This window comes from Antrostomus carolinensis, unplaced genomic scaffold (genome assembly GCF_000700745.2).
Source record: "Antrostomus carolinensis isolate BGI_N321 unplaced genomic scaffold, ASM70074v2 scaffold15177, whole genome shotgun sequence".
NCBI lineage: Eukaryota > Metazoa > Chordata > Aves > Caprimulgiformes > Caprimulgidae > Antrostomus > Antrostomus carolinensis.
The window spans coordinates 1-69,525 of record NW_010325453.1 but is presented as its reverse complement, the minus strand read 5'-3'; the positions used below and the strand labels follow the sequence as shown (position 1 = coordinate 69,525).

General features: G+C 38.7%; 1 protein-coding gene across 2 annotated transcripts; it reads left to right on the top strand.

The window, feature by feature from the left end:
* The first annotated feature begins 14,855 nt into the window (after positions 1 to 14,855).
* Positions 14,856 to 42,111, top strand: TOX3 (TOX high mobility group box family member 3). 2 transcript variants are annotated; one of them, XM_029085775.1, is made up of 6 exons: positions 14,856 to 14,918; positions 18,882 to 19,133; positions 34,880 to 35,149; positions 36,507 to 36,734; positions 38,064 to 38,144; positions 40,247 to 42,111. In XM_029085775.1, the coding sequence occupies exons 1-6, from the start codon at positions 14,874 to 14,876 to the stop codon at positions 40,985 to 40,987; spliced, it is 1,617 nt and encodes a 538-aa protein (XP_028941608.1). In that variant the 5' UTR covers positions 14,856 to 14,873; the 3' UTR covers positions 40,988 to 42,111. The 2 variants fall into 2 exon arrangements, with proteins under 2 accessions (XP_028941608.1, XP_028941610.1); XM_029085777.1 differs by having other exon boundaries at positions 18,879 to 19,133.
* The last annotated feature ends 27,414 nt before the right edge of the window (positions 42,112 to 69,525 follow it).

The window sequence follows — 69,525 nt, the reverse complement described above, 5'->3', positions numbered from 1 at the left end:
GGGAAAGTGATTTGTTTAATACAGTCAGCTCTGTAGCATATAATAGACTGATATATGAGTCACTCCTTGGCAATGTGTGTTTCTTAAATTTATATAGATTGAACAACTAGTTGGTAATGTACTTAGTTACAGTTGTGCAAACAATAACTATTAGCAGAGCTGAACAGACCCAGAAAAAATTGCTTTTGGTTGGTGTTTGCTAAGGATTCTGCAGAACTGTTGGATTTTATAACAATCCTTCTCTTCAGGTGCAGAGGAAGCAATTTCATAAGCATGAGTATTGTTTGAGCTTTGGAAAATGAATAACAAAGCCTTTATATCGTAGTTTAATGTTTCTTACATTTTATATATGGACATGTGTGCACAGTGTTCCTTAAAAATTTAACTTCGCATCAGTCTGTGTTGTAGCTACATAATTAGGTTGCAGCTCTTTTTGTTTTGCCTTTGTATATTTTTTTTTCTCTCTTCATGTTAAAATCTGTTGCTGTCAATTGATATCTGTGAATGCAAAGAATTCTTTTCTTTCCAAACAGCAAGGATCTTTTCTTAAAAGGAAAGCTCTTTACACCATTCGGTTCATGTTTATTTAAAAGCTTAAAATCATTAGACCAAATCTCACTTTTTGTCCAACAGAAAATTGATTTTGCTAACAAAAATGGTGTGGGCCTGAAAGAGAATATTCAGAAATATGCAAATAAGTAGAGATAGAAATCTGTTTGAGCAGCTGAACAAAGCAATCAAATTTTTCCCATTGAAAGTTTATTTAGCTTCACTGTGAACATTTTTGAACAAAATTATAAACTGCTGTTAGTGAAATACTTCTTTTTATAGGGAAAAGGGGATTCTTCTTAAGCAGAACTATTTTTAATACTCTACATTTTTCTGCCAGGTCTTCTATTTACAAAATAAAGCACATTGTAAATATTGAACAATACACAGATACATTTCCTAACAGTTTATAGTACGCTGCATATTCTGGGTGGGTTCCAAGCAGTAGTTAGTATAAATGATATGCCAATCAAAATTATTTTTGCAACTATAACCTGTTATAATGCAGCCTCTTATCTGAAGCGTCAACTTGATATAAGCCAGATCTCTTAAGCTTTAACTCTTACATGTATAATTTCCCTCGTCCTGAACTAATCCTGCTTCTTTCCTGTAAGCTTCTTGGTGGTGCACGACAGCAAAGCATAATTTATCTACTGATTATATAAATCTTAATCACCACTGCTTCCATTAGGTCATGTCCATTTTATTCCTTAGGAGTGAATTGTCTACAGAATATCTGACGTACTTCAGTGAATAAATAAGATTTGTAAACGTCCAGCATATCTCTTCCAGGTCAGTTTTCTAATAAAAAAACGCTGACTTTTTCCAAGAAGTCCCCTGTAGCCAGCAAGATGATTACTGAAAATTTGACCATTTCTACTGGTAAATAAATGTGTAGTTTCATTACGTGCCAGGTTTTTCATTATAGCTAGCTCAAGGAGTTTCTTCCTCCACTCTTCATTCCTGCCCCAGATGAAAAAGAAACTTTAATTGCATTTGCCTCCCCAAATCCTAACAAATTCAGTGTTTCATTTTTGCAGTGGGACCTCAAAAACAGTTGTATCAGCATAGGCAAATGGGACCTGAATTATAGAGTGAATGACTAAATGAACAAGTGGGTGGAGGTTTGAGGCATGATGCATGAGATCTCTGGAACTTGAGGCCACTTGACAACGTGGCTGCAGGTGGCAGTGCTGACATCATGACTTTGAGTCACTGGCATGTCCTTTAGTTTGGTTCCCACTGCAGCTGACAGCTGAAATGGAATCTCCCAAGTTTTGCAGACAATGAAGCAACCAACCTTGATGATTTCCTGTGATTTGTTCTTACTGTGAACATATAAAGTAATTTTTGTGTTTCTCTGGCATGGTTTTGCATCATTTCACTTGCTCACCAGAACTGGATGTGGGATTAGTAGTTCTCAACTCTTATGCAGTTTTGATGTCACAGAAACATAATTTGTCTATGTTGTAAAACTTGGCTAAAGTTACTATGTGATCCCAAATATAATATAGTAATGAGACAGCTTCAGCCCTGGGTATTTGTAAAAAAAACCCACTGGATACATAGGATTTTCTAAGAGTGCACTGAGTCCAGGTCTCACTTCTAGTATGCAAAGATTTCTGATCTCTGAGAAATTTTCTGTTCTAAAAATGGGACGGAATTATAAGGTTCAAGATATAAAATATAAATGACAGAACTCCCAATAGTTTCCAGCTAGTTGTAGCAGGCATCTGCCTGCTAGAAGCATGCAGTTATGGTACAAAGTATTATTTGGTTCCATCAGAATGGTTTCTGTATCAAAAATACAAAAATCAGACACACTTGAAGAAATGTTTCTGTAGAGCTCAGATCACAGTCATGCCATCAGCAGATAAAGAAAACTTAAGAGTGATGCATGTATGTAAGCTTGTAACATTCCCCATCTGACCTCCAATTATTAACCTGGCTTGCAATTAACAGGTATTCCTAGGAATATTTTACATAGTTTCTGAACATTCAAAGAAAGTTCATGAAGATATTACAGCTAATTCGTACATCTAGTTTGAATTCATACTAAAGCTAAATCTGATAGTTTTAAATTCAACTAAGAAGTATTCAACTTTGGTGTGAATAGCATAAGACACTGAAGTGTCTCAGTCCACTAAATTTTCCTCTGTTTTCAGAGATGTGGAACAGCTTGGCAGCAGAAATGCCACTAGGATCTGGTGTCTCTTATATTTCAAGAAAAGAAACTCAAGAATTTGCATGTATCAAAGCTCAGGCTTGCTTGCATCAAGACTTAAAGAGTGGTACTTGACTATTCAAGAGAGCTTTTATTACCATTTTTAGTTTTACATTAAAATCCATTGTTTTTCCTATGACATCTGAAAATTATGAAGAGAAATTACATTACTGAGATGCCTGGTGTGCTTTTTAACATGTGCTTAATTCTAACACTAATTAGTCATTAGTATTTTGAAACATCAGTACTGAAGATGACCTGAAGACTTGAGGCCTGGGTTTCATATGGTGCTAGCCATTCCAGCCCTGCATCCGTGAGGCTGTTGGTCAGGTTGCATTTGAAATAAGGTTATAAACGGAGCAAACTGATTTTTCTTAACTGGCATTAATTTGCTTACTATAAGATTTCACTATTTTAACATTAGGATTTTCATGAGGGTTTTTGATTACTGGGAGCAAAGGTTTTCAGTGAAACTTTATTCCTTTCACTCGTCATAAATGGAATTTGCCGTGTACCCTTTGTGTGTCCTCAACTCTCGGCAGAACCTCAGGGGCTGCAATCAATATCAAAAGTAATTTCTATGCCCACTTACAAGAAGAAATACAGTGACCCAATTAAGTGAAGAAAATGCTAGACTGTAGTAATGGATGAAAATGCAATTAAAGTAGGTTACTCACCTACAAAATAGTTTCTGCTGCCCAAAATGTTGCCTTTAGGTTGGAATGAAACAGTGGGAAGCTAAAGATAGATAAATTAAGCCTGATTAGTCTCAGTGGCATAAATTAGGAATACAAGGTAACATGAGGGATTATTCCACTCTTAAATTTAATTCTCCTCTACTGTTATTGCAGAGCATTGCATCCAATTCAATCTTGCATGTTTAAATAAAGTTAGTTGTTGCTGAAGACTCTCCAGAGGCCTCCCTGCTGTGGGATTTGTAATCCACCCTCAGCTAAAAATAGTGGAGAAATCCTCCAGGTTTAAGGTTGATGTTAGATAAAGAAACAGGAGGAAGTGATGTGTTATGTGCCTGTTTCCAAAATGCATCTATAATGTATATTTTAGTGACACACATAATTTTTCCAAGTTGGAAAACATCTTCACCTGAGGAAAATTCCAAAATCTCATGCCTGTCAGTCATTTTCTTGTACAACCCCTGTTCTTACAAGGTTAGTGTATGAAATCCTTGATCCTCCTCTGTGCTTTCCTGTCCTTCCCACATAGGAGCAGGGTGTTGCTTATTGCATGCTGCAGCTTAGAGCATTGGTTGAGGTAACCATCACTGACTCTAGGGGTGGAGCTGATGCATTTCTGAGTGGCTCTTCTCTGTTTCTCATTCAGATATGTGTGTAGTAAGAGCAGAGTAACATCCTACAGGCTGTCTTTGCAGTACACAGCTTGCTTTGTACAGCTGCACATATGATGAAGTAGAGTTAATATAAACTTTTTAAAAATGCAGTTTTTCTGTTTGGTTATGATTAGTATTTCTGAAGTGGAAGGTATTTAATTTCAGAAAAAATTGTAGGAACCCATGGAATCAACATGACTGAGGACAGAGATATTTAAGATTTTATGGATGTACTGATTTTAAGCTGAAAGTGTCTTGACTGATCCTCCATTATGATTATTATAAAATGGCTACATCTGCTTCACCCTTTCTCTATCAATTTTATATTTAAAACTTGATATAATTTGCTAGTGTAGTAGAACTGAATCACAGTCTAGAATGGAATTTACAATTTTTGCTGGAGTGAGTGAAATTTGATATAAGATTCTAAGAAAAGCTACTTACAGCCCAATTGCAGTATAATCACATCACTTTAAACCCGTGTGAGAAAATGTTACAGTAATCTTGAATATGGTGATATAAAACTATTTCTTGGGGTTCTAAGAATAAAATGCTGTCATTATGTTAAAAAATGCTTAGATTCAATGCTTAGACAGTCTATATAAAATAAACGGGGAGGTAGACATGATTAACACCTTGGTTTTATGAACTTAATGCCTCAAAGAGGAAGGTGAAACAGAAATGTTCATGTGGTGAAAACAGTTCTGTATTTATGTGTTTTCCTCTGAAAAAACCTATAAAAATATCTCTTACAGCAGTTAAAAATAAACTGTTGGGGGTAAAAGGATACTCAAATAGAGGTGTAGAGTTGTCTTTTACCCCTGCAGAAAGGGAGTTAATGAAGGGCCCTTGGTAACAACCTTGGTGTGTTAGGGCAGGAGGGGTCATGGTACTGCTCTCCCTCGGGACCTCACTGGCTTTCAGGTCCCATGTGTGCTGGAGGACTCCTGTCCCCAAGCAGAGCATGAGTTAGCAGCCTCCAGTCGTGGCACCAGGTGCTGCATCAGTGCTCCTATTGCAACCCAGAGGGGTGTGGGAAGGTAGGTTGAAGGGGCAGCCCCAGAATCGGGTGTACAGATTTGGTTTGGGTCTTTCTTGCAAGTTATTTTGCAGTACCACCTCTACCTGTTGAGTCCATTCTGAGGCTGTTGATCATCTTCCATTTGGGAAATGTCATGGGGAATAGAGACATTTCTACCTTCTCACAGGGCTGTGGAAAGGGAGCAATTGTGCTTTACCTTTGCTTCAGTTCTTTAGAGCAGTTGTGGAAAATAGCATAATTTAACTGCCATCTGTCCTCTGATGTCATTGTAATAAGATCTTATGTATAATTTGAGCTGTTTAGAGAAATAACTCATAAAATACAGATACTGAATAGATGCTCTGAAAGTGCATATTTGAGAAGGCCTTTCTCATGTGGAATCCAAATTGCTACCAAGTTGTAGAAAATATATAGAAACAAAAGAACTAGCCATATAAGTTCTTTTTGCATTTTAGCAATATATACCTTCCTTGACATTTATGTCTAATTGGGTTTATTCCAGCAACAAGTAACATGCTCATGAGAGTGATTACGACAGTAATCTCATAGTTCATCACTGCAGACTTGTCTAGGTTAGAAAGCAAAGAAAGAAAACGTGTTCTTTAAATATTAATATATTTTTAAACAAATACTTAAACTACAGTGGCCTCTCCTTGGCTTTGTTACTGAATGTGTTTTTCTTGACAGTTGGTCTCTTCTCGTATTTTAAGCTTCAGGCAACAACAGGGTGTGATGATGGTGAATGTACTTCGGAACTCTTTGATCTTGTGGAGTCTTTTTTTAATGTGAGACTTAGTGGGTTGGTCTAAGTTTGATATTTATATTAGCCTTGTACAGAGGAAAAGTAGTCTTAGTATATGTAGGTGGATGCAGAGATCTACCCAAAATTCATGTTTGATTCTCCATTTTACTACCTTTGAAGGCAGTGTGGGCAGAATGGAAAATCCATTCTTGTCTACAAAGAGCCAGAATGGTAAATTGAAACTCTTTGAACATGTGACAGCAAAATATTTGGTGTATTTGTCTTGGAGAGAACTTTCAAGATTCAGACTAATTTTATAACAACTTAATCTTATACAAATATTAGAACTAGGACTGTGCTTTGGACCACCCTTTTAATATTAATACATTTAAATATGGAATAAGTAGCATTAAAAATCTGGCATATATTGAACTGCCTTGACTGACAGTCAACAGAATAACAACACTGTGCATATTCATGCAAAATTACTTCTTGCATATAAAAACTTTTATAGACGATATCCTTCTTAAGAGATCTGTAAATGTCTAACATGAGACCATTAAATATTCCTTTCATTACTGTTCCTCAGACTCGCACAGTATCACACTTGGCAAAATATCACTCAGTTACTGCTTTTGGCCATGGAATTCACTGAAGGAGTTCATATTAAAGAGTTTGGCTGGAATTAGAGAGATTAAGTCGGTGCTTTTTATTGTTATTGTCGAAGTTTTTATTTGCTGGCTGAAAGCTTTTAAAGTAACTTCAAATATTTTCATTCTAATTGCTTTCCTAAAACTTTTAAATCTGTGCTATCTGCAGAGTGTCTGATGGAGAGTTGAGAATGTGGGAATAAAATATAAATGTCTGTTTTTCTTTAGGAACTAGCTCAATTGTTTTATCTCACTGAGATTTTTCTGTCTTTAAACAGAGTGCGTGCATGCGTATATACATGCATAGACACATGTATATAAACATATATATATATATATAACAATTGATGTGGCAGATGTTTAAGAACTCAAAATCTAAACCTGAATTAAAAGCTTTTAAGATTTTTAAATATCAAAAAACTGTCAAATGTGTGGTTGTACATATACTTACGTACAGATTCAATAATTAATGAACTGCTAATGAGACTATTCATTTGCCTAAAATTCAGCATTGGGGATGTCACTGCAAAATTGGCTACTTGGATACATTTATTTTAACATTTTGTGATCCTGTCTGTTGTTGGCTAGTTAACTCATCAGCGGTGTGTTCTTAAGCAAATTAAGCTTTCTGGTGTGCAGCTCCTTTTGTTTTCAGTGGGACCTGCATTTCGTCCTGGTTTTTGCAGGATCCTGATAGGGTGTGTTAGAGAATCCTGATGTGGAAGACACGGAGGAGAAATAACTGCCGTGTAGTAAGTTCTGGTTGCCGAAGTCTCCAGGGCTAACAGTTCCCAGGTAGTTTTTTGCATGTACATTAAGATCTTCTCTAGAAAAATTAGTAGGCAGAACTCAGCAGAAAATGAATCTACTCCTAGAAGATACTATCTACTGAAAATAAGAAAAATACTGTATGCTGTCTCAGAAAGCTGATTTCTATTGTACTATCCTATCATAATCACTAATCATAAATTTGCTGTAAGAATATGAATGGAAAAGCTCAAGTATAGACTTAACACACGTTACCTACTGGCCCAGTACTTCATGAAATTCTTCAAAAATTGTATGTTTTGCTGCCAAAAGCATTGTCTCTGTGCCTGTATCCATACCCTTGTGCACACACGCCCACACTGGTTTGATCTTCAGTGTAACTGGGGTACATTATCTGCTTACTGACTGTCGGTCAAAGGCTGAACCAAATGGACAGGCTTTGGATGGCATCTGGTCCAGCTCTCCATCTCCTTTCTACTCAGGGACTCAATCCTTAACCTCCAGTAGCTGCACGTTATCTCTGGTAAGTAATGCTTCTTGCATCTGGCAGTGCGTGCTCTTTCTTCCAGCTTGTTGGCATCCTGCCGGAGGAGTACAGAAGTTTCTCCGGGTAGCTATGTAGTGTCAAAGTCGAGGATACCATTTTGCAATCATTCTGAGATTAAAATTAAATCTTTATTTACAAGTCTTTAAAACTCAAGTTTTCAAAGATTCTTCATCCACTTATAACAATATAAATCCCTAACAACTTCAGTGCTATTGCGTCCATGAACCAGCTACTAAAATCTGCTTCATTGTTTCTAGTAGCAAAAATAAAATAGAATAGTTGTATTTTATAAAATAGTATTAATACCAGCTACTACTTCTGAAGTATTGAAACTGTCATGAAGGACTTGCTCTTCCAGAAAAGAACACTCTGCTCCTGCTATGAACACATCATACTTAAAAGTAAAGTCTCAACAGAGATTAGCTGGATATCCATCTAGAACAGAAAGGATTGAAGAATTCTTGTCCCTTATTTTTATGCATTGAGAAAATAATTTGTTTCCTGATGAGAAAAAAACCCCCAATATTTAATTTAATACATCTGGTGAGGACACTACTGTTAATAGATAGTGACAGTATTTTTAAAAAAAAACCAACCTATAAAACAAAAAAAACCAAAACAAAACCAAAAAAAAAAAAAAAAGAAAAAAAAAAAGAAAAAGTCCCCTCTCCCAACCCTCCTCCCACTCCATCTACTTCTGTTGCCAGAATAATTTTAGGGTATATTGTTTTGTTTGGAGTAATCAGGCTGAAGTAGCATTAGTCCAGCTTCTCATCTTTTAATTACAGGCAGTTTATTGTCTATGCTGTCCCACTTTCTGCATGGTTCCCCACCAGCCAGCTAGACTTAGCAATCTCCATTAATTTAATTTGGCATTTCATTCAATCAGACAGGCTGTGAACATGATGATTTTTTTTTTTTTTAATAACACAATGCTCATTCTTAATTGATGTCCTTATCAGACATTGTATTTGCCAGAGCTGTAATTATTGGTCAGGCAGCAAAATCAAATCTGCCCAAATGCAGTGAAGATGTTCTCCGGTTAAATTATTAAGATACAGTACTTAGACCTGCAAAGTAATTTAGTTTTGGTCTGTAATTACATCTTTTGGGATCGTTATCTTTCTTTTTACTCATAAGGATAGTGTAACCTCAGAGGAATTAATTTGCCAAATATGAAGATAGAACTGAGATCCTTGCCATAATGTATATTTGTGCAAGTAGATATTATTCCATATAGAGAATATGATCATGCTCACACTGTAAAAGAACGATTTTATTAATGGTCATATTTTAAAAAATAATGGCTTTAATTTTACTGCAGAAATACTGGAAGTGTGATGAGTTGAGGCTGCCATTTTCCACAAGCAATAAATTGGCATCAGAAATGATAGAATCTGGATGTGTAGCTATCTAAAATACATATGCAAAGGGCTGTGTGGTGCTGTGACAGAACCAGTCTAGAGCTCGTTCTGCGCAATAGTTCAGCATCAAGCCAGTGAGAATTTTGGCTCGAGATACTATCCTGAGAAACTTTAAATGTGTATTTTGACTAAACATTAGCTAATAATAACGAAAGGACTGTTAGTGTCATGATAACTAATTCTGAATTCTGTTTTGCAGTAAGGGTTGGGGTAGGGCTGTCTTTAATTTAAAAAAAAAAAAGGGGAGGAGGAGTGGATTTTGTAATAACTATAAATTTTTTAGTTTATTCTCAGATATATGATATGTAATCTTTGAGTACAGAATTGCAATAATTCCTTTTAGGCAAAATGTAAGTCTCTGGATTAGTTAGGAGAAGATGATAAAATGTGTTTCATTCCTATTCTGGATATATTTTGCTTGAATTTTTCATTTAGGACATTTATTCACATTACATGGTTTTGGTGGAACAGTGGAACAGTGACCCTTCCAAATGTTTTGTCTTCCTTATGGTTGCACTATTATATTAAACAGCATTATTATAAAAAGAATTATTTTGAATATCTGATGTATTTGCCTGATGAATCTAATTTTACTGTTGAGCATAAAAATACTAGTATTTTAAAAATTCATTTTTAGGAAATGAATAGTGGGTATGAGTTGTAATGTCTTTCAGATTAGAGTTGCACCACAGTTGAATTGATTTAAAGACAGAAATGTAGAAAGTTGTAATAAATACAAATGGCTGAATGTTTTAAATAAAATAATTTCTCCATTAAAATCATTAGCAAAATTCCCATTGACTTTTATAGGTTCAAAATGTTATTCTATGTGTCCGTAACACCTTCAAAATTAGTTATTCACTTTCCTTTTTTTTATATATATATTATGGTTTTGTGGTGTAAACATCTCTTGCTTGCTTTATTTCTTGCTGTGGCTTTTGACTCATCACAGATGCAAAAGAAGAGCCCAGACAATAGCCACTATTTAACCTTTTCAGATTTTCTGAAGTTTTTTTATCAGTAGAAATTCAGACTCTGTGGACATTTAATCACTGATTTTTATCCCAAACTGCCAAGGTTTTCTGTAACGTTCATCATATCAGACTTTAACAACTGTTCATTAGTCTCAGCTTTCATAACCAACCAATTTTTAAGCTCTGGTGAGTGCCAAGGGTTGCTTGAAAACCCGAGTAGCATTGTGCTGTGCTGGTTCAAACTGGCTAATCCCTTGGTTTGCAAACAGGTATCATAACATCCAGCCTAGGAGGTTTGTTCTGTGAAAACATGCAGTTTGTAGAAGTGGGGCAGTGACACAGTTTTTATATCCCCAATCCTGGGCAGGAGTTGATTTAGTCTCCATCAGGGTGTGTGCTGGAGAAGGAATAGAGAGGCATGAATTTTCTCTTAGCATTGCAGATTCCACCCTTCCTAGAAAAGATGAATAAGGCTAGATGTTGGGCTTCAGGTTGGGTAGTCGAAGCTAAGAGAAGGGCTTCAACTTCAACATGTTCAATGAACATTTTTGATACAAGGTATTAGTAAGCAAACATCTACTCGCTTGTGTCAGTTCTTATGGATTTCAGTGGGGCCAAGATTCAAGTGTCCTTGCACCATAAAAGAGTAGAGGACTGAATTGTCATAGGTTTAATGCAGTGATTTGCATGAAGAGTGAAAGCTGTGATTCACAGCAGGTTCAGAAGAGGTTTTGTTTGTTTGCAGGCCATTTCATGAAATCAGCATATGCGTGTGGTTTCCATTGGTTTGCTGTGGCAGTCAGTTGTGGTACTCATGCTCAATATATTTATCAAAACTTAAGATGGAGTTTAATGAACTCCTGAAATCAGAGGAAACAAATGGTAGTTTGTAATGTCGTGGTACGTATTGCCACAGGGAGCCGGGAAGATTTTATTCTTTTGTAGTTACAGAGCAAGAGTGCTCCGAGCTCTTTAGATGCAAAGGTTCATGCAAAACATTTCTAATTGCTCTAGCTAAGTAATTTGCAAAGCATCCCAATGGCAGCACGAAACAAAAAGGTAGCTGCCCTAGGTGCAGCATCCTCCTCTCTCTCTGTCCCAGGGAAATCCATCAGGTGGGACCCCACGGGAGTGTACCTGGGCAGACCAAATTGCTGGATCTCACCTTTAATTTGAATGCCTGCTGTCAACTGTGGGAATGCTCCGAGATGTTTATGAGGGGTCTGAGCAAGGCATCCTTTAGAAAACAAATAGAGAAAAATGTTGACTGCAACAGGAGTAATTTTACAAAAAACATATTTCCCAAATTATTTTACTAAAATAGACAAGAACCCCTTGTTCTATTTAGAATGATTTATAACTGTTCCCAGCTGATCACAAAGTGTTTCTAAATTAAAAGCCATTAATTATAGCCTTATATAGATACAAAGATATGCAAGAAGTGCTTTGTAATTCCAGCTCTGCACTTCAGGTGAGAGCTTTTTAAATTACTTGGACCATTGGAGCCACCTGCTTGCCTAAATGCTGAGGGCCCTGTGTTTCAGTACTCATCAGTGCATTGCAGTGTTAACATTGTTACTGATTTTTCTCATTTCTCCAGGGCAAATACTAATTAATGGATACAATTCACAGCTGATTAGCTGTAGTTTCTTCAGTAATTACATTCGCAGACTAACTGTTCAGAAGAGGATTTCTAACCCAGTTCTTATTTCACTCTAAGCTTAATTTGTTTTTTGAATTGTTTAGGTCCTTAAGATAATAACCATTTTATTTTCTTTTGTTGTTATAGGTACCGTTAGATAATAAGGAAGTTTAATCTTAAAAATACTCACTGATAATTGTGTGCCTTCAATGGATTTCTAATTCAGAGACAAAAAATAAATTTAAATAATATTAGTTATGATCCATACTAAGAACAGCTTAAATATGCCAGGTTCTGACATCAGTGCCTGAGTCATACACAATAGTATTAAATATTGTAGCCCAAGAACAGAACGAATCATTCTTTGTTACATCATTTGCTTCCACAGTCTTAATAAAATGGAAAATTATGTTGTCACTTTCCCCTTTGTTTTACTTTAATAAAACAAAAAGGAGGAAAACCATTTGGCAATCAGAACAGTAGTAGCCATGGTGTGAGGAACACATACAGAGCAAAACAATGCAGAATTTTACTCTTCAAGGTAAAAATCAGCTGCATTTCCATTTTGAGGTACTGGAGCCCCTAGGATGCTAAGCTCATTAAAATAGGACAGTTTGTTCCCACTTTTTTATTCAGTGTTAGAGCTGTACTTGCCTATTGTACCTTTGCACTTGGGTATAATTTGAAAACCCGATTTCTTTTTTTGTTTGTGTTGTTTTGTTGGGGTTTTTTTGTTGTTGTTGTTTGGTTGGGTTTTTTTGTTTTTGTTTTTTGTTACCGTAGAAAGAACAGCTCCATTGGAGCCATTTGAGTTTTTCATGTAAATCCTTCTTAGTTTGCCACTAACTGACATGAAAAAAATCTATCCCGTTGATCTTACTGTTAAGCTGAAGTACTATGTCTTTGTGCAACAAATCCACACTCACACATCCTTATGTGCCAAAACAGTAATTTGAATGTGCAATTTTATTTGAATTTTTTAATCTCAAAAAAATGGGTGACATCTGGGCTTTTAAAAAATGAATGACATTACTTGAGTGTCTGCATAGCTGGGGATAACAGAGTTTTAATAGCTATGAGGCAGCCTACATATTGTGTTAAGGCTTCTGTTGCTTAACATGTGTTATAGGTTGAAAGATTCAGCATGTTAAGTACACAAATGGAATTTCAAACTTCAGAATGAGCAATCTCATCTCATATTCCTTCCTCCCCATGATTATCTTCTGATATTGTTGGTGTCCTGTGTTGTCAATTAGACAAATCATCAGATGCCTGAAGCTCCAATTCTTTGTGTCCATCTTCCTTTTTTCATCCTCTGCCACTATAGTTTACCCCTTGTTTTTTGGTTTGGGTTTTTTTTCCTACTTTTAACTTTTGGTCTTATTTTCTGAAACAGATTTTGGAATTTGCAGCTAAAGAGCATTTCTTGAAAGGCTCACTCTGGCCCCTCCACTGCTCTGGGATGCTGGAGGAACTGGAGAGAGTCTGGGTCTGGAACACTTCCAGTCAGGCACCAAGTACGACAATAGCAAATTGAGCTGCAGCAAAGTGGTTTTTCTTTCAGGACAGGTTCAGCTGCTCTGAAAGCCCAGCAGAGTTTCTGTCTTGGAAAGAACAATCTGTGCAAGTGCATGGTTACCGATCCTCATGCACTTGTTGCAGAGCTCATGCTGCTGCTGGTGGCATTTGCTGTTCTGATTTGGAGGGGGCAGGTACACCGAGATCTGGGAAGATAAAGCCTTCCTGAAAAAATTTGCTCTACAGAACTCTGAAATGGGAGTTAAGGGGGGAATGGTTAGTGTGGCTTTAGCAGCAGTGATGTGGCAGGGCACTGCGGGGACAGCACAGGGACTTTCCTCTCATTTGATACTCTCACTTTGCAGTGTGCACTGTACCTCCTAATAGCCATGTGAAAATGTGAAAGCCTGTGAGTTTGTGTTTTAGTGGTAGCTGCATGACATGCGTGGTCTCTGTTCCTTGAAGCAGACTGTTGCCTGCCTGCTCTGGGATCACATGCAGGAACAGTTACCAGACTACCTGCTTTCTGGAAGTGCTGTTCAAGGGAATAAGGCACACTAAGTGCCAATTAACCAAATGCTGATAATCTCTTTTTTTTCTGTGGTCAGTCTGTAACAAAAAAAGTACTTGTCTTCTTCAACAAATGTTCATCCTTGAGAATCTGGCGAAAATGACTGTACGGCATCTGAGAGGATCCTTTCAGATCACTCGTGTGACAGAGGAGTTGCACCTCAGTGGGAGCACTGGGCACTCGGACCACTCCACCCTGGGTAGATCTCAAGGAATCAGTGTGATACAGTTTCTCTGATTTGCAAAATCTTCTGGTGTTAATGTTCACTGGGGGTGTGGGAGCTCAACTGGAATGAAGGATAGAGAAAGGGGGATTGTTTGGCTTTTTAATTTTGTGGAAAGCGTGGCATTTTAAGAACGACGCTACAGATTCTCAGTCTTCCCCTTACTGACCTTCATCTCTTTAAAACCAGGTCTACTTGGAATAGTAATACACCAGCTACTTCCAACTGCAGCAATCCTCTGGATCAGGATCATCTGCAGAAATATTATAATGTGCGTCAGGAAAGATGTAGTAGAGTCAGAATGGCTTTTCTGGAGAACAGTCTCTTTCTAATGAACACTTAATTTCCAAAGTCACCTCTACGTCTGTGGGGTGGCTTTGCTTCACAGACAAAGAGAGTTGAAAAGATACACTTGGATATCTTCCATGCACAGACCTGGGGATGCAGAGTGTGTAATAATAATAAAGTCGAATCCAATCTACTTCTGACTTCAAAGAACATCTGCAAAATTACATCTTATCTGTTGTTTTGTTTTTGTTGTTGGTTTTCAAGTTCTTCTATGCCAGTGATGGGGTAAAGAAATGTTTATTGTGGCATGCATTAAAATACAAATATTTATTTTTCTTTCAGTTTGGAAACAATAACAACTACATGAACATGGCAGAGGCAAATAATGCATTTCTTGCTGCAAATGAGGTAGATGTTTTTTCTTTTTTTATCTATGCTCATATTCTGCTGTTTGCTTTGATAATTTAACAGACTTTGAATGGTGGAAGAGTGAAGTGCTGAATCTCTGTGTGTTTTATGGAGCACAAAATAAAGACTTTAATGAGAAAGAAAATAACCTGACAGCTCTCCATTACTAGTCAATTTAGCTGTCCATAAGGCTGTTACTTACATAGCATGTCAATAGAAACAAATCTGCTTTATGTATGAAAAAAAATTAGAGACAGAAGGAAACAAATAAAAAGCACAGTAGGTGTACACTTTGAAAGCAAGCTTAGTAATAGTCATTACTGGCTAACGTGTTAATTTCTGTTATAGATACAAACATTTTAATTTGGGTTCTTAATACTCATATAAGTTAGAAAACCAAAACCAACTTTGTTGCCTGAAGTGTATGTGCTGCATGAAGGAAACTTCTGACCAAGATCCAGAACAAACCCAGGGGCCAGGCTGGTGGAGGCTGGCTGGGTTGTGGAGGTGATGTGTTGAATCACTGCCTTTGAGAATGGAAACAGGAGAAAGGTGTGGCAGCTACTGTCTCCATGGGTTTGTTACAGTGGTGCCACCTCACAGCCAGTTAATAGACTATCAACATGGTATTTCTAACCCCAGCTCCAGTCAGAAACACCCTTTGCTCATCGCTGAAAACCAACAGCTCTTTTTCCAAAGGGAAGGATGACAAGTGCAAGACGCACTGTCTAGTAATGTGCATAGCAACATGGAGAACAAGAACTAAGTATTTATATAGGGTGCATGCCATAAACTTCCCAACATGAGAGAAGGTTAGAAAACTAGGCAGCCTTGATTTTATATGTTGTAAGTGGAGATTCAGTAGCAGGTATTCCTGTGCACTTTAAAAAAAAAAAAAAAACAAACAGTCTCAGAGAAAATAAGCGGAAAGGTGTAACAATTAATATGAAAGTTAGAATTAAAAGTAATATTTTATGAATCATTTGTACAATGGTCACCATCTCTTTTTACTCAGCAAGACTGCTTAGATAAGGGAATATTGTTTGGCACTAGCTCCGGTGTTATTTGTGATAATGAACACAAACCCCATCTGTAATGACAACATGATGTTTCTTTCTGTAGAATTTCTTTCCTACATTTGAATCAAACATTGATGAAAGCTCTGCTGCCAGCAGCTGTTCAGAGACAATTTAATTCCAGCTGTGATAATTCACCGTGTCAGACATTGGCTGTTATATGTTGATACAACAGTTCCCCAGATTTGCATTTTTATCAAAAGGAACAAATGTTTTGAACATTTCAGTACAGATGGCATTTAACCATGCACACAGTTGTTTTTTTGTTTTTTTTTTAAATGTGTAAGATATAAATATTGGAAAAGTTAATAACTTGAAGAAATGTGATTGGTAAGATAAATCCCACAAATGTTATACCATCTTTTGGTCGTAACAGCACCTTTCTGCAATCCCAAATTGCATACTATTCAGGCTCTTCTTACAGACTGAATAGCCCAGTGATTTGGATTTAAGACTGCTTCATTAAGGGGCTTGCTTTCTTCTTAGATTACATCTATTTTATCCTCAATCTTAGGTCCATTATATGTTTTTTTTTTTAAAAATATATATACATATTTGGATAAATTACATTGTGAGAATTAAATTCACATTTAAAAAATGTTAGGGTATTCATCAATTTACTCTCCCATTTGTAGTAAGCTATAAGCATTAAGATGAATGCTACTTTTCTAAGTAGAATATTGTATTATTATCTAGCTGTGTTATATATTTATACAGCTGTCCTAGAGTTATTCTTTTAGATGGGGAAAAAAGATCCAGTTCTTAAATTACTATTTCATAAATATGTCGAGTAAAGAGAGGTTCAAATATACTATAATAATACTGATTTTACTGAACCCTTTTGCTTGAACAAGGAATAAAAATATGATTAAGTGTTAGCATTCACATTAAAGCATGAACCTAACTTTGCAATTACTGCGTTACAATGTATTTAATTATAGTGTTTTACATTAACATGGATTTAGCTTTCTCACTATGATTTTGGGCCTGAGCACTGCTGAGCTAGAAGCCCATTTTGTTCCTGTAAATAGTGCCTTAAGAGCGTAATCCTAGAACACATTCAGCCTTAGAAGCCACACATTTGCTTTATGTTTTCTGTCTCTATGTCATGATTACTACGACCCATTTTAAAGCACCTTAAATATTTATTGAAATAATATTTCAAGTGTTAATTACAGTGGTAATGAAAACAGCCAAATGCCACATATCAAGAATGAGTGTTTATCCGTATTGTTAATGTGATATGTTAGATTTCATTAAGCAGTAATGGGGTAGCAAATGAGTCACAAATTACAGTTGCATCTGTTACTAGACCACATTAGTGCCAAAATAACTGCAAATGCAGCTATAGGGTTATGTTCATTAGCCAACCACTTCTCCTGGCCAATCCATCCTTTGTGTTTGTGGACTAAAAGGTCCACAGGAAGAAAAATTCACACCTTTTGTAATAGAGCAGCAGGGAAGTCAAACGTCTCCCTAATCCGGGCCCAGCTTTCACATCCAGAATTAAGTTACAGTCTTGCAGATCGAGCGAGATGGGCAGAGTCTCAGCAGACTGACGGTACTGCAGCAGTCTGGGACCTCATCATTTCTGGTGTGAGACCAGTAATGACAGCTGACAGGTTCTATATGCAAGCGAAGGTTTTTCTTGTGTTTCAGTTTCCATCTTCTCTCAAGCGGTTATTAATTTATATCATCATTAACAGTTTGAAGGATGACAATTTGCAGCAGTTAATGAGATCTTTCACTGAACATACCATTTTAAAATTAACTGGCATTAAGTCACTCTTTCAAACAATGTAAATAATACATAAAAACAATTCTTCCCCCCGCCCCCGCCAATCCAAATCCTGGACTAATGCAAACAAACAAATCCCAGAGCAGCCTTGCATGTCCAGAACAAGACAAGAGTGCCTATTTTAGGATTGCCAACTGCCCAATTTGATCAAGACACTCCTGATTTGGGTACATTTAAAATGGCCTAATTTCAAGCACTGAATTTCTATTATTAAGTAGCAGTGGACCTGAAATAATATATGAAAGTTCATTTAACTCACAAGAAATCTGAATAAGCATAGCTCATTTGTTTCCCAAATAAAAGTCAGCAGTGTTGAAGCCAGATACAGACTCTACTTGAATAAAGATTATCTTTGACAGACACATGCACACGTACAAACACGCACAAACCCTGAAGATAACTGGCAGTAAATGTTTTGCTCAAGGCATCCTAACAGGTGTTTAGTTTGTAACAAACCTACTGTTCAAACAAAGCTGGCTTGCTTCAGAAAGCACTGGAAGCTGCTGTAATCGCCCTCACTCTTTAAACGTGTCTCTCCTCCAAATTACAACCCTTGTTTAAAAGGGTGCATTGTACTTTTGGGATGGAAAAGAAAAGAAATAAAGACCAGAATTATAATATTTCATGTTTAGTAGTGAGTAAAAAGGAAACACAAGATGTGAAATGGTCAGTGCTGAATTAATGTTGTGTGTGTGTGCTACAAAATTGTCAGTATTTTATGAAGCATGAGAGTAATGTAAGCTGTTTGTGCTATTTTACTAACATATCAATAAAGTGGCAATTTGTTATACAGCCAAATCTGATGTAGCTGATATTCAGACTAACAACAAAGACAGATGTTGCTAATTAAGTACGCATTAAAAAACTGTTAATACTGATACTCCATTAAAGCCATATGATAATGAGTCTTAAATCTTTAATCAGAATGATCCACAAACCCCTTTAGTATACGGAACTTCAAAATTTTGTTGCCTATAGAGTTTGCATTTGAGAACAAAACAAGATTTGAACTGCAGGCCCAGAGCTGTGACTGGGTCTGAGAGCAGTGTGTCCTAATGTGATTTGCCTTGTCCTGTCCTTTTCTAGCAGACGTTCCATACGCCAAGCCTTGGGGACGAGGAGTTCGAAATCCCACCCATTACCCCCCCACCCGAGTCAGACCCTGCACTGGGGATGGCAGATATACTGCTGCCCTTTCAGGGCCTTGGTGACCAGCTGCCTGCACAAGGAAATGAATTTACACCTCAGTTTCCCCCCCAGAGCTTGGATCTTCCCTCTATTACAATATCCCGAAATCTCGTGGAGCAAGATGGCATCATCCACAGCAATGGATTGCATATGGTAGGTCCAGTTCTTTGTGTGTTTCTGTTGCCTAATTTTGTCTGCCAAAGCATAGTAATGTGGATTTGTGTCATCTGTTGGTTTTAATTAACCTCTCCGAAGATCTGTATGATTTCTTGGTATTGTAGCCTGACCAAGCATTTGCCAGTGTTCTGGATTGTACGCAGGCGTATTCTGTATGAATGATGACACGTGTTGTCAGTGTAACACGCCAAACAATGAGATGCTATTATTCAGTTCCCTAAGGCAGTTGGCAAATGGTAAAGGGTTTCATATTGGTGGATTCAGGAAGATAAACACGGTGGTTAATGTACAGTGCAATGCTGTAGTGTTTGTGAACAGATCTCTTGCGAAGAAGCAGTCAGGCTTTATAAACACAGAGTTTTAATTTTTGGAATGGACTTGGAAGCCTATATGCATTGCCATCATGTGCATCCCAAGTGCTGCTAAAGTTCAAAAATGTGTTACACAGTTGGCAATGGCATCAAGAGTTAAAAGACCATTGTGTTGGCCAGGGTGAACTACAGCATTTAGAAGGAATTGCTTGTCTGTATTTCAAGTACAGGATCCACATCTGACAGCCTGTAAGGGACGAGAAGAACAAATGGTTTGTCTCAAACATTCCATTGTAAAAAGACTAATTGTCTCAAAGGATGAGCAGCCTTGCTGATAGAAGAAATCAGCTCACACCTTCCAGGTGTAAAAGGCTGCAGTTGTCTGGTGAAGCACCCTTGCCAGTAAGAGGAGCTGTGGAATATGTTGAAGGACCCATAGCCCTTGCTGATAAGGAAGTCCGAAGGGCCCACAGAGTAGCCACGTGACTGCTGCATGTGCAAAAAGATGGTTACCACCCCACACCACTTCAAATGCGAGTAAGGGAGACAGCCCCCACTGCTTCTAATGCAAAATTACGTCACCTGCCACTTCATATGCTAATTGAAAAAAGTTAGATGGAGACCTGAGAACTTTTGTCTATAAAGGGTGAATTAATAATGGAAGGGTGGGTGCCCATCACCCAAGGATCCCAGAATGACTGGACCAAACTTTGCTGGAACCAAGGAGTGGTGATTTTCTGGAAACTTTTCTGTCTCTCTGCTTTCTCTTTTCCTCTTTCAATTTTCCTTTTTCTTTCCCAGTTTAACTACATTCCTGGCACATAAAGGTAACATTGTTATAAGATTTTAGCATTGTTAAGTGATCACTAGTTCTTAACACCACTATAAGTTTTAGGTATTGCCAAATGATTGTGAGTTCTGGTAGTTATTGTTTAGTTTGCTGTAAGTGGTTGACATTGCTAGTGTTTGCTAAGTTGCTGTAAGTTTTAGTTTTGTCAGTAAGTGTCAGTAGTGTGTAAGTTTCCTTTACCAAGTCATTTGTATTGTTGTGTTTTCATTGCCAAATCATTTATCTTTTGTAACACCGCTACATTTTTTACAACACCTTTTAATAAATTGTAGTTTAATAGAACCTCTCGAAGTAATTGTCATTGCTACCATGCAGAGATCAGAAAAACAAAACCTCCCGCTAACCCTGCTGAGCGGGATGGGACACAGCCATCAGGCTATTTTGAAAGTGCAGTATTGAGAGTAGCTTGGGAGCCAGACACTGTATGCCAGCAGTAAAACCCCATATATTTCCCTATATTCTGTATATTGCGTGGGCTAAATCTTTATAAATGGAAATTGATTGAAAAAAAAAAAAAAAAAACCAACCCAAAACCACAAACCCATAATTAAAATGATAGCGATGTATTACTTTGGCTGTACTCAGAAATACAAGGCAATAAAAAGACTGTTCTGTCCAGTGCTGCTGTTGACCATAGAGGCTGTGGCAGGTTGGGGCTGTTCTCCTCTTCCTGAGCTTGTTTCTGAGCCCTCCAGAATGGAGAGGGACAGTCTGGGTGTGGGGAAGGGCTGAGTGACAGGGACTTTTGGGCTAATTCCAGTGATCATTCTTATTAATTAGAACTATCAAAAGCAAGACTGTATGGCGTCTTCTCCAGAATCTATAGAGCACTGAATGGCTGTGATCTCAGTGGGAGGGTGTATGGGGCAGGTCTGCTTTCATGTTGTTTACCCTTTCAGCTTTGGGGGATCTCCCTGCTTGAATTTCTCTAGGCTTTATGCAGTAACGTTCATACTGCCAGTGATGAGACACAGCTGTGAGTCAGTTTATCATACTGAGCATTATAAACTCAATGGTTACAATTAGAATTAGTTTCTGTATTGCATATTGAAGACAGAGTGAATGTTTAGCTTGAGCAGATATTTTACATCAACTATATTTTTTCTAATTAGCTGTTTTATGTAGGACCTTTTCCTAAACTTGGTGTAGTGAAAATGCAGATTTACTGCTAGACTAATAAAGGTCATCGTGTTGTCGTATTACGATTACCTGTAAATCTTTTTTTCCTTTTTATTATTCTGGCAAGCAAAAATTAATTAAAGATTTACAAATCAACATGCAGCAAATATTTCTCTGGAATTCTGCAGGCTGCTGGCTTAATTGCAAATTTTAATATTTCCTTTGAGGTCATGAAGAGTAGCTAGCACTAATACAGAATTAAACACAAACTGCTCACTACTGAGGAGGCACAGAATTCAGTAATTCCATAGATACAAAGCAGGGACTGCCTAAAACAGGCCTTGAAGGATCTGATACTTCTTTTCAGGTCCCATTTTGCATGGGATTTTGTATGCACTGGACATGTTGGGTAGGTACTAAAGAAAGCTCAGATTAATAACACCGGAGAGTCAGGAATGTTATATCTGAAAAGTAATGGAGGGGTGTGTGCCCACTGAATCCAATGAAACTTGCTCACCAATATGTAATAAATATCATGGGCTGGATCACTCTTGTGTTACATGTATGAGTATCCCCTCAGTGTTATCAAGTGGTTTATAACCTGGCCCAGTTTTGCCTTTTAATTTTGCATTCTTTCACTGAATGTGATTCTTCCTTGAGTAAATGCCGTCACCTTAACAGTTCCACCCAGAAGAGGCCTCCTGCTTAGATATCTCTTCTTCCACTGGATAAGAGGCTTTACATCTTTTCCTTTTTTTCTAGACTGTGCAATGCAGACGATAATGGCATAGTTTACCTTGACTTCAGCAGTAACAATTTGTTCCTGTATATGTCAAAGAGAAGATCTAGAGAAGCTCATGCCTTCTTATCCCAACAGTCCAGTGGTATTTTCTAGGGTATCTGCCACTTCAAAGCTGTGTGTTGGGAACTTGTAGGTGGTTTTGCTGCAGAGAATTGATGAGGAATTATGTGATTTGGTATGGAGGAGCCACACAGGGAGGTTCGTGCGTCAAACGCTTCCCCCACAACTGCTTGATGTGTTTTATTCTGTGAGCTGGAGTGGCCCCTGCCATTGTATTATAGTCAGTAGTCTTTTCCTCTTCTGCTCATAAATGCTGGGTAGCTTCAGGAAGTTTAAAAACATTAACAGAGGGTTCTTGCATAGGTTTCCCCTGAACTCACATAGCTCTCTTTAGTACTCAAATTTTCCAGCAGTTAATCTGTATTTCAAAAATAGAAAATGAAAACATTATATCATATTTTATGTGAAAAATGTGCACTTTATTAAACTGGTAAATATTTATTAATAATATTAGAATTCATCTTTAAATTAGACATTTCATGAATTACCCTGCCTTGGAGCTATAAAAACTTTATTGCAGCAATAAAAAAAATGTAAAGGAGGCATTTTGACTATGAAATTTCATTTCATGGTCAATTGAATTTACTATATCTGAAAGAACTAAAGATGGGCTTATAAAATAATTATTATGTTCGTATACACTTACAGAACAATGTTCTTATCCAGCGATACAAGGATAGTCTTATTTAAAAGCTGTATTAATAGTGTATTGCTAATCACTAAAGCTTCTTCAGCTGAATACAAACTTAAATTATTTTAATATGAACTGCACTGAGTTTATTGGTTATCTTGTGAAGCATTAGGGAGCTTTACTGTAAGCAGAATTTAATTTGGATAAATGTAGTCCTACTCTGTTGAAAAGTCCAGTAGAAGAATTTCACCTTGAAGAAATGTCATGAGATTTTAAATCACAAATGTTGAAAAAGTAAAATGGGGTTGGACAGAATGATGATTAATACTGTGTGTCTTTGGCTTTTTTCTATGTACTACCTGACATGTTCACCTATAAACTTGAATGCAGAATCGCCAGAGGCATGGTTAAAAATAGGTTATGTCAAGGTTCTCCTATGTCTCCCTTAGGGTATGGAGTTGGCTCGCTACCTTGTAATACTTCTGCAAGTATCTCACATATTTCCCACAGGAAGACCAAAAAGAAAAAAAAAAAAGAAGAAAGAATTCTGGTTTTAACATGTCCTTTGTATGTTATTATATTGAAAAAAACATTCACAATGCAAGAAAGGTATTTATTCTCAGAATAAATGTGGCCTAGCAATTATTAAAAGATTGTATTGATGAGTTAACAATTGTTCATACTAATAAGAACAAGGTAGCGGTTTTTCCTGGATCCAGACACGCCGTTTATACTGTCGGAAGAGTGACAATTTGTCACAATGTTGATTAACTTCATTATTGTTGGCAACAAACACAACGCATTTATCTTATTTAACAGCACTTTTCTACATTTAAAAACAGACAACAGCAACAAAAAGAGAAGATAAAATGGAGGCAGTTTGATTAATTTTCATATTTTAATAATATGCAAATAAAATCCTGATGCTCAGAAATGAGTCACTGAAAAATGGAGTGCTGATGTACATTTGACTTCAAAGAACGCATGGATTTACATGATGCAAATATTATCCCTATAAATACTTGAATATAAATAAGTGGAAATCAACAGCAATGTCCTCATTAAAAAGCAACCCCCAGTATTTTATATTAATGCTCTATTTTCTGTTGAGCTGACCATAGAAACATTATTTTAATCTGCAAACTGTGGCAATTCTATAAAACTACAACTTGTGCTCCTGAGGGTTCCTTTTTTTTAACACCTCTCTATAATATGCCCAGCCTGCTGAGTAGCATTGACATCAGTAGTACATCAATTTCAGAAAGTGGATTATTTTTACTAGACAGCTATTGTGACATATTGGGTCAGTCATAAATGAAAGATATTCATGCAAGCATGCAATACTTGTAATGAAGTCTCACTCTGACCTTCTGTATGATTGATTCTGTAATTTAGTTTTCTCAGGCAGTGCCTGAAATGAAATGAAATCATGTTGAACAAGTTTTGAATACCCACAGTGCACCAGGAGAAGAAAAATCTGCAGCCCCAGAGGCTTGAGAGAGAGCAGCTGAACGATTTATCTCCATGCTATTATAGCCTTTGCCAGCATTCAACATTTCTTTTTTTTTTTTTCTTTTTTTTTTTTCTTATTTGGCTTAAGTACTTAATTCTGCAGGTAGCTGTAAATGGGAAAATAAAATGCTGTTCAGATTTAAAATGACAGGACAGGAGTATGTGCAGGGGACTGATAAAATATCTTGAATAGAACTGACCTTTCATGTAGCTGAAAGTTACTGGGGGATTCATCCTCATAATTACCATATAGATTATTTTTATTTCTTTCCTGCAATGAAACATTTCAGAGAGCAGTAGTGCTGATTGAATGAAAATTGAACTTGTTAACATTCTTTTCAGCTTAGCCTGTTGTACATAACAGAAGGTTAGCTTTGATGAATTTCAAAATTCTTTTTCTGATATCTAAGAAACAGACAGTAAAATAATTGTCTCTTTTCAGTCTGATTTTTTATTTTATTCAAAAAAGTACAGATGTTACAAAAACAGACTGATAATTTTACATATATTGCTCCCTATATTATTTATGCTGCTAAAGAAAATGTATTCCCTATTTGATGAAGATTTGAGATGGTTTATATTTTATAATCGGTGCAATGCTGTCAATGCCTTCAGGATTCTACACAGATAAGGCTAATTCATAGTGGAATATGCATGTCTTTAATTACATTACTACTTGGGAGTGGCACTGTGCTCAAATCAAAGACATGACAGTGACTATTGCTTTTATTTCAATAAGAGACTTTTAAAATAAACAGCTCAATTATGTGGCTTTAAAGACCTGAGTTGCAAATTTGAGCTTATTAAAGGCTGCATGCAACAAATATTATTAATGTTTCGAAACAGTGGTACCTTTTACCTCAAGGTCTATTTTTTTTTAGTAATTAAATTCCCAAATGACTAATTAACTTTCAATGAATAGATTAACAGAAGATTGCAAGGATAAAAGCTAAAAAACTTGCTTTAAAATGGGCAAAACACAGTTATTTCACTACTCACATGATTGTGTGCCTCTAATTTATATGTTTAATTTTCCTCTACGAAGAAACTTACTTGTAAATCTCTCTTTTAATAGCCAGTCTGTAATCTCCTATCTAGAGAGAATGGAGTAGGTTTTCAATTAATACAATGTTTTAACAACATTGTTTAATGTTTTGCAGATGAAACAGTTATTTCATGGGTCATTAATGTGTTTAACGCCTGGAACGGTCTATTAAAACAAGCCCTTGTTATTGTTATGAACATGTATATTGTCATCTTTAATATAAAACATACAGCTAATTCTGGAAGCTTTTAATTATACATTTATAGGAGTGGCAACTATTCTTACTAGAAAGAGATATTATCTTCAGAGTTTTCTTATTTCTACTTTTTCTTTGATTACCTCGGTGGATTCCTAAACTAAAGGTTTAGATCAACAGTGTTAGTCTGGTTGGTAGACCAGACTTTCTTGCCCAGCAGAAATGGCAGCTATCCATGGAATCATAGAATGGTTTGGGTTGGAAGGGACCTTAAAGCTCATCCAGTCCCAACCCCCCTGCCAGCAGCAGGGACACCTTCCCCTAGACCAGGTTGCTCAAAGCCTCATCCAACCGGGCCTTCAACACTTCCAGGGAGGAGCAGCCACAGCTTCTCTGGGCAACCTGGGTCAGTGTCTCACCACCCTCACACCAAAGAATTTCTTCCTCAGATCTCATCTTAATGCCCACTCTTCCAGTTTAAAGCCATTACCACTTGTTCTATCACTACCTGCCCTTGTCAAAAGTCCCTCCCCTGTTATCACCACTGTTTTTAATTAACAAAAATTAATCTCAAAGCTAAGTAATCCCAAATTAAGTGATGCTGTGGTGGCTCCAACCAGCGACATTTGGCTGCATACAGCACCTCTCAAATGGTGGCGGACGTTTGGTGGAATTAGACCTTTAGGACTCAGTTGGGATTTTGCAGCTCTGGTGCCCGCTGTCATCTCAGCGCTGTGGCAGTCTGGTTTCTGCCTACAGATCTGAGCTGTGTACTTTGCTGATGAACTTTCAAGCCTTTACAGAGTTCTTTTTTTTGATGGGTGTATAGTTAAATATTTTCTTTTCCATCTAATGACGTCGTTGTGCATTTGCTAGCTGTCTTTCAGAACGTGTGTGTGCACAGGTCAGAGCACCTGGGGGAAAGGTGGAAAAGGGGCGGAAAACCCTGGAGGCAACAGACAGCAGTTGCTTCTGCACAGAAGCTCCATGCTGTGACTTTAACACGATAAGAAGACAGTGCTTGCTTGATGATGTACTAAATAGCAGTGTGTAGATTTTCATGTCCTCAGTGACATTGTAATACTTGGTGTGGATAATATAGTCACTTTTCTGGGAGACATGCTCTTCCCTCCTTTCTTGTCAGTACAGACATGTTAGGACATCTGTTAATGAGCTGTTGTGGTCGGAGTAGAAAACATGTTTTGAGTTCTTTTCAAAATAAGCAACTCATAGTAACCACATAGAGGGCCTGTCCATAGGAAACAAAGTGGCAGCAGTTGCTAAAGTCACCTATCTGAATAGCAGGTACTGCTGGTGCTAAAAAAAATAAATTAAAATCCAAATTTAAAATGATGCAAGTAGGTTTTTACCTGTTGAGATAGATGTGGGAGTTCTGGATGAAAGAATTGAAACACAGGAACATTGGTACAACAGTATGGGAAAAAAGACTTGACTATTTTGTACTAATAATGCCTAAATCAAGACCATCAGCTCCAGAGAATACTGTGAGGTGCCATATGAATATGTGGAAAATGATACACCCCACTGGGAAAGCTGTCAGGAATTGGAGCAGAAGCTGAATCTGTGATATTCCTAAGAACTGAGCTCAGAAGGAACGCAGACATATATGACCGTGAACACCAGCTGTGCATTAAGCCTGGGCCATGGATTTAAACTATTCTGCCTCCTGAATTTAAACTCTAAAATCAGGGGCTGCTTTCTTAAGCCAGCCAAATGAGGCAGATGCTGCAGCTGGTCTGGATGTGTTGTACCTAGCCAAAGGCTTTGCTGGGTCCAGCCACCCTTGTTCTTGCGTCATTTGAAAACTTCTTTTGAAATTCCTGCTATTCTTTGCTGTTACCACCTGCGTTTCCCCTTGGACAGCTTACCCAATACTCAGCTTCCACTTCAAGTTCTCAAGCTGTAAAGAAATGCTATGTCTCTGTAGAATTGTAAATTATTCTATGTTGCCAGGTAGCTGAAGAAAAAATACCTGGCTCTGGTAGTGCAAAAGATAATGAGACCTACTTTTCTGGTTTGCTTTAAAAAGCAGCAACAAATAAACAAAACCCAAACAAAAAAACCCACCTCCTAAAAACATCTAAAGAAAAATACCCCCCCCTCCCCCCCCAAAAAAACCAAACCAAACCATAGTTACCAACACTTGTAACAATTTTTAAACAAACAAATGCCATGTAAGCCCCAAGTCTGTCCTCCCCCCGCCATTGCTTGCACAATTTTTCTTACCTTTGATAATGGTTGTTAGTTGTCATGCTTCCTTGCAGACTTCCTTCTCTCTCCACGATGCTTACTGCATAATAAGGACCTTTGAAGTCTGCCTTTGATTTGGTAGCTGGAGCACCTGAACTTGCAGAGGTTGTAACAAAACTGCTAACAGCATTTATCTGACATTCTGGGACTTGATTTTAACTATCCAGGGTTTGTTTGCACTGTGCCTTTGCTGTTTGCATACAGCAGACCTAAGCTTGTACTGCTAATTTGGAGAGAAGCTCCTCGTGCCAACAGACTCATCAGATCAGAGCCCAGATCTGTGATCTGAGTCACACATGTATTGTGATCGTGCTGTTGGGTACCTTGTCCAAAAGGAGTGTGATTCAATATGCTTTAAAGTATGGTAGATGTTTGGGGAGAAGAGAGCGGAGAATCTGTTTTTAAATGCCTCTATAAAATGGTGCACAAATTAAATGTTAAAGAAGTTGTGAATTAGGTGATGCTTAAGTGTCAGTAGCAGCCACTGTGGGTGGGTGGAGGGCTGTAGCAAGCCTATGGTGCCATCCCTCTGCAAGAGCAGAAGCCTTTCCAGAGCAGAAGCACGCAATGCCCAACCAAGGCCCATTATCCTGTCAGCCCGCTTTGGGGACTGCATGAGGAACCCACTGGGTCACTTCTCAGATGTGGTTTTACAGGAAAGTAAATGGGTAAGAAAAAAATTCCCAAACAGCAAAAGCCCCTTGCGAGGGTGGTGGGAAATCTTGGGTAAGAATTATAAGCGTTTCAGAGAAAAGTCTCTCTCTCTTAGTTTGGCAGTTGTGTGGTTTTGGCTTAGCTGTGAGCTGTTAGTCTGTCTTCAGCATGTAGTGCAGCATTTTGTTAGAGGTGGCTGAGCAGGCTGGCCGTGAGCAGGACCTGCAGAGGCCACAGAGCAGTGTTGCAGAGGTACCCAGTCCTGGGACCCACCGTCAGTCTGGCAGGTGCCCGGGCTGGTTGGCCCTGTCCCTTGGCAGCTTCCTGCTTGGAATTTCATCTCTGAGGTGGTGCTGCAGTGCCTGGTGGAGGTGTACTCCTCCTGCCTAATCCCTAAATGTCCTTCCATAGAATAAGTGGGTTTAATTTGTGATTTGGTGGTGTCACAGCACCCTTCCCACCCCCTCTAAGAAGTCAGGCTGGATGCTCTGAAGGAGGATCTGTGCTGGAGTATGAGCAACACCAGACATGCAAGGGGCCACTGTGAATGTGGTTGCAGATCAGACCCCAAAGAAAAGCAAGGGCCAGTAAATCAGAAAGATTCCAATAAAACATGTTAAACTAACTTGGAGGTTACAGTCATGTAAGAAAATCCTATCGTATAGCAGGAGATTAATTTCCAGAGACATCTGAGACTGCCAGAACAGAGATAGTTGCATAGTTTTGAGGAATAAATCGGTGGGCCCTTATGTTTGTTGGTTTTGTTTTGTTTGTTTTTCTCTTCATGTGCCTTCCCTGGCTCTGCCTGTGTGAATCAAAAACAGATTATTTCTGATGTATTGAGGATGGGGGAGCACACAGACTAAGAAATTGCGTGTTCTTCATGTTCTTCAGGCAGCAGAATGTGTTTAAGCCTCTTGTCACCAACCATCTTTTAGATCCACCTGCAGACACCATTTTTTTTTCTGAACCAACATGTGCTGTTTGTTGTAGCCTTTATCTGGGAATTAAACTGGGTAATGTTTACTTTTCTACAGAGAGATGACGAAAAACATTTTTCTAATTGCCAGAGGAAAGCTGATGCTTGTAGTGGATCTTCTGGTAACTGTGGTTTGACAGGTCTGTTCCTGATGGCAGCATCTGAGGAAGGGAGAGGAAAGACAGCTTCAATGGTGGCAGTATCAAGTGCAACTGTTTTGTATTCTATTAAGTAAGGATTTAATCTCTGACAGAGAAAAGCATCCTTTTGGGTTTGTTTTGATTGGCAGTGAATTCCAATCTTGTAAAAATTTAGATTAATGGATTTTTTTTATCTGTACTTTACTTGTGGGGAAAAAAAAGAGTATTGAGGATTTCTTCTATAGATATGCTGACTTGCCCAAAAGTAAAGGGAGTAATTTACACACAGGGACAACTGAGGATTTCACTCTTTACATTGCAGTGCATTTGCTTCAACATGAATATATCTTTTAAAATATTACATCAGCTTATGTTACATTGACAGTGACAAATTCCTAAGGCAATAGAATATATAATGTTTGAGTCAACTTCTGAAACCAGGGCACAGTGAGCCTAACCATAAATGTTGGGTTTTGCATAGTTATTTTTGTTGGCAGATTTCTCACTTTTCTTAAAAAACTAGCTCAGGCAGTGTAGGGTCAGATCCCAGCCCTGCATCTTCCTGCAGGCACTTCCATGGGCTCAGTCCTGACGTGGCTAGAAAGAGTCTTGCTGGAGGTGTTGCCTGTTTAAATGATTGAAGGCTGTAGATGTTGATTTTAACCAAGACTTGAATGCTACTCAAAATGTTCTAAGAAGTAATTTCCTAGTTATTTTTAAATATCATATTGAATGTTCCTAGAGATTAAAATTCTGTCAGAATAGGAATCCAGGGTAAAAGTACTGTATGTAAATGATTCTCAAAATGCAGGGTAAGCAGAAATCAGGGCATCTCTCAATGTAATGGCTGGATGCATTTATCTGTCGAAATAAATAGTATCTGTATTACTAGCTGTATTATGTACTGGATGCTTAATGAGTTCATCAAAGAAGAATGAACTACCTTTTATTACCTTAATTTTTCCCTTAGTGTTCAGTGGTATGTTTTGCTTTGGCTGCTCAGGTACAGTAATTGTTGAAAAACACCTTTGATGATACAGTATCAATTAAAGTGTGGGAGTTCACACATTCTTTTTTTTTTAAGTCTCAGTACTCTGTTGCTTGCTTTCCTGTGGCTGTTGAGGAATTGGTATTTTAAAGTTTTTTGAGAACTTGTACTTTTACAAATCAAAGTAAAATGACTTATAGATTTGGCATATGCCGTAAGACACGTGTCCTTTGGCAGTATGACTGAATATGACTTCTTTGGCACAACTGTCTAAATAGATTATAATAGTTGAGAGTAGGATAGTTTGATGGATGGATATCCTTATGGTTCCTCTGATGAGACCTTCTGTGCATCAAATGTTGAATGTCTTTATAATGTGTGCTATTGGAGCTGCACAAGAGAGTGGTGACAGAAAGCCAAGGTGCCAAGAAACAGTCACCATAGAATTGTTTTGAGAAGGGAAAAAAATTTTGGACCATATTTTGCTTTTTTTATCCATGTGTATAATTGAAGAGACCAGAGCAGTGGCTGGCACTCCCCTCAGTAAATGTCTCTATACTTTAGGGTTTTTGTAGCACTCCTGTAGGATAACAACACAGAGATCTGAGACAAAGTCATTTCAGTCTGCAGAGGAATCCCACGAGTTGTTTCTCTTTGGTTTTCCATTTCACACATTATGTCCTTGTTTGATTGTCATGCTGAGTAAACCAGTGGTTGAGTTTTGTCTGACTTATGTTAAAGTCACCAAGTTTTGCCTAGCTTCAATCCAAGACTCTAAAGCAGATCAGTCTCAATCAAAACTAGATTCTGTCTGCTTGAGACGTTCATGAATTTTTGTCAGAACTAATCTGTCATTTTTGCATAATGCTACAAAAATCCTGAATGCGTATTAATACTTGTGTATCACTTCTATTTCTGGGTAAGTTTATGTAAAAGAGCTTGTGATATTCTCTAAAATTTTCACAGTATTCTCAGTAGATTATTTTGAATACCTGAGCCTTTTCACTTTTCTGTTTGCATGTAGTAATGTAATTAGGATGACATGTGGATGTTTCAGTGCACTTGTATTTCCATGTGTGCTCCTGATACAAGATGATTTTCGTTGTTAAACAATGCTTTGAGAAACATTCCGTGCATAATGAAATGTTGCTGATCCTTTTGGTTCAGTATTGGTCTTTGTAGTATAAGGGAAAAAATATGAGTTAAGATATGATGGAAATTTTGCTTTCTTGATTAAAGATTCCTCCGTAGAAGATTGTGTTTGCTTAGGAGCTATATACAAATGCTGTAGACTTTAATGTTGCTATTGACTAGCTCTCCTACTTTCTTGCTACTTGTCAACCCACTGTACAAACATAAAAAATGGTTTATGCTTCCCTGTCTGAAAGCTCTTCTCTAGGTACCATAGGTTGTTGAGGCCCACAACACTGTGCAATGAAGTAAAAAATGAAATTCCCATTCCTTTCTTTGTGATTTTATTTTTTAAATATTGATAAGCCATATAACTTTAATTCAAAGTGCAGAAAATATATTATTTGTTGTTATCATATGTACATACAATGTAAATAATAAGAGACTGGAAATTATACAAAATATTTTCTTTCATATAATATGTCTTACCTGTTTGGTGCTAGATAGCCAGTTGCAAATATTGTCCTTTCTACTTCTCGCTTTTACTGAAGTTTTTAAGATTTAAAAAAAAAAAAAAATAAAAAAAAAAATTAAAACTAGGAAAAGATACAGAAAAGAAAAACTAGAATTAAATAAGTGGGTGTAAAAAAACCCACACAAGCATCAAATAGTGTCAGAAGAAGGGACAGTTAAGAATTCATGGGCTTGTGTATAAAATTAGATTCTGGGTCAGTGCAAGTCAAGAGAATTTAGTCTCAATAAAATCATAGATGCAACTGAAATGACAAGACTTGGGAGTAAATTGTTTGTAACCCATGTCATCGCATTTTGTTGCCTCAGTGTAAAGGCCAGAAAGACCTATATTGTGTAACAAGAAAGAGAGAACAAAAGCTAGCTTTTTTGGTGTAAAACACCTCCAAGAAAGTACTGCCTGCAAAATAATGAAGTAAGTTAATTTCTAGGAGAGAAGGTCTTTCTGATGATCTCCACCATTACTTTACCAGCAGAGTTTTTCTTTGTGCAAGAAAGTAATGGCTGTAAACTAAAATGAATGGAGTAATATGCAGAAAGTGATACCCTTTTACAAAAGACTTTGAATGACTTCCAGATGCCACTGCCAATACAAGTCACAATCAAAATGACCCTATACTTAACGGTAGTAAATTTTCACAGAAAGGTGCCCTGAAGCAAATGAGTATTTCAGCCAGTAAGTCTGATGCTTTGATCTTTCTGTATCAAGTGCTCCGCTTTTGGCACATGCATTCATCTCTAAGGAACTACTCTCCTTTACTGAAAGTATTAAAAGAATTGAAGTAGGAGAAGCAGCGTGGTGCGGTATGGATGATGAGCCAAGCTGGCAATGGCTTGGAAAGCATGGGGAAAAGGAGGGTGAGACCTAGTGTATAGGATCTGGATCATGAGCTTGTTAACTTCATCTGTTCTGAATCCAGGTGCAACATTACATGTGCTTTTATGCTAAGAAGGATTTCTTTTTTCTGTACAGGCTTCAGCAGAAAGACACATGAATGCCAAATTCAGAATTAATATGATTTATTGCTATAGGGAAGCAGTGTGCTGCAGCACTTGTACCTAAGATGGATGAGGCAGGGTGTGCATCTTCTCTAACACATGTATGGCTTCTTTGTATGGCTGCACTTGTTCCATCGAAGAAAAGATTTTCAGGAGCACAGAATCACTGCCTCTGTTGAGGAAAGAGTTGTAAAACGGTAGAGGAAAGTGACTTGGGCTAAACTTCCCTCTATGCTGACACAGACTCTTTGAAAACTGATCTGGACTTATCCACACTTAGTAAGAGAACACGGGGAAAGTCAGACTCTGTTGTGGAAGTCCAGTGGACTGTACACTGGACTCCAGCATTGCTGTTTTGTTCTGTGTCATTTCATTAAGGATCATTGCACCTGCTACTAATTGTGATGTAGGTTATTAATAATGAAAGAGTTTTCAAAATCTAATTTATTTCTCGTGTTTCTGTCTGTTTGAACAATGACTATAGATTAATCAGGTTGCTGTATCAATTTGTGAGCTATTTATTTTCTTTACTTATTAACTGTTATAAAAATCTTCTGTTTAAATGTTCTTTCTTTGTGTATTGATCCATGTGTGGTTAAAAATAGCAAAACTGAGTTGTTCATAGGCAGATTCCAGTTGTCTTTACCTTCAGCATCTCACTTTTTATTTACAAATGTGCTAAGTGTTGTGCAGATGTAGAAGACCTAGTTTGTGCCCTCAAGAAACAGTAGCAACAAACCCATGCAAGCACTTGAGTTTCTGAGACATGAAGTAGAAGAAAAAGTCGGTGATTGGTACATAGCTTGCTCCTTCCACATGTGTTTGAATGTTGGATTAAAGATAAAAATTTATAGTTTTGTGTGGTACTTGCGAATAAGGATTTTTAGGAGTGATTAGGATTACTCAAACAGTTCCCCAGCATGCTGCAGTGTCTGCACTCGAGGCCTGGCAGGGCAGTGTTCTTTGTTTAAAACAACTTTAAAATCCCACTCAGACAGGATTGTTTTATACTTACTGCTGTCATTAGTAACAGCTAAGAATGACTGAATGTCAGTAAACGAAAATGCTTTTATATATATATATATATATATATAAACACACACACCCAACCCTGCCCTGGTTTTGTTTACTTTCTGCATTTGACAGCAGCTTGTGTCTTCTCAGTTGCAATGTTTTCCCTGTATCATCAGTCAGCCCATTTCCCTGCTGTTTATGTGGGTATTTCACACTGTATCAAGAGATGAAATGTTTAAAAATGGGGAAATGCAATTTTTATTCCACAAAAAAACCCTCCACTCACAAGTGGGTGAGAAGTGAAGTCCGTGGCACGCGTTGGATCTGTTGCTGCATTTAAGATATTAAAAAATGCATTTAATTCCTTGAAAAGAAACAAAACAAACTGTAAGTCGACAGTGTCAATTCAGTAAACCTGTGAAAATAACATAATCTGATAATGCTATATGATCACTGCTAATGACTACGTAATGTTTCAATCTCTTTTAGGATCAGAGTCACACACAAGTTTCCCAGTATCGCCAGGATCACTCTCTGATTATGAGATCTATTGTCCATATGACTGATGCTGCTCATTCGGGAATTATGCCTCCTTCTCAGCTAACCACCATTAACCAGTCTCAGCTAAGTGCGCAGCTGGGGCTAAATTTAGGAGGCACTAATTTGCCACACACTTCTCCCTCCCCTCCTGCAAGTAAATCAGCCACTCCTTCCCCATCCAGCTCTATAAATGAAGAAGATGCAGATGACGCAAACAGAGTAAGTCATTCCGTGCACTGTAGAGAGCAAGCTTTACATGTCTGTATGCTGTATTGTCATGAATGTGGCAGTGTCAGCTCAGCTGCAGTGTGGTCAAATAAAATATACAAACGTTACAGTATAGTGGAATATGATTAATTTGCTGTTTAGCTGCTTTGAGTAGTTTCCATAATACCTGCGTAATAATAAATGTAAGGCTATACCTATATTTTTATATCTCTATATATTTGATTGAATACATTCATAATTTATTTCAGATTTTATAGATATGGTGAATCTCTTGTCAGCTTTGGACAGTTTTGTCATTTAGGTATTCTCTGGAATAAATATAAAACATAGTTGCATTTAGATAGAAATAAAATAAGCTTTCTTCTGACTGAAAGTTTAGTTAATTTACATTTTGCTTTAAATAAATCTGTTATAAAAGGAAAATTTTATCAACAAAATAAAGCACAAGTGTTATTATAGCAATATATTTAAAGTGCCTAATTTAGACTGTTCCATGAAAGATTTGCTCATTAAGTTAGTGGAAATTTGGCATACGTAAAGATCATTGTAGAGGATCCTCAAAGTACCAAAGTAAAATGACTCTCATAGTGGTGTATTCAGAGGCACCGTATCCCCTCGCTGCAATAATCTGTGCACAGTTCAGCAAGATGGGGCACAGGACACGAGGAACATGTGGGGACCAGAGTTACCTGTGACCCTGGGTGCGCTGCTCCTGGGGTTCCCGTGGCAGCGGCAGGAGGGACCCGCAGGCGCAGGGCACCCGCTGCCGGGCAGTAACGCAGAGCCTCTGGCACTGCCACACGGGCACCCAGCCCTGCAGGTGATGGACACGGTGGCCTTCGCTGCAGGCAAAGAGAAACTGCAGAGTTGCTCTGGCTTTTTGTCTGAAGGGTGTGGGCTTTTTAACCCCTGACCCATGTCTAAGGTGACATCCCAAGTCTGGGAATTAGGAAATGCTTCCGAGCTCTTGTCTTTTGAGTCTCTCCGGCTGAAATTACATCTTGAGGGAAAAACGTAGATTGCCTCTTCAAAATATACTATAGATTAAATATATATATTTTTTAAATAGAAATTAGCATTGCTCAGGTCAAACTCATAGGATTGACTCTCCGAGCTATGCTTACAATGAGTAGTAACTATTTATGCATTTAGTTCCAGTAGATCTGATGAGATTAAGGTGAGACTAAGTACTGTTTTGTAGGAGGAAGGCTTGCACAACAGGCCTCTCCAAAACGTTGCCTGCGTAGTAGCTTTATCCAATATTAATCCACACTGCCAATATTTTTTCTGAATTAATCTGATTTATTTAATGCATATATTGACTGGTCATGTTATTACTGTTCCTTAGACTACAGGAGAAAAAAGAGCTGCCCCAGATTCTGGCAAGAAGCCCAAGACTCCAAAGAAGAAGAAAAAGAAAGATCCCAATGAGCCACAGAAGCCAGTGTCAGCATATGCCCTTTTCTTCAGGGATACACAGGCTGCAATTAAAGGGCAGAACCCGAATGCTACATTTGGAGAGGTTTCAAAAATAGTGGCATCTATGTGGGACAGTTTAGGAGAAGAACAAAAACAGGTAAAAAACTGATGCAGGGTTGTCTCACAAGAAGTAAAATAGTAATCCATGTAAAAAATCCTCCTGCCTCTGCTCTGACTGGACCACGCTACTTGCTGATGTAGACCTCTTACTCTGTAGAGCTACATCAGTCTTTGAACTTGCTGAGGACCTGGCATCTTAAAAGCATTTTGTTACAAGAGCCAGTAGGTAGTATTAAATGACTGTATTTCTCTTTAAATTTTAAAGGACAGTTTGTAAAAAGCTCAGGTGATATTGTCCTAGAGTTCTGTTAAGACCATCTTTTGATGATTCCTATTTCAAAGCTCTTGTTTCCTATTAATCAGAAGTTAGAAAGGGGGAAGGCACAGCACATTTACCATTTTCCTTTGATCTGCCTTATGAATTTGTTACAAAGCGTGTTGATTTCCAACCTTTGAAGCCAATCCTCTGTGCCTCATTACAATGTCATGTGTGAAATGTTATCTCCAGCTCAAAGTTGGTACAGAATGATGAGTTTTGTTCTTCCTTGAGGGTTGTTATTCTTTCTATGCACATGGATTGAAGGAAAAAAAATATCCTTTAGGGCTGTTTGCCTGTTGATACTCTGTGCAGCTCCCAGTAACAGTTAATGGAAGCTGCAGTGGAAGAGTAGATTCCTGCACTGGACACCTTCTGGCAAGATATGAATTATTCTTGTTTGTGAAATACATTTGGAAACTTTTAGTCTGATCTAACAGGTGATGGTGAACATGATTAAAAGATGAACTTTAAATTTACTGGTGATTAAAAATACAGATTAATTCACTTTTTGCCTAAGTGTTCTTGTTTAACTCAATGAGATTATTTAATACTGGCTTTGGGAAAGTGAATTGTCCAAGCTCTATGAACCACCTTTTCTAAAGGTATAAATATTTTTTAATATGCACTTCAAATATTTGTTTAAAAATATTGCCTAGGCATTTTTTGCTGTTTTATACTACTTCAGATACATTTTAGCATCTGAAATACTCAGTGTTCTAATGCTTCTGTTAACGTCATTAAAATATGATTTCCTGGGGCAGTAAAGTGTGCACAGGGAGTTGTGTCAAACAGTTGGCTGCTCTAGAAGCTTTTTTTGTTAATGATAAGTCAATATAAATTGTGGTGGAAGTCCAGTGAGTAGACCTGAAAGTCTGTGACCACGTGCAAGAATATTAAGAACTTTCAGGGAAGAAAAAACACTTATAACAGTAGAGTGTTCTAAGGTTTTGGTCTGTGGTTTTTGTTTCTTTGCAAGTGATTTTGAGAGCATTCTGGCAAAAACGTCGTAATAATTGAAGTTGGTGAAATTGTGGTCTCTTTTAATAGGTATATAAAAGAAAAACTGAAGCTGCCAAAAAAGAATACCTAAAGGCACTTGCTGCCTATAGAGCAAGCCTTGTTTCTAAGGTAAGCCTAATAATGCCTTCAGTGTAATGCAAGTTAGCTTTTGGCAATGGTGTTTAAATATGGAGCACAAAGTAAAAAGTAGACTCCTGTAAAACAGCTCTAGTGGTGCTGCAGCTTGAGCCTGCCTTAGTCTGCAAAAAGAAAAATCATCTCTCTAATGGCACAGTAACGATTGCCAAACAATAACTTTGTAAATGTGCATCTTCCTTTGTTTATGAAAGAAAAATAATGCACATTATTACAAAAGTAAGTTTCAGTCATGAAAAATGTACTGACCTTTTGACACCAACATTCGCAAGCTATTCACAAAGGTTTGTTTTTCCTCAAGTTCTACTTCTCAAAAGACAGACTTGTTTTGCATGGAGCTGGAGAGCAGTTATTGTATGACAGAGCTTAAGTATTTCTTGCAGGTGAGGGGGAAAAAATGTGTAGTGGCTCTGAATTTGAAGAGTACTTACAAATGGACTAGCTGGCAGTGAGCCACATGGAGTATTTTAGCAGATCCTGAGTTAAAATAAAACTCAGGGAGAAAACAAAGCTCTGCTATCTTCTTTGAGAACTTACCTTTTAACCAGCAGCACTACTTGTGTTGTAGATCTGTTGCATCTAAATACCATAAAAGGAAATATGCTTATAGCCATTTAATATACAGGTAAAAATGAAGAAAGGTGGTTATTTCTGTAATAATATTTCATAAAGGTCAATTACAAAAATATCTTTGATCACAAGAAAGCAACAGAAGAAAGTGATGCTATCTAACTCCTGAGAATATGTATTTGAATGAACCACTGCAGAGCATTAGCCCAGGAAGTTTCTGTGTATTTTAATTAATGCTTAGAAATACAACAGCAGAAATTATACATATGTATTCTTGAAAGCTAGAAGATTTCTTCTCCTTGTGTTGAGAAGCTGTGTTTTTCTGTTGTCTCTAGGACTTGAATAATATTCTCAAAGCCTTTAGTATCACAATGCTAATTTCAATGGCAGCTGGAATTCTAAATTCCTTTGAGGGAATTTATTTTATCAGTCCTAAGTTCCCTTTTTAAAAAAATCAGAAATCATATTTTCTCCCAAAATCCATGGGACCTGGGCTGCTGAGTAGCTTGAGGGAGGACTGCAAGTGGAAGTTACACTCTGAGTTCAGAATTCATCTCGTCTCCTCTAACTTAAGACATCCTTGATGTAGCTTTTTCATCCAAGGTGGTTGCTGAGAGTAGGGATGGAATAGACACTTCTGCAGCACAATTTGACACATCCTAAGGTAAAAGTCTAAAACATGTCAGCTAATTGTGCTGGAAGAGACTTCTCAATTGTCTTTATATAGGGATTCTAGGCAACTATTCTACATGTTGTGTACAGTGCAAATGTGTAAATTATGAGAAACCAATCCTACCTTTGGTGCTTAAATATATCTATTTTAAGCATGCACAATATATTTAAATGTATCTAATAAAACTATCCCTTCAAAGGCACCAAAACACCTTATTTATTGTAGTAGTCCTCTTGGAAGTATAGTTTTCCTGCTGGTATATCTCACCAGAAACCCTCGTGACCCTGGAATTTGGCAGGGTTCCCTGAGCAGGGCACCCTGCTGATGCAACTGTACTACTTCCAGAGTGTCTGGATAGTGTTCCCTCAGACCTTTGTCTGTTGTAGATACCTTGGTCTTGATGCCTTAGTTGTGAAGACCTACAACAAGCAAATTTAAAAAGTTGTTTGAGGTTTCATGGTTTGTACGCTACTCTTATGCCACGATAACTGGTGCGAGGGGATATGCTTCAGCTCAGATTTGTCTCCCAAAGAAGCGTTAGGCCCTTTTTAGCTCTTTCAGCCACTCAATGTAGGTGACATTGGTGACTTTCTGGTATTGAATGAGGGCACAAGATAGTTTTTTGTCCAAGTAAGAACTGGAGGTACTGTATACAGAGAGAGACGAAGAGGTGATCGGTGATCTTTTTCAGATTGCTGATTGATCTTTTCTGGTAGAAAACAAAAGATGACAAAGTCTCCCTGAGTAGCTGTGACTTTTATTTCCATGTAAACAGTGACAATGTGGTTTTTTTTCCTGTTAAAAAGACAATGAATTTATTTTCCAAACACAGGCTGCTGCAGAATCTGCTGAGGCCCAGACAATTCGTTCTGTTCAGCAAACATTGGCATCCACAAATTTGTCTTCCTCCCTTATTCTGAATACTTCTCTTTCTCAACACGCAACAGTATCAGTATCTCCTCAGACTCTTCAACAGTCCCTTCCCAGAGCAATTGCTCCAAAACCTTTAACCATGAGACTGCCAATGAATCAGACTGTAGCTTCTGTTACCATTGCACCAAACATGCCAACAAATATTGCAGCTCCGTTGATAAGCTCGATGGGAACAAACATGGTGGCAACACCATCTTCATCTCAAGTAAGTCCCTCAATGCAAAGCCAGCAGCACCAGATACAGCAGCTTCAGCAGCAACAGATGCAGCAGATGCAACAGCAACAGCTACATCAGCATCAAATGCATCAGCAAATACAACAGCAAATGCAGCAGCAGCATTTTCAGCACCACATGCAGCAACATTTGCAGCAGCAGCAGCAGCATCTTCAGCAGCAAATTAATCAGCAGCAAATGCAACAGCAGCTGCAGCACATACAGCTTCAGCAAATGCAGCAGCAGCAAATGCAGCACATGCAGCACCAGTCACAGCCTTCTCCTCAGCAGCATTCTCCAGTAGCCTCTCAGATCACTTCTCCCATCCCTGCCATCGGGAGCCCTCCGCCAGCACCTCAGCAGCACCAGTCACAAATACAGTCTCAGACACAGACTCAAGTATTATCGCAGGTCAGTATTTTCTGAAGAGAAATGATCTTGCAACATGGCTTTGTGTTGATGGAGGGGGTAGGGGTAAACCATATTTGGCTGAAAACTGTAAATTGTTGATGGTAGTTATGCAGGGATGCATAACAGATCAAATGATCCTCTAAAGTGTCTATTAGATAGGCAATAAAGAACTACAATGTAGCTGTGTATCATCTTTTAGCTGACTATAAATAATTTTGTTTTGGTTTGTTTTTTTAAAAAAAGGCTGTGCTCTTTTTCATGTGATGCCTTTTTAATTTATTTAAGCTTTACCTACAATATGTGAATCAAATGGCCTAATAAATACCTGGACCTTATGACTGCAAAATGGCCTTTCAGAGTTATATGATATAACCCTTCTTTCTCTAAAAGTGAATAATGCACTTGGAGGCAGTATGAACTCATGAAGCCCTTAAAGCACAGTTGTAACTACCTGTAAAATGATGATTGGATTTCATACAATCATACTTGTATGACATGAGTTAGTTGATGGCATTTTTTGTCATGGAAAAATAGAGTAAATCACAGATTTTTGCCAAAGCTCTTATTTTTTTTCTCTCTTAAATGTCTTCAGAAAACAAATGCAAGTAACTGAACTTAAATGTTTGACCCAACCTTTCACTTCATTTCTCCAAATAAACCTACCATAGTTTGTAAGAAAATATATATTGACATTTACCCTCTTACGTTAATTCCAATTACAGAACAAATGTGAATATTATATTCTGTGTCGAAGTGATGAGTTTCAGATTTAATACACTGTATTTTTAAAAGGGAAATGCACTTAAATAAAACTGTTATTACAGAAAGCTAAGATGAAAAATGCAAGAGTTTTTAATACGCTGTAAAACCGGTAGAATATTTAAATGAAACTCCACAACTGAATAATCATTGTAAATATTTTCTTTAAAAGTTGTAAGTTTTCATATCATGTGTTGTAAAGTTTTCATAAATGAGGCTTTAATGTAAACACTGGTAACATGAATTATTAATTGCTACATTGCTTATTGTGTTTTTATGCTGTTTTATACTTTTTTATGAGTTATGATAGCAGCAATTAAGTTGTTTGTATTTTGCTTATCTAAAATAAATGCTTTTATCTTGCTATAGAATAAACACATTTCAGTAAAACCACTGAGCACAAGTCTTTGATGATACAAAAACCAGAAACTCTTGGAAAATGTATTTAACTTTGTGGATTTTTATTTTATCAGACATACTGGGTAGATAGGTGCCGATCGGAACTCAGTGTGCAGTCAGTCAGTTCTTGTATCCATAAAGATGTGCTGCTGAAGAGTCGCCTACAGCTTCTCTGAGGTTTCTACAGCTTCGGAGACAGAAGGCGGGTGGTAGAGTTAAAAGCATTTGTGGTACCCTGTGTTGCATTTATCTGCAGGAACAGGGTAGCAAACCTGTCTCTGAGCAGCCGTGTTCAGAGGTGCAGATAAGCACAAATTGTGGTTTTCTTTGCATCTTCAAGTTTTGGATGTAAACTCAGCCACTGCCATGGTCTTCCCATCTATAAGCCCCTAACTCTGACTCAGGCTGATCCTGAGTTGTCTAACTTATATTTTATCATAAAAGTAGGACATGATAGAGGGGGGATGGAGAGGGCAGGTATTTCATATGAAGGATTTGGAAACATTCGCATCCAATGTGTTCTCACGTTATTAGTGCTGTTCATAGATTTTTATTCTTGACAGAGAGGTGAAATCCTTTATTTTCTTTTTTCCCTTCTTTCCCTGCAATAGCTGTGCTGCAAGTGCAGTCTGACCACTATCCCCAGTTGTCTTGCATGATTAATTACAGCATCTGTCCTGTCAGAAGCTATAATGAAGAGGTCTTGATAAAAATTGCAAATTACCACTGGCAACAATCTTAAACTGCTTATGATAAAATGAAAATTAAAAACAGCAAGTGTCAAACCTGAGCAGAATCCTAATCCTGTTTGAGGCGGTGTCCATGGCTACCATGCTCAGGCCACAACCAAAAAATAATGGAATATAGATCCCCAAAAAGTTGCAGCCAGACTTGAGGGAAGAGGCAATATACCATGTGAGTTTATTAATAATGAATTCAGCTTTCAATATTTCAGGTATTCTGTTTATTATGTACAAATATTGAACAGCAAGAGATTCTAATTATAAATTTATAGATTTCTTGGAGGAGAAAAAAAACACGTATGAATTGAAGCTTTTTATAATGGGTGTTAGTTGACAGCTACCCATGCTCGTAATAGCCTTAGTATAATATCTAATAACGTCTGGGATGGAGGATGTTCATTCCAGGTGCGAGGAAGCCTGCCTGTGTTAGAAATGGCATGGCAGAGGCTGGGGGAGAGAGATTTGTGTGTGTGTGTGTGTGTCGGTTTTAACCAATGTTACATAACAAAGGGAACCATTTTATAGTCGTTTTGAAACCTTTAGACAAATGTCTTCAGAAATAATTGCTAAACTGCATGTGACAGTAATTGTGTATTAGTTCTGTAATTGTCATTTTGAAGACCTATGAAGTATCGTTGGAAAAATGTCACTAGTGATAAGAGTTAATTACAACTGAAGTCTGTTTTCAACTATTTGCAGCGAGAAGCAGGTGTTATTACACTCATTAAATGATTTCATAAATCCTGGGTTTTATCACATTTGATTAAGAGCTGCTGAACTACTGATGGTCAATTCCAGGAAAAATAGTTTTAATTAATGCAGCTAAAAAAAAAAAAATTAATCATCAAGCAGAACTGTACATTTTAAATATCAAAATTTGAATCTTGAAAAACTGGAGCATCTCCCTGCTTGCTACAAAATTATATTTTACATTACCCACAATAGCATATTACAGAACATCTTGTGTTTCAAACTGTGCAAGCTGGTGTTCGTATTCCCCCAGTCTAAGTGAATAACTTTGCTATCCTAGGTCATAAATAAAACTGTTAATTTAAATTGCTTAATATGCAATTTATCCTAGAAAAATGAAGTATCTGTATGATTTCAGCGTTGTGCACGATTTAAAGAATGTTTTCCTTTGTATCATTTACAAGTACTTAGTTGCTCCCTTGTTTTCCCAAGGTTTCAGCTGCTTTATCACCCCGGTTAACCACATTCTACTTTCACATTAACCCAGGTTGACACATGATGAAAGAACATAAGGAGGTTTAATTTTTAGCTGACACAAGGTCATTAGTTTCTAACTTGGAGAACAAAGGCTTTAAATACCTCTATGCAACATAATCTCAAATTTATATTATCACCTGACCATTATGGTTTGCAGGACAGATGGATTAAATATCTCAAGTTTAACCAGAAGTCTTGCACTGACTTTTCAATGGGGGTTGGCTATTTGAATGGCTCCTTTTCCATTTCTCACTTCATGGAGTATTTTGCAGCACTGGACTTCATTCTAACCTTTCCCTCCCCCCTTTGTTTGGCTTTTGTTTTGCAACAGCTGTTATTATCGTTTTTGGTCAGCTGTGATTGCTGGAGGCAAAATAGGACCAGATGGTGTTTTGCTATGCATGAATGGCGAGTTAGAGGAGTTTAGATTGAATAGGCCAAGTTTGAATGGTGTCTATGCACCACCTGCCCTCTTCAGCAGCAGCATACACATCATAGGAGCATGATCTGTCTCAGACCTACTAGAATTGGATGGGAATGGAGAGAGCCTCGTTGGATTTTCTCCATATTTATTGATCTTCCATGCACTAACAGCATAATGCAGTGCACAGTCAATTTGAGTTAATTGGATATGACACAGCATGTACGTGTAATCTATCACTGGAGTCTCCTGGTACACTTTAGGTTTTGCTGCCACAAGAACACGCAGTATTAGCCTGCATTAACAGGCTAAGTGGATGGAAGTAAAACAGGATCATTGCATGCCTTGATTTAACAAAATATACTGTAGTTTTAAAACGATCCCCTTGAAACTGCCAGAGATGCAGTTAAATATGCACATTTCGCATTTGATAGACTGGACTGAGTATATTGGCACATAACGAAATATACCTCATTCCAATACTTTCCTGAGAAGTTTGCCAGTGAAATTTAAATTAACAGTTTACTAAAAGTAGGGAACATGATGAGCTGGTGCTGTTCTGAAAGGGGTGTGTGTTTATGCGGAGGAATCTACTTCACAGCAGAATGGATATTATGTTAAGCAAATTCTGATTTCCAGCCTCTAAACCGCAGAAATTAAAATTAGGCATCCAGATTGGTTTTACAGTAGCAAAGGGCTTCCTTGGTGTTCTAAAACTGGTCCTAGAGGTAGAAATTAATTGTCACAGAAATTTAAGATCTGTTGTATCCTCCGTGAAGGTTGATTGAAAGACGTCGTGTATGCAAGAGCTGTGTCTGGATGTTACGGAAATAAAATATATATGTTACAAATAATGAATAAAATAGATAACAGGAGCATACAATACATAAATTGCTTGAATTGTTGCAGCAATTGGGTGTTTAAAAGCCTGCTTACATATGTAACTGGGGGTTGCGATCAAGCTCTGCCTAAGTTGGCAGGAGCTACTCACTCGGTGTCTTTGTCTGTGGTGTCAGGTAGCCGAGTGAGCTACTTTATTATGAAAATTGCATTCAACTGAAAAAATGCAAAATATTTTCAAGTGCCTGTGGGAAAAGCTAGGTTTGTATTAAAGGATTTGGTTCTTAAAGTCACCAAGAAGTTAATGCTTCTCAGGTGCAGCTGAGGGAGAGAATTTTTTATGATAATACTAAAATAATTCAGAAGAGAATGTGTTGCGTTGAATGAGCTGTTCTAACACTTCACTAGGCTACGCTGGAGATTTGTAATGTACTCTCTTTTCCTCAGTTACAAAGTAGGAGTGGTATTTTAAATAGTGGGGTTTGTTCTTGCAGCATTAACATCTTCAGCCCTACACAAACCAGAGTAGTGCAGAGTTTTCTTACAAGGTTTGAAATGAAATTTATTTTAATCTTCTAGGTAAAAAAAGTTGAATGGATGTTTATACTTGATGTGGTGTAGTTGTATGGATACTCCCTACCAGTATCATTTATTCTCCTTCCCCTCTGGGAATATCTTTATTGATACAGCCACCTTTGGTCTGTTATTTTCTCCAAACTAGAGTTGTTACATTACTTTATCTCCACTGCTCTAATTGAAACAGAAAGGCTTTGATCCAGCAAATCACTTAAAATGAGTGGATAATTCATGTATATAAGTAGTAATTTCATTAAAGTGACTACTCATATGCTCTGTTATACAGTTACTCAAGTGCTTTCATAGATCAGGGGTCTAATTGCAAAACATTGTATTTGTTTTCCAAACAATTCCAAGTAGCAATAATAAGAATAATCAGAACCTAAAAGTAACATAACCTAACTCACATTTTCTGCATTTGCTTTTATTAAATTCTATTCTAAACAAGTCACAGGTCTGATTTTCAAGTACAGGTATCTAACCTTTGTGCCGGTTCAGTGACTGTGCATCATCATAAATGTGTAAAGAATTAACCACCTGACTGGTGATTTGTATACTCAGTTATTTAGATGGGTTTCTACTGTGCACAGGTCTGAAAACCTGTACCTGCATCAGCAGTCACAGCTCTTGGCTGAGCAGATGCCTTGACCAAATATTTGTATTTACAAAACAGAGAAGTAAATGCAGGCAAACCAAGCACCATTATACGTACTGGCAATATTTGTGAAACCTAAAGGGTGTAGTTACTGTGGGCTGGTTTATTTTTAATGCTGTATCCCAGAGTGTACTGATAACAAACATATACATTGCATTAGCAGAAAGTACATAAATAATAAATTCCGTGTGTTCCACTTTTCTCACTGGTGGTTATAGGTGCTTAATTTTGGAATTGATTTTGGTGTTCCATGAATCATGAGAATTGACCATACAGAACGGATATTTACAAAATAACAAGTAGCTGTACCATTGCTTAATTTCTTTCTAGTTCCTAATTTTGGAAATGCTGAATATTCAGTGTCTGAAAATCAGAGCTCACTTGAAAATTCTGCCATATCAGCTGTTGGATCAGGGGATTCTCACTGCTGCACTGATGTATGTGTGTATGTAAGTGTCACCTGATAGTAGTGAGCAATCCATGTACATGTCCCAGCGTCATATGAAAGTGTCCTTCCCTTTGTGCCCTTACCGCGGAGCAGTGAGCATTTGGCTGTTGACTCTGAGACCAACAACTGTGGAGCTGCACTCTGGCATCAACCAAGTCGCATTCCTCCCAGCTTCTCACTTTTCCTGTTGTCCCTTTCCACATTTCTCTCTGCTTTGCTGCTTATCGTAGTAGCAGCAAGGGCTTATGTGCCCCATGCCAGCTCTTGCACCCTGCTCCTACCTGCTCGTCACCTATGGAAAGCTCCTCCTGAAGAGCCTCTCCTCTTCCAGACCCCCTTCTTGTTCCTCCTATCTTGATGATCACAAGGAAATGAGTAAACAGTCCAAATACATGATAGATATCTGTTTAAATGAAGAGATGTCCAGATGTGTGCACTTAATTTTATGCAGAAAATGTATAAAATATATGTAAAAATGAGGCATGCTTTTGGGGCTTTTTGGGGTAGTATTTGAGGTGCTTTGCAGCACGGGCTGGCGAAGGATTTGGTTACTGCTTAGCATATTGTGGCACTGGCAGAATTTAGATGAAGCTAGTGATAAATATCATCCTTGTATAAACAGACTTTCTCCCTTATAATATAATGGCAGAAAAATCTATAAGTGTTTTGGTCATTTACAGCAAATAGTGTATTTTATGGCAGATCTTGAGTTCCTGGTGGAATACATGTGATTCCAAGTGTCAGTTTAAAGATACTTGTGTTTCTATATGGAACAAGAAGCCTTTCTTTTTTTTCTTCCCATTTTTTTTTTATCCCAATGCAAATGGAATCCTTATCCTTCACTTCAGAAAACAGCCAGAGCTTGCTAGCAGGCTTGGACAAATTAAACATCTTTGAACAAAAATAGTAATAAAAATGTAATCTTCTCCCATTCACTTCTGTTGAAGTCTGCTGAAGCTGTACTTGGCTTTTTAAACCCAAGGCTGAGTTTGTTCTGATTATTTCTTTCAATTTTCAAAGCTGTTGATCAGCAAAAATTAATTGATACATGATTCTGCATCTCCGCTAGTTCAGCTGCACGACGTGCAGATCCCTGTTGGGGATCGGTGCCAGGCCCGGTGCCCGTGGCACGGCTGATTGACACGGCAGGCAGCGGCTGTGAGTCCATCAGCATGGGCTCCCTCTCATCTCATTTCATGTCATTGTAGTGTTACAAGTCAATGCGAGATCTAACTGACAATTTCAAAGGGAGCAAGATCAGGCAGTCCTGGGCCATTCCATCTCCTTGGCCCTGTTGCTATCAGTTGCGTAACAGCAGCCACTTTAGCAGGGCAGGAGATCACTTCTGTGCCTTGAGACCAAATTCTCTGCATAAGCAGCTCCACTGAGCACTGGGCCTGTTAAAAATTAAAACCAACTTTGCAGTGGATTCAAGGCTAAATAAGAGGTCATGAATCCAGTAGAAATAATCCCAGTGATTTCAGGGGACTATGGGCCGGGGCTGAAGATGGGTATAAACATGCAGCTCTTAGGAGCACGCTTGTGATTTTTTAAAATGATGTAGGAATAATTCTTGCAGAAAGAGAGATAATTTGAAGGAGAGGGAGAGACAGTAATTTTCCTCCTGAATTGAGAAAATGAGAACTGTTGGGTGTGTGTTGCTATCACAGCAAAGTATTTGTATCCGGGCTCAATGTTTCAGCATGTAAACAGCCTCCCCTGAAATCTGCAAAGTGACTGTGCAGAGCATCTGGGAAAATACTCGTCATTTAAATGCATTAAGCAAAACGATAATGTTATTTGACTTTGGTTAATCAATAACAGAGGAGAAATGTAACACTTTAGTTTGATTAACCTTCTGCCATACAACACAAAGTCAATGAAATCAGAAATACTTTGTTCTTTTTTTACATTTGCATAAATTATAGTGGGGTTTCATTTCTGGGAGGGTTTTTTCCCCCTACCCTTATCTGTATATTTTATCTGAAGTTTGTTTGTTGCTTTAGAACAATGTGTTTGTCCACTGTAGACAAAATATGCACTTTGTTCAATTCCTTACTGGAGGTCAAATTCTCTTGAGGAGAACAAGTGTGGGTTGTGTAGCTGTCAAAAGAGGGTTTAGTGCTTGACCCTAAGAAGCATTCAAAGCCCAGATCTCTCTTTTTTATTGCTTTTCATTTTCATTGTTTGTACTTTACACTTAAGAAGGGGCCTGTGCAGAGGGAAAAGCCCCTGCTTTGGTATTCACAGCTACCAGCCTTCTGCTGTAACACCTCAAAAGCTTTTCATGGCAGGAATTTGGAAACCACTGCTCTGTGTCAACTGCTGGTGCATAATCGTGCCCGTGCCTGGCGGGGCTGGGCAGGCTGCGGTGGTACAGGCGCCGGACGGAGCCCGGGGAGCCCTGGGTGGAGGTGGAGTCAGGGATGCAGGGCATGTGCATAAATGTTCTTGCAATAAACAGGGAGTACTGGAGGTATGTAAGCTGGGATGCAATGAAGTAGTGTGAATCCAAAAGGGTAAGTTGCTGAATTAATGTAGTTTAGAGAAAGATACAGACAATAGCTGTTTAACTGGATGCTCACTGAAAAGTTGATGATACAGTTGTACAGATCTGTGCTCATACAGAAGTTGTCTTACATTCTCTACAGATGGTGTTTATATAGTGTATGCAAACTCAGTGTTAGAAAGAGCCATAAAAAAGCCCAAGATTTTGTATGATTATTCACAATTACTATTGTGTAATTGGAAAGTGTATTCTATTACATTTTATTTTATAGAACTACAGTGCAGTTATACTTGGTAATAGCTGTTAACAGTATGAGGTGCCTCATTTGTAAAAAATGCAAAATACTTGTGGTATTCCTAACTGAACATGAGTTTTGGCTAACATACAAATGTAGGAAAGGTGGTTTTCAAGTCCCTTCCATCCCAGTTGGCAAGAGTGTTGGCCTTATCTTTTTTATCTCAGGTAGTAACTCACGGTTCTCCACGGCCATTCCAAGGGAGCCAGGAGCACAAGAAGACCAAACAAACAGATGGACTGAGATAATACGAACCTGAGCAGCAGAGGAAGGTCACCTCTGTGGAGAGTTATGCAGTTCTTGTGCAGCCTGAACATGGCAGGGCCACAGCTCTCATAGGGTAATTTCAGGTGGTGCCAGGTGGGAGGGTGGAGACTGCCCGAGCTGTCCTTTGCTGGTAAAGGCAGGAAGTAGAAGTAATCTCAGGAAAAGGAAATCACTAGCTATTTCCTCATCTACATGTCTTGGGATAGACTATGTATACTACATATTCTGCAATAATTTACATCCCTAATGAGGAGCAGTTGCTTCCCTACTTGAAGCAGAGACTCCAAATAAGTGTTCATATGGGGAAGCATGGTTTTAATTACACAGATCTCCATTCAACATCTAGGAGCCAAGGAAATGCAATGGTACATGAGCACTTTTTATCAGCATCATCTGGTTCAGCAAACCAGAAGTATTTCACATGGTACTGTCTCGACAGAGAACACAGGCAAATAAAAGTTGAGTAAGCCAAGAAACTATACAAAAGAGGAAATAAAATAGATTTCAGGTTGAGAGTATAAAAAAATGAAAAAAAAAATCTCAAAATTATGGACTGCATGAGGTCTTATGTGCAGCAAAAATGCCTCCAGAATTGTATTTGTTGCTCATAATATTCAACTGGGAATAACATAACAGGCTTGCAGAGTCCCTGCAGGGCGCAGTGCACATGTGGGCACTATCCAAGCTATGTTCTTGAGGGCAAATGTTACTTTCCATTGTTGCCACTGGTTCCGAACTCTGATTTTTATGCAGACTTGAGGCCATATCATTAGCCTCCGATGCCTGTCGGCAACAGCCAGTCGGTCCTAGCCAGGCAATGTCAATGGTAAAATGACTTTCAGGATCATCACAGGAAGCCCCTGAGACATGAGGGAGCCTTCCCTGTGAAATGGGGCGCGTGGGCTCATGCTGGTCCTGGTGTGTGTTGAGGGCATTTTGACTACTGGCTGCGTCAGGTGTGGGGAAGTAGGAAGGTGCTGAGAAATGCACCACTTTTGCAGGTCTCCCCTGAGCACGGACCTGGGAGGTCATTCCAGGCTCTCTGTCCTGCTGATTTAAGGTGCTCCTGTTGGTGCTGCCTGAATTGGAAAGCTGCGACTGCTGTGCTGGTGCAGAAAATGTTATGCGTCCTCTGTAAGACTGAAAGCCTGGGGAGGAGAAGGGGGGACTGGAGAGAGATGGTTTCCAGCCTGTAATCCTTCACTTCTGGTTGATTGATGTTTTTCTGTTGCAAAGCATTAGCTGTTTAAATGGCAACATCTTGGGGTCGAGGATAGTTTGCTCTTGGGATGGTAGACACTGCAGAGTGGCACTGATCTGTCCAGGGGCCTCTGCCTGCTACTGGTAACAAGGCAACGAGGATTAAAACGGGACTTGGTGTAACTGACTGGAAATGCCTGCAAAAAGAAAGCTGTTCCAGGGGGTTCACTGCCATCCTCCCTGTTGGTGCAGTTTGGTGAGTGAGAAGACCGTTACTAAGTGGATGTTCAGCTGGCTGACTGTGACGGGTGTTGGGGCTGGGAGTGAGCGTGGGGCACTAACCCCTGCGGGCTGGCCCAATTGTATTTCAGCCCTTGGTGTGCAGTGCAAAAACATGTGTTCAAGCCTACTGATATTAAGGTGATACTGATTCAGCATGTGTTTAGATCTAAAAATCTGCTTAAATTTCATAGATTTTAATTATAGAAAAATTATAAACACTAATAAAAGCCCACATCAACTCAAAGCAGTCTGTCTCCCACAGGCACCAATGGCCTCTGTCACTCTTTGAAACTGCAGATAAGCTAATGATATCTGTGGCCTGCCAAGAGACCATTTCTAGTTGCCAGCATCCTGATTCTACCTTGTTCTTCTTGGATTCAATGACTCTTAAGCATATGCTTAAAGTTAAGCTTCTTATGAAGTACGTTCCTGAGTAGGAAACATAATTAAGATGTAAGAACAGTAGAAAAGCCTGTAACTGCTCATAATCCACCTCATCTTTCTCCAGACCTTGGAAACAGAAGTAATGAGAATTCCCAAAGGATTTATGTTTTACTTTTATTTTGATTTTTGGTTCTGTTAAGGATTTCACTCTATAAAAGTGAAGTGAGAAGAAAAATTTGTTATGGAGGTTTTTGTTAAAACTGAAGCAGCAGATTAAACAGGTGACTTCATGAAAAGCTGAACCAGGTCTCTATTATTCTTAGTGATTATTATTCTTAATTAAAGTCTGGGATGTTTAAGTGCTGATAACTGCACCTGTTTCTTTAAAACATCCTCCTGGGTTTTCCATGTGGAATAGCACAGGGCGAGTGGCTGAACGTCTGCAGCTCCAGGCAAATATTGCTGCGACTGAGATTTGCTGGTCAGGTACTGAAAGAAACTGAGTCCTTGGAGCAGAGTAGAGAGATGATTCCTCTGTGAATTAAACAGCACTTGAATAAAGATTCATTAACTCGTTGCAGTATCATATATAGTGTTTCTGTCCTACGGTTTTAGTTTAGTGCCAGTGGGCTTTTAGCCATCACCTCTTGAAATCAATTGTAAAGCTTGCAATGGCTTCGGTGCCACTGGATCAAATCCTGACAGAGCAGCTTCAATACTTTTATTAAGTAAAAGAATTACTGTAACTCAGAGCTGTGCTGAAATGCCTGCTGTTAGCAAGGTGAGGGCTGTTTTTGCTCAGAGTCCAGTGCAGTCCTCTTTAGCTTTGCAGCCCTGCATGAACAATTGTGAGCAATACTGAGCTTGGGGAGAATCTGAGGATGTAGTTGGTGTTGAAAGAGTTGATATTGTTTCCCCTTGAAGTACGATTTGATTCGTGTATTTGTGAGTGCAGGGTCTCACTTTCCACACCTAGGCAATTAAGCAGCTAGTCATTACAAAAAAAATACGCTGCCTCGTCCATCCTGATATTTGGTTACAAAGCAAAATCAATATTGCTGGGTTTTTGTCTTCACGTAGTGGTGGGATGAGATTCTCTCCTCTACTCATTTCCCCACTTTTGCTTCATATACAGCTCTTTAAAGCAATACAGGTTTGCTTAAAAAAACCCCCAGCAGCATAAACCAAAACCAACTGTGTTCATTGAAGTGTTTTGTACATCATAGCTGCTACTTACCATTCTTATTCATCTGGCATTCATAGAGAAAGCCTGTCTTGATATCTTGAAGGCACTTTTAATGAGTACACATCATGAATTCTCCAACTGCTTTTAGATTGAAAATGATTTCCTTTCTATTTGTCACAGAATCATGTTATTTTACATTTTAAAAGGTTCTTGCACACCTCCCCAGCACTGGGATTGTAAGTGATTATTGGCTATTGTAGTTTGAAAATGAAAGTTGGTAGAATTTACTTCAAGCCTGTTCAACTAAATAAAAAAAGTTAACTTCTGCTTAAGAAAAAAAACCAACAACAAAAACCAAAACTGCCACATAGCTGCTGTACTCTCAGCTAAAGACCTGCTCTGCCATATTCATGAAAAAGGTTAAATCCTGCACTCCCTGTCTGTAAAGCACCTGTACTGACCACCCCATTGCTCTTGTAGAACAGAGAATCAAACTGTTGGAGTGCTCCTGACAGGATGCTAAACATTTATGTGGGATCAAAGGATGGGCTGGTCAAACTGATCAGGGAAAACCCATTCAGGTTTATTGAATGCAAAGACACCATTTCTGGTTTGGGAAGTGCTCTAGGTAAAATTTGTTGGAGACTGGAAGGCAATCTGGGAAAATACCATGTTGTGCGTGTCTTGTGCTTACCCTTGTCCCAGAGCAGCTGGTTTTGGACACTGGAGAACGGGCTGGGTAAACCTTTGCTAGACCTATTTCTAGGTCTTATGTTTAAAGGACTAATTTTAAAACTACTGCAAAGGTTACTCTGGCTTTGGGAAGTTTCAGAATGGGGAAGGCAAAGCTGAGTTTCATTAACAAACTCTACAGGCAAAATTGTGAAAATGGGAGGCTAGGTGGGAAATTTACTATATTGAGTTGTTAGTCTCTTCCAAGCCTTAAGTCCAATTGTCGAGCACTGAACAGTAACTACTAATTTTCTTTCTTTATCAAACTGTAAGTACATTAGGAATATTTCATTTTTTTCTTTTTTTCTTTTTTTTTCTTTTTTTTCCAAATATTACTAAAGTTGAGTACACTCAGCTTTGACCTAACCCTGCTCTGCCAAACTTCCCGAGTGAACAGGTGGAAGAGATGGAGGCTCCTGCCTGTAAGACCAGGGCTGCTGTTTGATCACCACTAATCGGATGACTTTACTGACCTTCACAATTCAGTCTAAGAAAATAGTGCACGATTTTGTTACAACCATGTAAAACTTCAGTTTGCATTTAAAAATATTTGGAGTGAAGAGGAATAATGAACTTTCACCACCCACATTAAATAGATATTTAAGAATATGAATATTAAGAAGCTCAGTTTAAAGACCTACTGATTGATTTGCTGCAAGTTACTGTGAATGAGATCTGCAAGGAGGAAAACAGGATTACAATTTTAAGATTGGAATTCAATGGGTTAGAATTTGTACCATTTCCCATTCCCATTACATTTGCAGGAATAAAGCACTTCTGTCACACCATTTAGCAATTACTAGCGTAAAAGAGATTTATCTTTTCTGTTGTTAGTTATTTTGACGATCATACAGTCAATGCCAGAAAGCAGCCTAAACCATTGTTATTTTTAATGTAGGTTGCTGACATGCTTTACTGGCTGGGCAAACATGGCACAGAGTGGTAAGGACCATGTACCATGGATGGCATGAAATTAAAATCTTGCTTCCATGGCTTAACAAAATGAAGCAAGAAGTCTGCTGGAGAGCAGCATGCTTCCCACGCTGATCCCTGGAGAGTGCAAATCCTTCCAGCATCGCAGGGGTGACATCGTTAAGGGCTGCTGGTTTTCTGTGGTGTGGTTGCCCACACTTTGAGCCCCTTTCAAGTGTTCCCACTCCGAATCCAGTTGGGCAGGTTTGTGGTCAGACCACTAATAGTGGCCTTTGAAAGGATTCCTTGAAATGGGAGGTTTGGCAGGCTCCTGGCAGTTCTCTGGGCTTAAGCAATTTAATGCTGATGCCTGGTGCCTGATGCCTTGGATCTAACATACAGTCTGCTCAGTGTTCATATTTAAGGACAAATTTGCAGACAGGGAGCAGAGAAATGACTTGTTTTTAGCTAGCTATCACATACGGCTGTTCAGTTTTTGTGCAAGGTCTTTACAGAGAGATCTAAGACTTGTTTTCCAAAACTCACCAGCAGAGAATATGATGGCAGTTCTTATTAGGAAACAAACACAGCTCTATTTATGCAGAAAAGCTGTCTGTTCGTTAATGATCTTATGTAGGTAATAGCTAGCAGTAGTGATGGTAATGCATTGCTTGGAACACATTTACCCAAAATACTGGCATTTATTTTCAGAGAAGATGACATATACTGACTTGTTCAATACAGATATAAAGAAATATCTGTTGTGTTTTACAGAACAACTGTCTTTATTCTCTCTTTTCCTTTGTCCCTTGAGCATTAGAGTATGACTATTTAATTAAAGATTGAATGAGAAACCAAGTTTAATTTTTTCTAAACAATAAACTCCAACATATTCAACAATGTCTCATGCCTTTCTGGCATTTTGACGTACGCCTGCAGCAGAGAGTCTATTGAATTTGGTATGTGACTAAAATCTAACAAAGAACACTGTCTACTGAACTCTAAATCTGCTTGGTTAAATCATTCAATGTGCTGTACAAGTTGTACAGCTGAAACTGAAAATAAGCAGAGCCCTTGCAAAACACAACCAAGAAGCAGCTTAGCTAAAATTCTCAAGACACGATCTAGGAGCTTTAGGGTAGTTATGACAGTACAAAAACCACTGAAATTGTTACTTATTTCTTTTTCTTGTTACTTAGTACTACTCCATTACTACTTAAATTAAAACGGGGAGAAACTGTTCGTCTGGATCCTTGCAACCAGTTGCCACTATGAGTATTATTTGGGTAAATACATTATTGCAACAAGAACCCTGTCCTACTGGGACACAGAATTGGTGCAGCACTGGCAGCCATACAGTTAAACAATAAATCCTTTTTGTGCACGGTGTAAAAAAAAAAAAAGCCCTCTACTGAAAAATAAAATTCCTCCTTTGCATCTCCAGTACACTTGTCTACCAGACTCTATTCTGCCAGGGAGACCCTTCCATGTATTGGCACATTGTAAATAATAAATAGGACAGTACATTATCACATTTAAATAACAAATAAAGAAAATAGGAGACAACACCCACTGAACTTTGAGAGATCTATAAAGACTACGTTTCATGCTAGATAGGGCCTAGAGGAATGGGCAAAAGAAGATGAGAATACTCTTCAAAAATCTGGTGAAATGCTTTTTGTTATAAATCCTGGGCTAAGGATTCATGTCTGGTCAAACTCTGTTGAAAGCAGTGATTGGAAATAAAAAGTAAAGGTATTTATGAGCTGTTTAATACAATAATCTGAAGCCATGTTAAATCTAAATGACCTGTTTCACATGGAGGTTGAACCCTGAATTATATCGGGGCAGTTATAATGAAAATAGCAGGTGTCCTATTGCTTTTTGGTCAATTACCATAGTTAACAAATGAAGCAGTTTTTTTATTACAATTTAATTACCCAAGATTGCTCAGCTCGCTTGCAGCATCGGTTTTTTTGCAAGGGCCTACCTTTGAACCCTTTTTTTTTACAAGTACCATGCATATGAAGTTCTGTCCCAGAAGGGTGGAAGATGAGCCCCAAGGTCAGGGGCTGAATCTTTTTGTGTCTCAGACTGGAACTATCACATCCACCTCAGAGCTGAAGTCTCACCGCCTCCTCACTTTTTGCCAGAGCCGTGTTTCTCATCAGCACCGTGTTTCTTTCCACCAATGACCATGACCACCAGCAGCAGAACAATGGGATTAATATAAGTACAGTCTCTGGTTTCAGGCTGTGACTTCTGCACATGTGTAAAGCCAATTGCGTGAACCCTTTAAGAAAGAGTTCTTCCTAAGTACTTTCCCTGGATAGCTGTCCTGACCTCTTCTGTTGCTGTACCGCAGCCAAAATGCTCTAGCAGTACTATTAGCCTGAGCACTCCCAGCCTGGTGGGATCTAGCCCAAGCACAAGGGACCCAGATCTTACAACTGGGATGTCAGGATACCACGAGAGTGCTTCCCTGCACTGTGTGGCCTTGGCATAGCCATTGCAAAATACCCTTATGGCTCAATCTGCAGTAAATACCTGTGGTACTGAGATGCACTCCTGCTACAAGACATCAGCTTGATAAATGAATTATTGAGTAAAATTCTATGGTCAGACTAGGTAATCACAGTGATCCCTTCTGGCCTTAAAACATATTATCTTAATTCTCATTTACCCTAAGGCCATATTACTCCCCTCTAGCAATATAAATGGACCTTAAGGTTTGAATATTTATATCCCCTTTGAGGTATCTTTATGTTGCTGAAGTGATGCCTCAGTAACCTTTGTGTGGATGAGAATGAGGAGCTCCAAGTCCCTCAACTGCCATGTTGGAAGTTGGCTCAGGGGCTGGGGTTTTGCTCATTTCTGTGGTTTTCCTTGTCTGATCAATACATGTAGACTGTTCAGAAGTCCTTGTTTTAATATTTTAATAACATTGATTCATGTAACTTTGCTTATGCCTTTTGTGCTGGGGATTGACTAATTAGTAACATAACCAATAGATCCACCTGCCTTCGGCATAGTGCTCAAACCAAGGTGTACACATTTCCCAGATGTGATGTGGAATAAAACCAACCTGTGGAGAAGTGAAAAAGAAACAGCTGAACATCAGCTGTCTCAATAATGTTGGTGAATTTCAGCTGGTGTAAATCTGAGTGGCACCAGGAGCTGAGTGTGAAAGTAGAACTGCTTGACCTAAGGACTATCTATTAATGTTGTGGCTTTGCCTCCAAGATTGGGTTTTCTGCATTAAAACATACAGTAGGATGGCCCTGATGAGCAACACGTGCATAAACACTCAAGTAGTAGCCTCATCTTTCTTGTGGTCTAAACATAATCCAATAATAAACAAAAATTCATGGTGGGTACTTGGATTAGATGAACATCTGCTCACTAATCTGTTTTCAAACTGCATAGTGGCTCTTCCCTGTAAGCTTTTTGACTTGGATGAAAAGGTAGTAAAGAAGAAAAAAAACCCCAAAGATAAATTCAGATGTTCCAGATTCCTGATGGATAAACACTGGCATTCAGCACTTCCTGGACCACAGCACACTGCTCCCTGCATGGAGCCCTTCATGCAGCTAATGTCGACCCAAATGCCTCCTACAGAGAAGGGTCTTTTTGTTTCATTGGGTATTGAATGCAGCATTACAAGCCATGACTTATGGCAGGAGAAAAGCAGACACCCAAGGACAGATTCCTCTGTTGCATAATTCCACGACTGAGAAATGTGCCAGGGAATGCAGAATTATGACAAAGACTTTTCCAGCGTTCCTTCTTGGTGTCTTCATGGTTCAGTAGAAAATTGTGACAGCTGGAAGTGAGGAAAAAATGGAGCTTTATTGCTTTCCAAACAAGTCAGATGGACTTCAGCAATTATTGTAAGAAGTGAGAACTGGTCTCTCAATGGACCTGTTGCAAATCTGTGGACTTGCTCTGTGTATCTATTGCAATTTTTCTCTAAGTCCCAAAGTGCTCCTGGGGATCTCTGGATGGTAAACGCCTCCAAGATCTTCCTACCTGCAAAAGTCCAAACCATCGCTCTGCCTCCTCAGTGCAAGGAATAGCAAAGTGGGACAAGCTAACCTTAAAACTCCAGGTTTGGTAAAGTGCCATTCATTTTCAAACCCAAAACGGAAGCTGTTCAAAGAAAACAGCAGGGAATAACTTTTGTTGCTGGTGGTTTGGGGTTGTTCTGTTTTTATTTTTATTTGGAAATACAGGAACTGTCAGCAGGTCTGTGCTAGGGTGTACCCCCGCGTACTCCAGCCGCTCCCTCTGCCCACGGCTGTTGGGGCAGGTGGTCACAGCATGCTCTGGCCAACCCAGTTTGGACACTGGTACGGGGTTCTGTGCTGACCCTACTCGAAGTGGGGTGCAGGGCTGAGCAAAAGGGGAGTATTGACCGTGGCAGCACCCAGCCCTGTTGCACAAGTGTTTTAATGAGGCAACAGGCTCCTTAGAGTTTATTGCTGTGGATTACACCATGTTGCCTCCTGTTACACTGTGTGAAGCCCTAAGCTGGGCTGACGTGGTGTAACTCAGGGGCCCTGATGTGGAATGACATTACATGATGCAGTGTGTGAGAAAATCAAAGTTTGTCTCTCCTGGCATGGAGTACTCGCTCCCTGTTTCCGCAGTGGCTGCACAGTCCAGCTTTCCGGAGGTGGTCAGCAGGGTAAGTGTTTGGAAGAACTGGGACGTTTGCTTTAAACAATTTCAAATCTCATTAGTAAATTTTCATAAAGTGATAATACAATGGCAATATTAGCCTTATTAATCCAATATGAAAGTCACTCTCATGATAGAGAAAAGTACCAATAAAAGCCTTTCATTTTGTACAGGCTAACAGCACATACACCAGTGTGTTCTTAACGAAATGATGCAGGATTTTAATCTCCCAGAATCAGTTCAAAGCTTTGGAGTAGAGTGAATTAATACCAATGGAAACAGTTTTAAAGATTCATTTTACCTTCATAACAACTGCCAGTACTTGCTCAAATCAAGAATCATTTGTTTTAAAAAAAAACCCCACAAAACCCCAAAAACTTTTCATTTAAGGCTGACAGGCAGAAGAGATTTGTGTTGTCATATAGCTTCAGATAAAAGCAGCATCTAGAACTGTTTCAGTTGCCAGGACGACTAACCATGGCCACGCACTCAGCCCTGCTGACTGCAACAGGGAAATCAAACAGTGTGTGATGGATCAGCTCAACCATCAGCCTCAAAAGCCAAATAAAAGAGCAGGGTTATGGTGATTTCTGGACTATGCTCATACTTGGCCAGTGCTTGATCTGAAGAGAAAAAGATAGAGCCACCATCTGTTTCTAAATTCATTTTTGGACCTTAAAGCTTTTTGTAAGGAGATGAGTTACAAAATATATCCAAGCACTTACACACTTTGCAAGCCACTGGCTTTCCTCTTGCTCAGTCACTTTGCTTGTGGTATGAAATCTGTTTTGTAGGCTGCACCATCTAAAGCCCGTGGTCTGATCTCAGAAACCACATCTCACCATGTGACTGATGGCTGGGGCAGGGGAATAGGTGCAGGGCAGTGCAGTGCATGCCCATCTCCCAGCTGGTCCCATCCTGGTGGCTCACGGCAAAACAGACCAGCCCTGTCCCAGCGTGATTGTTCACCCTGTCCCCAGTGCAGGTATCTTGCCATAAACTCAAGCTCATCTACGAGCAGACGCTTTGAAAAAGGAGTAAAATCAGCTGTACTTAATTCCAGGCTCAGACCAGTGTCCTCTCCATGCAGGGAGCATCAGCTGGTGTGGAGGGATGGTGCTGGGCCCGAGGTGGGGTCAGTAATTAATTCCAGGAGTGGTTACTGTTACAGACAAGGACTGGTTTACACACAACGTGTTAATTAAGTGCTCGTTTCTCTTTACTATTTCATCAATTAGTGCGAGCACATAGTGGTTTGTAAGAAGATCAGTAGGGTGGGGTTTTAATTGCTTATAGAATATTATTTACTTATTTATCCCATGGTCAGTCAGGTGGTTTATGTTTATAAAAGGGTTGCTGCAGCCCCAGTGCAGCTGGGTAACTGCTCATTGTGTAAGGGATGCTGCTCACGTGAGTAAGTGCTCTGCAGTTTTGTCAAGAAATGTAGATAAATGCTTCCTAGAAGTAATCAGTTTCTTTAGTTTAATGCTGCATAAAGAGTTTCTAACTTTAAAGACTCTTTTCATGAATGGGAAAATATGAAATCAATTCCATTTATCTGAATGAATCTTTCAGCAAGCTCAGGGTTTAGCATGAGGGCACTGCAGGCAAAATGTAACAAATGCAGTTGCATAAAAATGATTAAAACATGATGAGCAAGGTTATAGAGATAAAAAATGAGAGGGAAGGAGTTGGAAAAGTGAAAACAAGAAATCTGTGTGATACTAAAGGGTTTGTCTATTTTTCATGTTTACTTCTTCTGTGTTCATAATTTCTTTGTCCATCATCAATCACTGTCAATTTGAAAAAGTGCTATACTTAGGGTCATTTATCCAGGGCTATTGGAGGCTAAAATTATGCAGTTTCAGTCAAATATACATGAATAAAGACTGTCATTTCTGATTAATGACATGTGACTCCAGTGTCTTACAGACTCATCTTGCCATCCAAGCTTTACAAAAAGGTTATTATGTAAGGCCCTTTCCATAATATATCTACTTTTCCTCCAAGAACACTGCAGAAGCCATTCTGCTCACATTAAAATCACTGCTGATATCCCCTATTATGCTGGTGGTAATTGCTCGTCAGATTTGGAGAGGGACAGAATAAGTAAATTTTTGTGGGACTTGAAATTACATTACTGAGGATGGTTACCAAGCTTGTGGTTTTGGTGCTGTTTCATAGTTTGCTTTTTATTTTAGTTGTAAGAGAAAGCCTAGTCTTTTATTGGGGGGGGGAGGGGAAATCCATATTAAGCAGTAATCTCATGCAATGTATTCCAAAAAGCGCCACACATGGCATTTCAGCATTAATTACTGTTTTTCCTGGTTCACCATTTTTGTTGTCTCCCTGTGCATAATGCAGCCCTTATACACACTTCTCTAAGAAAGGAGAATAAGTGAGAGTTGAGGAGCTTGAGGGAAGTGTCACAAAACAAGGGAAAGGGGAGAGCAGGGGAAGGAGAGGAAGGGTGCCTGTGCCAGGTTCTGTGAGAACTTCCCCTCAGCTGGTTTGTGCAGATGTTGGTGCTCCCAGGGAAGATCCCAGGGCTGGCTCTGCGGCAGTGGGGCTGGGGAGCACTGCCAGCAGCGTGCCCTGTGTTCAGTTACAGCCCCTCAGCTGCCTCTCGCTCCTGCCAGCGGCCTGTGTGCAGCAGCTGTCACACGGGCTCCCTCCTTCCAAAGGTGTTTTTTCACCCCAGGACAGATCATCTCTCTTGAGGGGAAAGAGAGGGAGCATCTCTGGTGTTTTACCTCCTGTTGCCTGGGGTAGGGGCAGAGGTTGTGGTCTTGCCAGAGACCCTGAGGATGTTGCAGGGAAGCCCCCCATGCTGCTGTGTCACTGCCAGGGCCCCTCTTGTCAGCTCTTCCTGGTACCAACAGCAACGTTAGTGCTTGCAGCCCTGCAGATTCCCACTTCCATGGCAGGAGTGATAGGGGTTAGGCTGCAGGTGTATTTATTAGCCATCGTAACATTTTTTTTTTCCTGGTACTGTTGCTGGTACCAAGTGCTACTCCATCAAAATATGTCAGGGCTCCTCTGAAGTCTGGTTCTCATATAGAAACCTGATTTTTTTTTTTCCCTCCTCCCTGAATGCCATCAACCAGACGTACTTCTTCATTTGGGAGGCCATAAAACAGAGGAAAGTTTGATGAAGAACAGAGGAGTATCAGAGGAACTGGGGTGCCTGCTGAGAGCCTGGTTGCCCAGAGCTGAGCAGGCAGTAGTGCAATTCCCACCCTGGGTCATCCTTTAAAATAATCTTTTACTCACTCTGTTCCTTAGATAACAAGTCCAGTGAGTAAATATTCCTGCCAAACACCCTTCCTTTCTCTGCCTGCCTTACTTATATGACTCGATACCAGGAAGTGAGCTGATGGCGGGTGCTGTGCCGTTGGGAGGCAGGTTGCTCAGAGGGCTCTCGGGTCCGTTGCTGCAGGTGCATCACTCCCCAAGCCACAAACCCTTCTTCCCACCCTGAGACATCGCCTTCGCACAAACTCCGTGTTGCTACTATTTGCTGACTGTGCTAAAACCTGCAGTGTAGCTCCACGTGTCTGTGCACACAGTAATAAAACCAGACTTGAGATAATCCAGTAGAAAGGCCTAACAGCCAGATGAATCAATATTTATCATATCATATGTCAGAACAGAGCTATTGGTCCAGATTCTCCTGTTGAAACTTCCTAGTTTTACTACTTATTGCTCTTCTCAGTATAGCTTATAAAACTGGAATTTGTAATTCATTTGAATTCCCTACAATGAATGAGAGGAATGGCAGTAGGGAGGAGAATAAAAGCTAACATGTGGAGTATTATTTTAATTTTTTTTTTTCTAAGGCCTATAATTTTTATTTTTTCTCAAGAAGATTAAAGCAAAATTTTGTGTTGCTGTGTAAGTGCACAACACATTTTATACTTTTACCTTTCTATTTTGTTTGTTCAGATTACTTAACATGTTGCCAATGTCCTTTGACCCATGTGGAAAAAGATTTTTCAGAAAAATGTTGAGATAGACAACAGTTCCTTGGGAACTGTATTTCCAGCCCCATGAGGTGACACTGTTGGTGAACGTGCTATGAGCTGAGCACGGCCCCTGGGGAAGTGACTGACTCTTGGTCCATGACAAATCCACACTGGAAGAAGCAAGCAGCTTTGGAGTGGGATGAGTTTGAAGCCCACGGCATCTCCAGCAGGCCCTGTTAGCTAATCTTTTAGTTGCTCTTTTGTTTCTAGATGCATCTTTTGTAAAATCTTTCTGTTGTTCTGCTTCCTGCAATGTTTGAGAAGTTGATGAGATGTGGTTCTTCACTTCCCTCTCCCAAACCAATCGAAGGTTCAAGTATTATCCCTATATGTTACAAATTTTGATCATTAGAAAAACAAACAGACTAGGTTTAAAGGAAACTTCCCTAAACCGAAACACCATTTGTCTGAAAGTAAAATGTTATTTTCTTCCATTTCTTTTCTATTTATTGTTCATGGTACTTTTAATAGAGAAAGGCTCGTGTGTTTGGCTGTGATAATTTAGGTAGTGTTTAGTGGTTAAGAGCTACAGACATGGTCAATGAGCTAATTCAATAATCTCTCGCCCTCTGCGGAGCAAGCGATGTGTTATAGGAACGTATTTATACAGGTCCTAAATGACAGCAGAATGTCGGGTCACAAAGGGTCACCATTCCAAGATATAGCAGTGGCTCCACGAGTGGGCATGCATTTTGTGAGATCTGCTGTGTAGGAACTGCCTTGAGACTTTGGATGCTGTCACCACTTAAATTTATGACTGTTTCTTGTAAATTAGCCAACGTGATATACGTCAAATCAGCATTATGTATATATGTATTACTGTCTGTGAAATATGTATGTGCACACAAACACACACATGTGAATAAAGTCTATTATATGCATTAGTGTTCATTTGCTAGCAGTACTAATGGATAAATTTACCTACTGCAAAAAAAGAGTAGGGCTCAAACGTGAAGGTCTTGCTAGGAAAATAAATTGCATGAAAGAGGAGAAAATAAGAAGAGGAGGGGAAAAAAACATGATCACAAACCAAAGAAAAAAGATTTTGGGTTATCAATAGACAGCAACAGTAAGAATAGTGAGGAATGTGCAAAACCTCCTATTTGCTTTGCATAGTGCAACATTGTCCTAGTTTATGCTGCAAATCAAGTGGTATCTAGAATCGTGGCATGATATAGTTGGATCAACTCTCATCCATTATGTTTAAAGACCACAACACAGGGCATCTGTAATACAGGACTGTACATATTTCTTGTGCTTCTGATACTATTAAAGCTACTTAAGTGTCATGACGTGTTTATTTATGAGATCATTGAAGCCACTTAATAACTTTCTCTTGGTTACTTGTTTACATCTGTGTAATGTAGAGCCAGATTGTGCAGCCCACAGTCACATCAGTGAGCACTTACTCATGCAAGTTGTACCACTGACATGAGGGTTTCACAATCTGGCCATAATGTATCAAAATACATGAGGCCAAGATCTTATCACTTACAATCATGTAAATCTGGCCTTAACCTATTTAAGTTCCGAGTTAGGTACCTAGATATAAATCAGTGAAATTTTGTTGGCTTCAATATTGGATTCAGTGGAGCTACTCTGATTTACGCTGAGAAGATCAAGTCCATTAGATTTGCAGTTTAGGGATGCATTTGCTCCACTGCACGTATAAACGTTAGGATAACTGAAATTAACATCACCACAAAAAAAGATTATTTTCCACACTGGCTATTTAAAATATCTCTTTGCACAATATAAACAAAGAGAATTATGTTAGAGTTAGAAGCAAGAAGGTTTAAGAGTCACAAATGTCTTAACCTTTACACTGGCTATGAGTACATCAGTTCCTACAAGATGAACTGCATTATAAAGTAAATAGATCTGCTTTAAAGAAAGGTCAGGACACATGTTCTGCTAAAATGTAATTTCAGTCTATTGCCCTATAACCTACTGCTCTCTGGAATACAACAGATATAATAGTAAAGAGCCTGCATTTAATTATCTGTGATATAAAGCCTCCTTATCCTCCTGGGAATATTCACAAGAATAATAGAAGGTATTCTCAAAATACTGTGTTTACTTCTTTATAGTGATTCTATTCTATTTTAACTGTCTTTCCTGCATTCTGGAAATATTATTCTAGCACCAATTGTACCCTTAATCCAATATTATATTACTTGAATGTCCTGAAAGACTAGATTGTTTTATAGATCCAAGCAAACTACATTGCATACCATTAGGTAGTGGTAGGATCCTGTGAGCGTATTCAGAGCAAGCTTTGCTCATCATCCTTATGCATTAACTGTTCGCTACTGCCTGTTTTTAAGATGAATTACATTAGGATTCAACAGCTTAATAATAACATTAATTTTGCCTGATATAAGCCAGAACATCTTTAAAGTGAAGGGTACTTTCCACAATCTCAGTGTTAGCCTGGCAGAGAAACACCTAAAGATAACGTGTAGACTTAAATAAAAGAATAATTAAGATGGGTTTAGTCATAACTGATGTGCCATGCAGTCCTAAATCAACATGTCATTTAGAAAGGGGATAGATGGTAAGTTAGCTTTTAATCGTGATTGTTCAAACACCTGCCTGAAATATTTATATAATTTTTTGGGAAACAAAAGAAGAAAAACATCTGTCTAGGGCTTATATCTAAATGAGGAAATCTTAGTGTCATGTTTGACACTGTATATATCATTGCAAACAGGCATGTACAAACTATATTCTGAACTGGTATCAACTGGCCTAATTACTGAATAAATCAGACTAACTCCACATAAATGCAACAGCTGAGGATCAGGCCTGAACTGGCCATAGCAATCCATCTTGGCTGGGTCCCAGGAAGGAATGTCCCAAAGGATGCTTTGAAAGCAAATGCCCCCTAAGAATTAGCATTTTAGCAGAGTTTAAGAGCTTTCTAATTTGATTTTGCAGATGGGTAAGGATTGATTCCCTATAGTTTGACTCCAGAAAATGACCGAGCTGACCACGTTCGTAACGCACAATTCTGCTGTTGTTCCTCCATCCATCACCAACTCCATTATCTTAAGATGATTGTTCAATAGGTAGTTGAATTAAAACTTCATAGATTTATACATATAATTCCCTGGTGACAGTCATTTAAGGTAGTATTCTGTCATCATTTGAAACTCATCATTCCTGTTGAAGTCCAGGGTGTTCTGTGAAAAGAAAGAATTTTAGAGGAAAGGAAAGGAAAGGAAAGGAAAGGAAAAAAGGAAGGGGAAGGAAAGGAAGCAGGATGGCTCCTAAAGCTGTCCCAGGAGAATGAATAGCCTGAATTTTTGTTTCTGTGAGTTACATGGGAATTAGACTAGAGATGCCTATGAAATTGTTACACAAAAAGATGTGACATTCTGATTTCTTATGAAATGTCTCACTGTGTTCTTGTCTTGTTGGAATGTGCTGCTTTGGTAGAGTTTATGGCAGAATCTCCTTGTAAGAAGCACATCGCTTTTGGTACCCCTGCGCAGAGGCAGTTGACGTTACCTCCGTGAAGGTCCTTCCTCCTGCCAATCCTACTGTAGCTGAAGCACATGGAAAGCCTTGCAAGAACTAGATGATTAAATGTTTGCTGTGCACTCTGCCAGGTACTGGATGGTGATAAGCTCAATAGCACTCCTTGAATCTTTCAAGAAAAAAAAAAAAAAAAAAATCACAAAATGGTAAATACTTAATGTCAACTGTTTCAGTCTTGCTGCTTATCGATTTCCTGGACACATATCTACAGAAGGCCTTCATGCCTGGTGAAAAACCACAGTACAAATGAGTTACTGGGACACTGGTAAGTGCAGATTTATTTTAATTTTTTTTCCTGGGTCTCTTTCAGAGATCACCACGGGGCCTACTTTCAGTCTGGGGTTGCTCTAGCATGGCTCCTTGGTGGAGGAAAAGGGCTGAGATGACCCATTGGTGGTGGTGGTGGGGCTCTGAGTGACCTCCCTTGTGGGCATTTTCTTGTCTTGTTTGGTAAGTCCATAAAGCTGTTGCAATCTGATGCACTTCAGGAGTATAAAAGATGTTAAGGCATGTGACTGCGCTGGTGAAGCTGGTTTAATCGTACCCAAAGGAGAACAATAAATTCCACCTCAAAGCAAGAAAAATGCCTCTAATTCTCCTTTAGGGAGCATCTATATAACTAACTTTCCTATTCCAGTGCACTGAGACCTAGCAGCCTCTGCAGAGACTCCTGGTTTTACTGTTTCAAGTTTTCTTAGAAACCTTAATACTTTCACACAGGAGAGTTCCTTCTGGGGCATTAAAATACAGATCCCTAGGACCTCTCTTCCATTTCCTGCAAAATTAATAGTAATTACCAAGAATGATTAGCAGGTTCAGTGCTTATTAGTCTCACTTTTAAAAATTCTGAAACAAATATTTTTTTCTTTCACTGTAACTGATCATTTTAATTTCCCTTCTTTGTCTGTAATAAAAATTGATGTTAAAGGATGCCCGAGGCAGTGTAATGAGAAAATGAAATTAGTTTTTCAGTTGGCTGGTCAAAAGCATTTTATACATGATAATAAACAGTTTATTTTACTCTTTTGCTTATGACATAATAAATGATGCAAACATTTTCTTGAAATAGATATTGCCCACTATGCCACAGAGAGCTCAGGCTGGGATCTTTTCCATTCAGGGGTCATGTAACAACTCTGAGGAATGTTTGCCTTCTTGATCTGCTTTTCTTAACCTTTCTTAGGTCATACACAACAGTGGATCACAACATTGGACATTACTGAAAATTGAAGGGTTTTTTTCTTCCTTCTTGATGTCCTTTATCAGAAATGCAGGGTCAATCACACTGTGTAACCTAGGAGTGAATCTGTGTCAAGGCATTTCTGATGAGTGGCTCAGAATTTTATGTAGTATCCTTAAATCCAAGCCAAACCCTGTATTTAAACCAAACTGTGCTGTTTTATTTGCAAACTGTTCAGCAAGAGAGCAAACACGAGCAGGAGGACCACTCTCAGCCAGGCGATCCCACTGAGCCCAATGGGACGATCCCGTTCCTTCCCCTCTGTCTTTAAACCTGAAGGGGCAAATTTGGGTTGTTAATGCTTTGTGCTTTGTGTAAATTCCTGAGTGTCAAAATATCCATTGATTTCTGAGGCCACAATGAGAATCCTTGCATATAAGGAGAAAGGAAAAAAAGAAAAAAAAAAAGAGAAAGTCTGTAACCACTTTGCAATTTGTCCCATCTCAGCTGCCCACCCTTGCGTTCACATTTTGCATGAGTTGTAAAAGCATTTTCTTCACAGAAACTCTGAAGTGAATGTATGAGACTCCTTGAATTGTTTAGATTGATTATAGTGGCTTCTACAAAGCAAGAAATCAAAATAGGCTAGTGGTGAGATGAACACATAACATATTGATAAATGTAGTTACATATATGAAATGGGCAAGAAAAAGAGAGAAAAGCTGTTTCTTGCATATGATTCTTACAGTTCTTGACAGCTCAAACTCCCACATGCTTGAATAGTTCAATACTGGATTAGTGTGATGCCTGCTTGGTGGATCCTGTGGGGCATAGGCTCAGCAAGAAACACATCATTCAGGATTTTGGGGACAGCTTGTAAACTGTCCAACACTACTGGCAATCCCACTCCAATCAAAGTCAAACCTGAAGATGGAATGAGTGGGGGGAAAAAAGAGAAGCTCTCTTATTTATGCTGTCATAATTTATGTTCTAAATTGGAATTAGTCCACTTCTGTAGAATAGTGCCAATAAAAGATTTATTTGTAAAATAATATGAACTGTATTGAGCAAGCTAGAGCATGCTTAATTACAAAAGCAAGAAGGAAAAGCAGAATGGACATGTAAGGCCTGGCCTGAAATCCTGATTATTTATTTATTTTTACTGAAGCCAATGGCAAAACTGACATTACATTTAACAAATCCAGGGGGGTACCTGTTAACATCAGAGCCTGATTTTTTTTCTGTGTTTAGGGAAATGGAAAATTCACAGAATCACAGAATGTTGGGGAT

Coding starts and splice junctions, on each gene's coding strand:
- TOX3 (XM_029085777.1), top strand. CDS start 14,874: ATGAACATGGCAGAGGCAAATAATGCATTTCTTGCTGCAAATGAG. Junction 14,919..18,878: donor CATTTCTTGCTGCAAATGAG/GTAGATGTTTTT, acceptor GTCCTTTTCTAG/CAGACGTTCCATACGCCAAG. Junction 19,134..34,879: donor ACAGCAATGGATTGCATATG/GTAGGTCCAGTT, acceptor AATCTCTTTTAG/GATCAGAGTCACACACAAGT.